The sequence below is a fragment of the Dasypus novemcinctus genome, chromosome 17, assembly GCF_030445035.2.
Source record: "Dasypus novemcinctus isolate mDasNov1 chromosome 17, mDasNov1.1.hap2, whole genome shotgun sequence".
NCBI lineage: Eukaryota > Metazoa > Chordata > Mammalia > Cingulata > Dasypodidae > Dasypus > Dasypus novemcinctus.
This window is the reverse complement of record NC_080689.1, coordinates 16,977,562-17,049,501: the sequence shown is the minus strand read 5'-3', so window position 1 is coordinate 17,049,501 and position 71,940 is coordinate 16,977,562. Positions and strand designations below refer to the sequence as shown.

General features: G+C 47.2%; 1 long non-coding RNA gene across 1 annotated transcript; it reads right to left on the bottom strand.

Moving 5' to 3' along the window:
* Positions 1-26,230: 26,230 nt before the first annotated feature.
* Positions 26,231-44,899, bottom strand: LOC101414019 (uncharacterized). The gene is made up of 4 exons (XR_187938.2): positions 32,673-44,899; positions 31,922-32,030; positions 27,982-28,115; positions 26,231-27,909 (listed from the first exon to the last, which is right to left on the bottom strand). It is a non-coding gene; the product is annotated as an uncharacterized lncRNA (long non-coding RNA).
* Between the last annotated feature and the right edge of the window lie 27,041 nt (positions 44,900-71,940).

Below are 71,940 nucleotides of genomic sequence, written 5' to 3'. Positions count from 1 at the left end.
CATCTCCTGGGAGTTCATTGTATTGGTCAGTCAAAGGGGTGCTGATGCAATGTAGTTATTTGATTTTATAAAGGGTATTTATTTGGGGTAGAAGCTAATAGTTATAAGGCCCTAAAGAGTCCAACTCAAGGTACTTCATTACCAAAACCCATTGCCACATTTTTTTTGTCTTTCTTTTTTAAAAAATTTTATTTATTCATTTTTTTAAAAATATTACCTTCAAAAAATATGAGGTCCCCATTCACCCCCACTTCCCCCACCCCACCACTCCCCCCACAGTAACACTCTCCCCCATCATCATGACACATCCATTGCATCTGGTGAGTACATCTCTGGGCATCGCTGCACCCCATGCATTGCCACATTTTGAAGCAAGATGGCAGTGATATCTGCAAGGGTTCAGCCTTCCTCTTCCCTCTTAAGGTTCCATGGGTCCAGCTTCTTCTGAGCTCAGGTATAGGGCTTGTCTCTCTTCCTGGGAATCATTTCTTTCTGGGCTCAGCTGTTCTGTTCTCTTCACAAGGTCAACTGTAAACTCTCAGGTGAATGGCCCATCTCTTTCTGGGGTCTCTGCTATGTCTATGGAGTGCTCTCTCTCTTTCTCATGTATCTGCTTCCATGTTCTCCTCTGTATCTACTTCTATGTCTTATTGAATGAGCGTCCATTTATATAGCCAACCAAGGGGGCAGAAACTCAATGCTGAGTCACACTCTAATGATGTGGTTGAATCAAAGCCCTAATCTTAACATAATTTAATCAGACTTCTCAAATGATGTAGTATATCATGCCCAGAGGAATAGACCAGATTATGAACAATCTATATCTCTTTTTGGAATTCATAAATAACATCAAACTGTCACACTCATCAAGGACCTTCATCGGAGTCCCTTGTTTCCAGTCTGCCCTACACAATTTGGACTTGGCATCCCCATGGCCATGTGAGACAATTTTATAAAGTCTCATAGTATTTACAGATATCTTGTCAGTTCTGTTTCCCTAGAGAACTCTGACTAATATAGTCTGGAAAACTTTTTATGTTCAAGGTTGGTGACTGAGTGCATACTAGAAACTTGGCCTGAAGACTTTTATTTTATTCAATTGCTGAGTGTGTGAGGCACTGAGCCATGTAATAGAGATACAAGAATGAAGAAAAACTATATTCTCTTGTTTCAGGAAGCTTCCTGTGGTCATAAGGAAGTTAACAAATGTCCAAGTAGCACAGCACGAGGGGATGTGTTCAGTTCTTTAAGCCCTAGCATATTTATTCATGAATATTATCAGAGCTTAGAGAAAGGAGAGAAAGTTTAAATGCTTTTAACTAGTTGGTGGGGGAAATGGTGCATGGAGAAATTACTGGGCATGTGGAGTTTGAGATGGGCACTGAAAAATGTGTAGAATTTCCAGTAGAAATATATTACATGTTTCAAAAATGGCCTGTGATCTGATTTGGCTTGGGGGTTGAGGGTTTTGAGAAGTAGGTTTAGAGAGATAGATTGGGACCACTTTATTTAAGCACTTCAATGTCAAGCTAACTTGGGAGTGGTGCAAAGTCTAAAATTCTTGTCATTAGACCATGTTGCCATCGCACATGTATAGGATAAAAACAGACTCCCACAGTATCATTTCACAAATAATAGCACAGGCTTAAGCACATGAAGGAGAACTCAACAAAGACGGAGGAAAAGGCCAGCAAAAAGCCACTGAGCACAAAGATCACAGCCATTCTGAGCATCAAGTAGGCAATCAATACTCAAAGACTTTCCCTGGAGAAGGCAGCTGTCTTTCTCAAAGAGAAAGCTGAAATATGCTGCTCAGGGCTTGTGCTAGCTTCCTTGCCATTGCCCTGAGTCTGAGATTTAGCATTTACATCCTCAATCTTAGGGTCATTGCTGTGTCTTTAGCAGTGTGGTAATAGTAAATAAAAATTCCTATAAATGCCTTAAGCAATTGGACAGTGGAATGGGAAAGTGTGGAGAAAGGTGATGTTTAAATACAATATAGAAAACTGACTTTTCTAAAGCATGCATTATGGATAAAAATAGCCTCCTGTTCCAGGTCGGATCCCAAATTGGTAGAGCTCTTCATATACCAGATTCAGAAAGCATTTGTCACCCAGTAGCCATGGCAACAGCCATTCCTCAATAAATGTAGAGATGTTTGTGGAATGGAGCTGGCAGTGGAGGTAGACTCGAAGGTCTCTGAATAAGAGATGGCCTTTCTCAACCTCCCCTGAGCTGAAGCATCATGTTTCTCTTACTTCCCAGACCTTCTAATTTTCTACAGACATTGGTTCTGGTTTTCTCTGAAGAAGCAGCTTCTAGAGGTGGTTAGTACCTTTCTGAAGGACTGGACAAGGCAATGAGTGGGTAGGGTAGGATGTCCCTGTGGCTGCAGTGATGGACGGCAGGCCAGACTGCTTGGGTGGGACTTGAGTACTTCTGGAGAAGGGAGTGGTTCAGAATCTAATTTGTGCTTTATTATTTTGATGTTCACATGTTTCTTTGTTAATGATCCTCTTAAAGTGTATGTTGTCACTTCATGTTGACAGTGTTAAATGCAGTGGATATGACTTTCTGATTTTGTTGCTTCTCATTATTTGTTGAGGGCAGGGAACCCACTTTCTAGTTCTTTACTTAATGCTAGAACCCTCCTCCAGTCTGTCAAGGTGTCATTTCTATCATGCAGTATTGTAGAATTCTCTTGGGGCTCAGAATACATACCCCGAAGCTTTATGTAGTCCCCATATATCAACTCCTGGCATCTCCAGTTCTGTCAATGGTTAAATTCAGGTTCTTCTGTGATGACAGTGGTAACTATGAATGCAACCACTCCAAATCATTGTGCATAAAAGTACTTAAGTGTATGAGTAATCAGGATTGACTGAAGGTACTTGGGATGGCAATGGTGATGAGGGCAAGTATGTGGGGATGAATAAAATCCAGAGTCTCCTGAGTACCTACTGCAGGTAGATGAGTGCCTGATTAAGGCAGACATTTGATCCTTGGAGGCAGAGGTCTAAAATCAGAATCAAATGAGTAGTCAGCATGAATTTCCTGAAGATAAAACGAGATCTTCACTACACAAAATTTGAAAATTGTTTAAGTTCCTCTAAAAGATCTCTTCATAAGCACATTGTTACAGATCCTGGCTATGATGGTTCCTGGGAGTCTTTCTTCCTTGGTATTTGCCTTCTTGCTCTCTTCCTTGCCTTTTGGAGAAGAGGATATATTTATTGAACACCTACATCTATGTGTCCCTCACAATGAATGCCACTTTGGGCTCAGCGGGCAGGGGAGCCTATTCGTTCATTCATTCATTCATTTGTTCATCCATCATTCATTCAGGTCCTTCTTGAGTGCTACTGTGTAACAGGCATTGTGCTGGGTGCTCCCCAGTCCTTGCCCTCATGGACCTCACATTCAGAAAAGAATGGGGAATTGTTGTATTATAATGATGGTGATGATGATGATGATGATGATCCCAATTATGGCAAGAGCACATGTGAGGCTGTCCAGTTTAGTGCATAAAACAACTCTGGTGTCAGTTCTCTTGAATTCAAACTCAAATCCACCATTTACAGGTTATGTGATATAGCCTTAGTTTTTTCACCTCTGAAATATAAATAACAGTATCTGTTCCATCAGACTGTTATGAGGATTAAATGAGATAATCCATATAAAGCATTTTATCCAGAGTGTCCAGAGTATGTGAAAGTTAAGTAAATGTAAGATCTAGATATCTATTTGTGAGGAAAGAGAATGCCCAGCTCTTGCCTTTTAAAAATGTGCAAGCAGACGAAAATTTCAGAATTTTCAGCATCTTTGTATCCACCCTTTTGTTTGGTCCTTAGAGCTCTGTGAAAGTAGGTGGGGACTGGCACCCACGTTTTACAGATGTGGAAATTGAGACTAAAAGAGCACTATCTAGTCAATGAAAAGGGCGGGCCAGGATGCAGCTCTCCTTTCGACTGGTTCTTTGTGCAAGGCCTTGCCACAGAGAGGCCAGCTGTGGTGTGCGCAGGGCCTCTGCATGCAGGCAGACCGGGCTTTCAAGCCAGCCTTACCACTGAGGGCCCTTGCACAAGCTGGGGAGAGCTGGGGGTCTCTAAAATTCCATTTTCTCAGTTGTTGAAAAGGGAAAATAATGTTTCATCCACTACTTTTTGAGACTTTTAAAAAGGAATTTAATCAAAGCTGGTTAAGGTGTGGGGAAGTGAGCACTTTATATGCTCTGCACACTTTCCAGTGGGGAAAACTTTAAATACAGAAAAGCTTTTACACAGGATCACTCATCACAATATTACTTAAATAATACAATTTGGAAACAAATGAAGTGCTCAGTAACAGGGAGACAGACAAATAATGTATGGTGGGTGCATCCACATCATGGAATAACATGAAGCCACTAAAAGTGAAGTCTACAAAGTTTATAACAAAAATTATGTTTACCATTAAGGCCAAGAAAGCATACTTTGTCTCCCTCTTTAAGATTGTGGTTCCATGTTCATTGAAATTACATATAGATTAGAGTCAAATTGTTCAACCGGCCTTGTTAGGAAAGACAGTCATGCTCCCAATTCAGGCCCATTTCCCCCAGAGCAACCATTTTCAACTGCTTTAGCTGACCGTTCTGATGATTTTTATATAGATCTAAATGATAAGATTTCATTGTCACTTCTGGAGTTTTTAAGCTCAGAGAAAGGATCCAGAAAGAGACTAGGTCCCCCAGCTTCCTTTTCCCAGTTTCCCTGCCAGTGATGCTGAGCATTTCCTGGCCGCCATGCCCCTTCATCAGGAGCGGTGGCAGTGCCCTCTGGGCCCTCTGTGATGGATGAACAAGAGATGAGCATGTCTCCCCTACCACCTGCAAAGTTGGAAGGAAAGTGGGAGAAATGTCTTTGCTTTAACACAGAGTGAAAAAAGAAAGCACGGGCATCAAGGTGGTTTCCAGTAGATCCACAGAGATAAAACATCAACTGCTCAGGAGCAGAGGAGGTTCAAGCAGTTAAGCACCTGCCTCCCACATGGGATCCCCTTGCTTGGTTCCCGGTGCCTTGTAAAGAAAAACAAACAAGCAAAACAAATGTGGCTCAGGGGTTGAGCCCTGGCTTCCCACAAACGAGGTGCTGGGTTCAATCTCTGGTCCCTGGTACTTAAAAAAAAAAAAAAAATTTCAACTGTTTGAAGAATTGGAGGTGATTTTTGGAAGAATGGGAGGTATTTTTTCCATATTTTCCAAAATTTCTAAAATGATCATTCCTTTCTCTTATTGTGGTTAAAACCTTTAGTTCTAGAAATCTGATAAAAATCCCATTTAAATCACATGGCTGTTGTGTGGACACATCCTCACAGAGTCTGTCCAGTACATGTTCTTTAGCACCCAGGAAATGGCAGTTTCACCTCCTCTACCGCCGTTGGCCCATCCCTGCAGCTTGTAGAGCAGATGGTGGGCCGGACGCCTGCAGTCGGACTCAGGGGGGGGGTCACCAGGGTGCTACTGAATGGCTGTTGGTATTTGATCCTTCAGCTGCATCTGTAAACCTGCCGAGGACTCAGTCCTCCAGTGCCTCAGCTGGGGAAAAGGAAATGGGTGCTGGGAGGAGAAGCATGTAGGCAGGTGAGGGGCTGAGGCTTGTTGGGACAGGGTTGGCCGAGAATAGGGTACCCGGAAAGGAGTAATATGATAATATGAAGGCCCCTTGGGCCCTAGAGAGGACAAAAGTCAGCCTAGTGTCTTGGATTGGACTTCCCCAGAAGCAAACCTTGAGGCAAGGATTCAAGGGCAAGTCCTTTACTTGGGAAGTGTGGGATACACTGGTAGGGGATTGAGGAAGTGGGAAGGGAAGGCAGAGGGCAGCCGATAAAGAGTGTCTTGAAGCAGCAATGGCTGGGGCAACTGAGTGTGGTCTTGCAGGGGAAATTCTGGGGAGCTGTGTAAACACATGCTCTGAGCTGTGCTATCCTAATCATGTGATTGTTGGAGTATTTATACGCGGACCTCTTCAGATGTGGGTCAGGGCTGCTCCTGGGCCAAGCTGATGTCCTAGAATTCTTGGCCTTTCCATGCACATGGGCAGAGCAGTTTCTGTGGCTTCCAAAAAATCCCCCAAGTGAACAGAGGCAGAACCTGGCAGCTGGGAATCGGGAGGGACCGCTGAACTGGTAAGGCGGGGGGTAGACACTGAGACACGTGGGTTCATGAGATCATTCACCAGCTAGGAGGACAGTAAACGTTCATTTTATCCTCTCTGCCGGGTGGCCATGTAGTTTATTATCCAAACAAGGACAGTTTTAAAAGTGAAAGGGGTGCTAGTAAAAGTTATGCTGGGACAAGAGGCATAAGCAGGGACTGTCCTGGGCAGGCAGGCCTGTAGCCACTCTGCCTCTCTGGATATGCTTCTAATCTGGGCCCAGGAAATGTACCACCTTTGCTTTTATGTTAATGAGTTTTACAATGGTTAAAATAACTAAGGAAAAAGATGGCCAGGGTGTGACCTGGTGTGGTTGAATATATAACAAAGACCATGGGAGATGTCAGGCAGTCATTCATTTACTCATTCATTTACTCATTCACTTATTAAGTAGAGTCGATTCCTACTAGTCACCGTAGTTGTGTGTTCTATAGTCACCACAAACACTGAATTAGGAATACCGAATCAATGCTCCCAGGGGAAATCCAGGGTCAGGTCGCTGCGAGCCTCTGGTCAAAACAATTTTGTTAATGGATCAGTATGTAAGCTTTTTTTATGCGTGTTTCTGTTTAAGGGCATCTTATTTAATATATCATATTGATTCATTAACACTGAGCTCATGGCCTCTAGCGCTGGAACTCATGCTTGAATGATGCTTCTTTAACATTTTCATTTTCTCTGTGAGGTACATCCCAGCCTTCTTGTGTTTAGGAACACTAGGTAGCACTTCAGTACTATGCTTGAGGTCATTTTAATCAGCAAAATCAACAACCAAAAGCACAAAAATGCGACAACTGTGGCACCAAAAATAGCCCTAAAAAGAGCTGAAAAAAAGAAGGCAGAGCCCCGCCTTGTTCAACCTCATCTGGGAGCGTCCCCATTGGGTGACTGAAATGTATTACTGCTCACTGGTCTATGAATGGCTGTGAAGGCGCTGCGAGTATTGGTGTTGGGGTTACAAGTAAATTTTAGTGAGTAGGGACATTTGGAAATACTATAATAACATGGGATTGGCTGTATCTACCCTGTCCGAAGCTATGTAACAAGTTTAGGGGCCACAGAGATGAATAGGACAGCATTCCTGCCCTCCACAGATGCATAGTCTAGCACAGGAAACAGATATATAATCAAATAAATTGCAACATATTGTGCAACATATTGTGCAATATGCCTACATGCTTCTCCTCCCAGCACCCATTTCCTTCTCCCCAGCAGAGCTACAATGAAACATTTCCCTAAAGTATATATGGAGCACAATGATAACACTGGAAGAGAGTATTGTCACTCTCTTGGGGTTTGAGGACCAGAGAAGTATTCCTAGAGAACAGTTTGTAGGATAAAAGTAATTCCTCCAAGAACAAGGAGGAGAAGGCTTTCTAGGCAGAGGGAAGGGCATGTATGTAGCCAAAGATGCACAGAAAGAATATTTGGTTGAGCACCTACTCTGTACCAACATTGTTCCAGAGGGTGGGGAATTATTGGTGAAAAAGATAGGCAAGACTTTTGTTTTCATGGAGACAGACAATAACCAGGTGAATAGATAAAAGACCAAATCATTATTGATCATGACAAGTGCAATGAAGGAAAAAACCAGAGGGATAAGTTGGCACCAATAGGGGAATTTATTTTAGGGTAGCTACAGCAGCTGGGTATCCCTGGGGAATCAAGATTAAATGCCACGTGATGGGGTATGGGGCTAGAAAAGAAGCAGTGTCTGCATTACAGAGAAGCTTGCCTGCCATTTTATGATGCTTTGGTTTTATCCTGAGAGCCAGGATAAGTAGGGCAATAAGCTGGTTAGCTTTATGTATTAGATCACATTGGTCATGGAGTGTGGGAAGCCAGATGGGAGAATGTTAGTGTAAAGGGCTGTTTCCACTCTTCAGGTCAGAGAAGGAGAGGAGTGTAGAGGTAGCCTCAGCAAGCCCTGGGGAAAGTGAGAGACAGGAAAGCACCCATGTTTCTGGCTTGGGAGACTGAGTGGATATTGGTGTCAGAGCTAAGTCAGGGATCTGAGCTGGGGTGTGTGTGGAGGGGTGGGGAATGGTGAGTTTAAAGTCAAACATGTTGAATTTGAAAGGTGTGGGGAGGTAGTTACAGATGACTTTAGAATTTGAGTTACTTGAATGGGATACATACATTGTGGAGTCATAAGCATTGAGGTAGGGTTAAAAATCATGGGAGTAGCTAGAGTTTTCTCTGAAGGGAGGATAGAATGAACAGAGGACAGGGCCAGAATCAGAGCAATGGAAAGAAAATAGAAACATGATGAGAAACAGTGACTGAGAAATCGTCCCTGCAGTTCTCCCATATTCTATGGAGATCCTTGGAGATCTCTGTCAGTGTAGTCTCCACAGAGGAACTCAAGGACACCAGCTGGAAACCCAGCTGCACTGGGAGGAGGAAACAGGAAGAAGAAAGTGGTGGAGGAAGTGGATGTGCTCAACTGATAGAGCATCCTTCTACCATATGGAGGGTCTGGGGTTTGATCCCCAGGGCCTCCTGACCCGTGTGGTGAGCTGGCCCACGCGCAGTGCTGCTGCACACAAGTGCCGAACCACGCAGGGGTGCTCCTGCGGAGGGGTGCCCCACACACAAGGAGTGCAACCTGCAAAGAGAGCTGCTGCATATGAAAAAAGCGCAACCCACCCAGGAGGGGTGCCACACACACACAGAGCTGACACAGCAAGATGATGCAACAAAAAAGAGACGCACTTTCCCAGTGCTGCTGAATAATGTAAGTGGATGCAGAAGAACACACACTGAATGGACACAGAGAGCAGACAAGGTGGGGAGGGGAGAGAGAGAAATAAATAAAATAAATCTTGAAAAAAAAATAAAAGAAATGGTGGAGTAGATGCTGGAAGTCTCCTTGCTACTGCAGGGCAATTCCTTCCAGGCCCTCTCAGCTGACAGAGCTAGGAAATGTTTGTGTTAATATGTTTATGAACACATGCCTACACATTCATCTGTATTTTTTTCTATCTCTATCCTTGTGTGTGTGTGTATAAAACCTTAGGTTGATACTAATACTTTCAATTTCAATCTAACACCACAGGGCTTTCCTCTTTTCCTTATTTTAACTCTGTTTTCCAACAGTGAGAAACCAGGTTCTCATTAGCCGCAGTATATCTACCTTTGCTCAATTCTAGTGTACCTTTACTTTCAGGCTAACCAAACTCTTGCAAGAAATAAATTTACTAAATAAAGAGTAAAATAAACATGTATAGTTCTTTTTGTCTTTAGCCTTATATAGTGAAGATATTGTTTTTCAAATTTCTTTAGGTTATTTTCTTCTCCACCCTTCAGTGTGGTTATATATTAACTTGTAATAGAGTTAGGTTCATTGCTAACTGGTTGTGTTCCATTTTGGGTTCTTTCTGCATTCCGATTGCTTTTATTCTTGTTTACTTTGGAGGGTATGTGGCACATCACTACAGTCCTAACAGAACTATACAAAAAGGGCATCGCAGAGAAGTGCCACTCCCCCCTCATCCCAACTACCAGATTCCCATCCCCCATAGGAATGGGGAAAGTCTTATACTTGTTTGTTTGCCAAGAAGCAGAATCCAAAAGAGATGAAGAATGAAAGCTGCAATTTTAAGAAAGGGTAAATGATGGAGGAAGACCCCTAAAAAAGAAGACAAAGCAAGGGCGCATGAGGATACATTTAAACCTTGGAAAGACCAAAAGTTATGGAATTTTATGCTTGATGCTTCTTCTTTTCTCTGTAAAGGAGGAGGAGAGATCATCTAAGGACAAAAAAAGTGGGGCGGGGGCACAGTTAACATAGAGGAGAGGCTGGGTGAGAGCAGCAAGGCAGAAAAGAGGCAGATTGCAGAGTCTCTTCAGGACTGGAATCTGATGAGGGGGTGGCAGAATGAGGCTGGTGAGGATGGCAAGGGTGCTGACAGAGCAGTGAGATTAGGGAGGAGGCAATTTGAGGATAATGTTGGGATAAAAAGGCAGTATGGTAGGAAAAGGTATGAGTCAGAGAGTGGGAAGTATAAACAGAGTAGTATTTTAATTTTAATTTCAGGAGCAAAGCAGTTCAGAATGATTGCAAAATTCATTCATTTGTTCCAGAAATATTAAGTGCATACTCTGTGTGAGGAATTGTGCCTAGTTTGGGATGTAACACTGTCTAATTGGCACTAATATTCTATACTATTTATGCAGTCTTGGTTATGGGCCTTGTATTACATCAACTCTTTAATCCCACAGCACCCAAAGATATAGACCCCATTTGGAGGCACAGAGAGATAATTTTACTTTCCCAAGGCCCCACAGCTAGCAAGCGGCAGATCCAGGATTCAAAGTCAGGCAGTCTGTGTGACACCAGAGTACACACTGAAACATGGCGTGGACTTGGTGCCTGAAGTGGGGTGAGAATGAGGAGTCAACAAACTGGGAGACCAAGGAATTATGAGAGTCAATGACATGGATGCAGAAATCACTCAGAGCAGGGGCAGGAATTGGGGTGAAGAGGAAGACTGTGAGTGGGGCACCAGGTAAGGCTGGCTGGGTCTCTCATGGTTCTTACTCTTGAGGATGAGCCAAGTCAATCCATAGCTGAAGGCCCAGCCTTTGGGCCTCCTGGGGCCAAAACTAGTCATTAAGCCTTGAAGTTCACAGTTCTCAGCCTTAGCCTTTGGGGCTCTTACTCCTGCTATCACTCTGACCTGGACCCACCCCCTACCTGCCTGCTTCAGCCCTCCTCCCACCCTGACCCCCATCCCTCTGTAGGGAAGGCCTTCTGATTCTAGGAGAATTTCATCAACTGGTGTATGACCACATGTGGCAATGCCACAGGGCCATTGTGAAAGGAACAATTCTCTTAAGTTGATCTAGTCTCAGACCCATTCACAGGACACATGTCCCCACCTGGTAGCCACCATTTGGGTCTTCTTCCTGTTCTGGAACTTTTTTGTGCCACCTAAGGGCCCATGGCACTCCCTGAAGCCTTCAAGAGTGTCTAGTGGGCAATTGTTTAGAGACACAGATCTAGAAAATAGTGTATGAGCCCACAGGTTGGAAACTCACTCCCCAGTTCTTCAGGGAATGCCAGGATGAGGCCCTGGGAAAGTTACCATTGATACCTTGGGTTTCCTCCTATTGGGGCTCTCACCCCTCCATGTCTGAGCCTTTCTGGACTCATTTGTACCCCAGTGCTTCAGACTGATGAGGCAGCACTTTCTGCACCTGCGGTAGCCTGCTGTCGAAAGCTGCTCTCCCAGGAAGCAGATTTGGCTCAATGGATAGTGCATCTGCCTACCACATGGGAGGTCCAAGGTTCAAACCCAGGGCCACCAGACCTGTGTGGTAAAGCTGGCCCATACTCAGTGCTGATGCGCTCAAGGAATACCATGCCTTACAGGGGTGTTCCCCACGTAGGGGAGCCCCATGGACAAGGAGTGTGCCCCGCAAGGAGAGCCGCCCCGCGTGACAAAAGTGCCGCCTGCCCAGGAGTGGGGCCACACACCACAGAGAGCTGATGCAGCAAGATGACACAACAAAAAGAAACACAGATTCCCGGTGCCGCTGACAAGAATACAAGCGGACACAGAAGAACACACAGTCAATGGGCACAGAGAGCAGACAACTGGAGAGGGGGGGAGGGTGGGAAGGGGAGAGAAATAAATAAAAAATAAATCTAAAAGGAAAAAACAACTTGCTCTCCCCTGTGTGTCTAAGTTTTCTCTGCCTGGGTGCTAGCTTTCCCTCACACGGTCAGCTTCAAGTTCCTTTCTCCAAGAAGTTTCTCCTGACCTGCGACAAGATCATAGGCGCCTACTGTGTGCTGCCCTGTTGTGGCCCTTCTCTATCCTTGTGCTCATCACACTCCATCGCGCTGGCTGGTCAGCCGTCTGTCCTCCCCACTAGGCCGAAAGCTCCATTAGGGCTTTCCCCGGAACAGCCCGCGGTATCTGCTGTGTGGTCGAGGCTCACACACTCTGGCTGGGAGAATGAAGGGATGATGTTTGAAGGTGTGTGGGTATATGGAAGGAGGAGTTAGGGCCTGGGTTTCTGGAATTCTGAGGGACAGGCAGAATTTTGCCTGCTTTCCCTTTTCTCCGCAGCTCGGGGAAAACAGCAGAACCAGCAATAAGTCGGGCCCCTGAGCTGCGCGGGTCCCCGAGCACAAAGCCGCCGGTGAGGCCCTGTACCAGCAGGGTCAGCTCCCTGGAGGACACCAGCGTCGCTGCAGCCTGCTCTTTCTTCCTGGCCCTCCAGGTGTGGCCCTCCCCAGCAGGAGTCCTGCGAGGCAAAGAGGCTCGGCTGGAGAGGTTTGGGCGCTTCGTGGAGCTCCCGCTGAGAATCCTGGGCTGGGGCCTCCACTCCCCTTTGCACAGTTTGTGTATCTTCCTGCTTCCTCCCAAACAACTCATCCCAGCTGCATCAGAAATGAAAGAACAATATAGCCACATATTTATAGTCTCTGTGAGTCATGGTGACTAATTTTTCCCATTTTGTAACCCCGAATAGTTTTCTCTTTAGGCTTGCAGTGAGGGGACGACATGAGCCAATCATTTAGAAGAAAATGCATATTTTTATTTAAAAAAAAATCCTTTTCTTAACATGGACAGAAAGTCTGCGAATATGAACATTCAACCAAACAATTACCAGATTTTTTCCTTTTAAAAGTGCCATTTGTATCTGTACCCAGCTCGGAAAAGTCACAGAGCTTTTTGGGCTGGATCTTTAGATGAGTAGGGCCTTTCCAGCATATTATTGTCTGTCCTCTTAGACCCAGGGAAGATTAAAAAATTTTAAAATACACACACACAAAACAACTCCAAGTGAAAGATATTGCTCTCATTTTTCCACTGTGTCTCTTGGCTAGAATTCCTTAGCAAAGAAATGGTCTTCCGGTGTTTTGGTTACATATCATTATATTCCATTTAGTAAACTGAACTTACAAAAAGAAGGCTACGCTGCCAGTTTCCGATGCCCCAGTGCCTCTGACTCGTTCCTATTTAATACTAATTGCTCCCTGTAAATTTGGCCTTTTGAATTTTGTTTTTCCCTGATCAGCATTCTTCACTTCTTCTACCAAAAGGCGCCATCACTCATGCAAATCTCAGATATTTTATTACATTGCCTCTGGGGAATTTATTTCTATGGTGTATTTCTAGACAATTCATTCAACTCCTTCAAAAGATAGCAATGGAGGGATGGGAAGGATGAGAGATGGGGAGAAGGATCTGGAGAGGAGATCTGGGTGGGGTGAGAGGAGAGAATCCCTGAGGGTATTGTTCAACCAGCAAACAAGATGTCCTGCATGCAACATTTCTCAACTGCCGAGAAATGCACTGATAGTTGGTACAGGAGCGAGTGTTTGGCTAGAGATGGCCCATGAGTAAGGAGGTGCTAGAAAGCTTATACTTAGAGGCGTGGCCAGCTAGGTGGTGGGGAAAGAGGGTGGCTGGGAGGAAGACTAGCTAGGGAGCTGGCTGACTTCTGAAGAAGGGCAAGATGGGTGCTGGGAAGCTCGTGTGTGCAAAGCTTGGGTCCTACCACGTTTCCCGTAATGATTCCGGCTAGGACCGGCTGCTCCTGCTCAACTCCCCTTGTACAGCGTGTTTGTGAAATCCTTCAGGTTGGCAATCCATAGCAATTCGAGGCATGCAATGTCATTTTGCCCTAGAGAGCCGAAACCTGCTATTTTGGGTTTGAGTCAGTTACTTGTTCCCAGCAGCAAACGACTTTTCACCTCTGGATCTTCAGCCAAAAGCATGTTTTGACCATGGAAGCAGGCAGGCTTTAGGGAGCCAGGTTTTCCTGTCTGCCAACTGGGATTTGCCAGTGCTGATTTTACACATTCCTATTATTTTTTAACGATTATTTTGTTTTAGTTATAAAATAGCAACTGCAGGGTCCTAAATTTACAGTGCATATGATTGGGAGCGCATGCTTTAATTTTCTTAGGGTCTTGATGTAAAAGCACTACTCCACAAATATTAACTGAGCACTTACTGTATGCAAAGCACCTTGCTGGGTACTATAAAGGGTATGAACAAAGTGCCCGACCCTTTCCTTAGGGCTTGAGACCAAAAAGGAGTGAGAAAGAGAGCACTAAGAAGTTCTGGACTCCACGGAACTAGATGCCCTCACCTACCTGCACCTGGTGCTACTTGCCCATAGTGAAGTCGGTCCCACCCAGCTCTCAAGCCCACCTTCCCCACTGCATTGCCCTCTGTGCTCCAACTCTCAGGTGCCTCTCTCTGTTCCCAGCAGATGATGTCCTCTCTCTGGCTACTGGTCATTCACACCTTTTGCTTCCTCTGCTGAAAATGCCGGCTCTCCTCTGATGTGTCACCTTACCCAGGAAGTCTTCCACAAAATCCCCTTGCAGTGCTCCTAGAATCCCCTGGGATTTCTGGTCACAACATACATCACTGCCCCGTTGCTCCTTTTGAATTGTTTAATGGTCTGCAGCTCCTGCAGGCTCCCTGAGGGCTGGGACCGTGCCTGCCTGGCATGTCCTGTATCACCAGTGCTGACCACCGCACCTGGCTCTCGTAGAAGAGGCCCTGTCAGAACATATAAGAGGAAGGAAGACTTGCCTTCTCCCCCCAAGGCAGATGGAAGGAGGCTCTGCAGCCCTGTAGCTCAGCTTCACTGCCTGTCCTGACTCTGGAGAAGCCTTGGCTTTTATGGACTACCAAGTCGTATTTCACATTTCATTCCTCCCTTCACACCCCGTGGCTTCAGGAGTCCCAGACACACCTTCCCAAAGTCTGGACAGGCCAGGGCTGGGGGATTCCACACGCCCCAGCCAGCCCTTGGCTCAAATGCCTAGTGACCGGCCCTCCACGAGATGTTCCATGACCCTTTAGACTTGTGGACTGGTCAAGGCCTGGCGAGGAAAAGCCTCTACCTGGGCCCCTGCTCTCCCAAAAGACAGGCAGGCCCCTCGCTACTGCTCAGCCAGCATCTCATTTGGGGCCTGCTGTCTTGGTTTTTTTTTCCCCCAACAAGTTGGCAATCACGATTTGGCTGGTAGGAAAGGGTGACCACAAGCCAGGAGATGCTGGCTCTGCTTGGTCCTCATTTCTCTGCCATAGTTTCCTGGAGACATCTCAGAATTAATATTCACACACACAGACTTACCAGTGCTTGTTATGATGCTGGTGATGAGGGCCTGGACAGCAGGGCTGGGTGACACCGGGGCAGGGGCTAAGAAGAGGGACATTTAGGAGCCAGTGTGTAGAGCCAAGCTGGAGAGCACCAAACACTCCCAGCTCAGAGGGGCCTGGAGGAGGGCCTGAGGGCAGAGTCACAGGTCCAGGCCTGGGAGTCAGGTGGGAAGGAGATCGGGGCAAAAGCAGGCTGGGAAGTGGTGAGCGGGGGCCTGGGCAGCTGCTGGAACTCTGAATGCGTGGTGAGCTGGCAGGGGTGTGGCCGCGGGTGGCTCCACGGGCTTCAGCCGCTCCGGGCAAGATGTGCCCCAGGAAGCTTAAAGCCTATTGAGTGGAACAGGGGCCAGAGCATAACTAGGTGCCAAGGCTGGAGAGGGTACAAGGGCATGCCATCTGGGTCCAGAGGAGCCTCAGTGGTGGAGTTCGATGACATTGAGCTGGGTGGGGGCAGCGGGGGGCATCTCAGTAGAGCTCAGTCTTGAGGTAAGGCTGCATTGCAGGGGCTAGGGAGGAGCAGGCAGGAACCAAGGCCTCTTAGCACCACTGTGTGCCAGATCCTGTGCTAAAATTGACCTCGACTTCAGCTGACACTAAAATAGATTTGCTTCTAGCACCTTCGAGTTCTCACCCTAACAGCAAAGAAGAAATGCACACTGTTATAGAGCTGAAGACACTGAGACTCAGAGAGATGGAGTCATTTGCCCAGAGGCGTGTGAGTTACAATTAGGAGAGTGCGGAGGGTGGGGAAGGCTGGGTGGGGCCACGGGGAGGAAGACCTTGAACGCCAAGGAAGGGTCTGCTCTTTGTCCTGCTTGGTACTTATTTTAGAGGCTTTGAGTTTTTATTTTTGGACACCCGATTCCACAGTCGGTCAAAAATGTTTCAGAGCCTGGGACCCCCTGGCCTGTGCTCAGGCTTGTCCAGGGCCTCTGCTCTGTGAAGGACTTTTCTTGCCCACTCAGCCAGTACAGGGTCATCTTAAGGAACTAGAGAACTAGGCCCACCAAGGCTTGGCCTTTGAGGCCCATTCCAGGCCTGGTGGGAGACAGAAAGATTCAGAGAAGATGGGACATGTGGCAGGTCAAATCCGGCTTATGCATGCTGCCCTGGGGCCCAGCCCCTCTATGCGGAGGAGGAGGAGGAGAGTTCGGGGAGTTAGGTGCTCGGAGGGAGCCCCTGCTTAACCCTGGGCTGGAGGAAGGGCAGAGCCACTCCTGTAAGGCCGGGGCTTGGGCATGGCAGGGACCTGCACCTCCTCTCCGAAGCCCAGGGGCTGGCGAGCCTGGGGACGTCCTCTTGGCCACCATGGTGTGGCATGTTCAGAGAGACCACTCTCTGCACCCCCCGACCCCCAAAGGTTTCCCGTGGCTTTCCCAGGGGGAGAGGGAGTGGGTCAAAAGACCCAGGCCTGCCAGGGGGCTTCAGCAGAAACCAGGGCACAGAACCGGGAGGGCGTGGCCGCGTGGAGCAGCCAGCGCCCCGGGCAAGAGGGTGGTTCCAGCTTGGAGGGGAGCCTGTCTGTGGCCCCAGGGGACGCACGCCTCTCAAAGGCAGATCATCCCTCTCCCTCGAATGCTGCAGATCCTGCATTAGCATCAACTCCAGGGAAGGAGGAAGAATGAACAGCCTGAATTTAATTGTGTTCAATACTGAAATGATTGAAAAAATACCTGGAATAATTGATTTTACCTGAAAGTAACTGGACTCATTTTTTTTTTCTGCACCGGCCAGAATGGGCACTTGAGATAGAAAAACAAAGAAAATTATATTTTTGCATCCCAGTGGTCTCTGACTGGGAAAATCCTACCCTTCGCATTTGCTTCTTGCTGACGTACCCCTCTCCCCCACTCCCGCATGCCATCCCATCCGCTTCAGCAAGCTGAACTGTTGCTCCTGTTTACGGAACTGCGAGCCTTGTAAGAAAATCAGGAATTTATAGCCTCAAAATAGTCGAGCTAAAAGGGGCCTTAGAGATCATTTTATCCAACCCCTTCCTTTTGCCAAGGAGGAAACTGGGGCTCAGGGAGGGACGTGGCTTGCCCTGAGTTCAAAGGCAACTGAGTAATCCATCTGCAAAAACATGGTTTGTGCGCTTTCCCGCCACCTGCCCCAGACCAGCTCCCCTCCCTCCTGGTCTCCCAGGTGTACAGAAGACTGCAGGTCCCTCCACAGCTGGCTGGACCCTTGTCCCTGAGCCATCTCTCATGAAGGCACGAGCCCGGGGCTCCAGCAGGAAGGCGGCTGCCCCGTCTCCCCGCCGCAATTTGTGATCCAGAGCAGATGGCCCCGAGGACAGGGAGACGGGAGCTGCCCACCATGTGGACTTACGGGTGACCCTCCTGCAAAGTGACCTCATGGCCTCGGAACAAAGCACTTCTCCAGCACACCATGGATCATGGCTTGTGGGGGATGACATGACACATGCCGGAGATTCTTTCCAAGCCACAATTGCTCCGGAGCCTGCAGCACGTCTCTGTCTGCGGGGGCCTGTGAGCTCCCACCAGGCTGGGCCGGTAGGCAGGCAAGCCTGAGACCTCACTGGGTCAGCAGCACTGGCTGCCAGGAGACCACCCCAAAAGTTGGGTACTCAGGGGGGCCAGCCGTGGGGCCTCCCTGCCCTAAATGTCAGTTCTAAATCAATGGACACTCTTAGAAGGATGGAGGCAGGGGTCCAGAGTGCTGACCACTGCCAGCCCTGGGCTACGAGCTTTGGCTCACCAGTTCATTCAACCCTCACGGCCAGTAGACAGGAATGATCTCCTTTTCACAGGTGAAAAAAAAGAAATTTAGGAAGGTTAAGCGACTCAGCCAAGGTCACACAGGTTTTGAGATAAGCATCGGGGATGAGAACCCAGATGTGCCTCACTCCTGAGGCACTGTGGCCCCTGCATGCTTTCAGCTTGGAGACATCCCTGAGCCGTACTTCAGGGCTGAAGACACAGGGGCCTCTCTGGGCCTCTCTCCTGGGGTCCTTTCCACAGAATCGGGGTGTGAAGGAGGAATTATGGATGGCCCGACTTCGCCCTTGCAGATCACAAACTAGGGGCCCCCTGCTTCACCTCCTGCTGGCCATAACCCCCAACCAGCCACTTCTCTCCCAAGGAGGCTGTTCTCAGGTGGAAATTGAAACTGGTTTTCCCCGTCACCCCCATTCCCTTAAAGATGTTTCCGGAGTAGCCCCGATGAAGCCTGGTCATCAGGAGCTGTACTCCATGTCATCAAATAAAACTGACAACACAGGTCATCTTACATAGGATTTAATGAAAAGCATGGTCATTATTGAGCCATATGGAAATGAGGCTTAAATGGAGGGACATTTCCCGAAAGGGACTGGAATTAGTATGACTTAAACAGCCAAAGCCAAAGATTTAGCTTCGCCCTCTCATTTGGTTGGTCTCTCATTCCCATAATCTGTGCCAGAGCTGAAAGTTCCTTGTCATGAATAGTTTTAGGCTCACTCACCCCTCTCCCTGCCCCCTACCCTCACACCTGCTGACGCCCATTCGTGCAAAGTGAGGGAGGTGAAGAAGGTCAACCACCACACCAGGGAGCCAAGAGTGCCTACAACTGCAAGCAGGAGAACTGCATCCATCATCCATGTGGGATCTAAGCCCCCTCTTGATGTAGAGGTGGAGTGGACATAACCATCCCAGGGTCCACAGGATAGAGGAATAGAGTACAGATTAGAGTGGACTTACTGGTATTCTACTATGGAACTATTGTGATTAGTAATGGAAGAAATTGTAGCATTGATGTGGAGAAAGTGGCCACGGTAGCTGCTGAGGGTAGGGTGAGGGAAGAAGAGATGTGATGTGGGGGCATTTTCAGGACTTGGAGTTGTCCTGGGTGGTACTGCAGGGACAGATGTTGGACACTTTATGTCCTGCCATGGCTCACTGGGTGGACTGGGGGAGAGTGTAAACTACAATGTAAACCACTTTCCATGTGGTGCAGCAGTGCTCCAAAAAGTATTCACCAAATGCAATGACTGTGCCATGATGATGAAAGAGGTTGTTGATGTGGGAGGAGTGGGGTGAGGGGAGTGGGGGATATGGAGACCTCATATTTTTTAATGTAACATTAAAAAAAATAATAATAAAGAAGGGAAGGAAAAAAAAGTCAGGTCGGTGCCTCTGCTGACCAAGAGCTGGGCCCTGACCACCCCCACCATGGCCCAGGGTCGAGGTTCCTGGTGCTTCCCCCTAAGTTTACCGAGGCTTCCAGTTTCTTCTCACCTCCCACCTGCTCCACTACACGCGCACACACACGTGTTCCTGAGCGGGCCCTCTGCCCCCAGGACCGCGGGGTGGCAAGCTCCCCTCCGCCCTCACCCCAGGTGCTCTGCTGCATCTTCTCGTGTTCCCACTGGGACCAGTGGGGCCCAGGAGCACCCAGAGCCTGGCTGGCTGCTCATGCCTGGCGGCCTGACTCAGAGCAGTGCGTGGCGCCCCCGCTACATCCTGTTGTGAAGGCTGCCGGGTCCCCTGTGTCAGAGGCTCCTGCTCTAATTCCCAGGCAGGCAGAGGAAGTCAGGCGAGGGAAACAGCCGCGGGGTTTAGGAAAGCTGGGCCTGGCCTTCTTCCTGCGTGACGGCGTTCCCCGGCCTCGGTCCGATCCTGGGGCCCGTGCGTGTGCCGGGGAGCCATTCTGGGCACTGCCGGAGATCAAAGGAAAGGTAATTCTGGCACCTGCTAATAATAGACCCTGCGCTTATTTTAATGCTGTTTTGCTCCAAGAGCAGATCTTGGAGTTTGCTCAAACTTCCTGTCAATCTCTCCACCCCCGCCTTCCTCTACCCCCATTCCCCAGTTTAGAGGCTTCAAAGGTGTTTTTTTTAACCTTTGAAAAAATCAGTTTTACTGATACATATTAATAAGGCATAAATCCATCTAAAGTGTACAATCAATTGTATTCAGTATTTTCAAAGGTTTTTGACTGTGGCCCATGCTCAGTTCACATTTGGACTCCAAACATACCCATAAGGGCACACACGAAAGCGAAAAGTACCAGGAAAACTTGCTTACCTTTACTACCCGCAGTGCACTTTATATTCTATTCTATTTTATATTTTCAGCTTCTGGTTATGACCCACCAAATGAATTTGCTGAGTAGTGCCCACAGATTGAAAACTATTCATCAATCTTCCCTTTTTCTTTTTCCTTCTTTTTAAGTGCTGTCACTAACCACGTAGTGTGATCTTGGGCAATTCATCTAAACTTCATAGAGGCATTGCTTTTATCATCTAGAAAAAGAGGGCTGGTCAATAATCACCTTGAACTTACATGGTTTTGTCTTTTTCTTCCTTTAAAAAGAATCACTGTTGGCTTTTCCTGGGACGGCCCAATTTGGGACTCCAAGTGTCAAATTCAAAGCAGAGCGGAGGCTCAGACCTTTGTTCTACTGACGTTTGACACTGTGGGAAAGAGAGGGCCTTTGGAGGAGGACAGATCAAACCCCAGCTCTGCCATGGGGTAGCTGGAGGACTTTAACCTCTTTGTGACTCAGTTTCCTCCTCTGTACAGGATGTAGGTACTATCTCACAGGGCTGTCATGGGGGTTAATTATGACAAGGTCAGTAAAAGCCTGGAAAGAATGTTCTGCATTGACTTAGTGCTCAAATATTTTTTCAACCTGTTGATATTTCTCACTTGTATAACTTCTTTGGTACAATAAGCTCTATATGTTTACAGAACACTATACACATTATTTCATTTGTATCTTCTTCAACTATATAACTTCTTCAAAACTATAACTTTTCACTCTTCCATTGTGTCATCCTAGCTGCTCAGATATCAAAGTTTTATAGTCCTTCCTTCCTCTTCCCTCCCTCCCCTCCCCTCCCCTCTGTTTCATTTCCTTCCCCCTTCTTCTTCCTCCTTTCCCCTCCTTCTCAGGTTTATGTAACTTATTTATGGAAAAATTGATCAACAGCATGTCATTTATCTAGAGTTTTACAGTTTGCATTCCCCTCACCACCCCATCCCCCGCCCCATCTCCTTGGTCCTCACAAGAACCCTGTGTTTTGGTAGAACAGGTATGGTACCCATTTTATAGATTAGAAAAATGAGGATAAAATGACTTGGTCAAGGTCATTTGACTACTAGAGCCCACAGGTTCACAATTTCCCATTCTAGAGCCAATGGTTTTCCCTTCAAATCTGTTTCTATAACTTGGTCTCGAGGAGAGCTCTTAACTTGGACAGAGGTGAGTGATGATGTTTAGAAAAGTAACCAAGTTTGCTGGTCAAGGAGATCACAGAGAATTTGACTTTGCACCCCAACTGTTAATTGTGTTTATGGAACTTTACCAAAAATTGCTTACAATAAGAGTAGAACAAGTTTGACTCATCCTGCCCTTTACTATAATTTTTAATCATTTTATTTGTTCATCTTCTATTTTCATCTCTTTTCCTTACTAAAATATCTAATTCATCTGGGCAAGGACCATGTTTTTTCTGTCATCCTAGTATCCCCAATACCTAACATAGTGTCTGGTACAATCAGTTCTTGGTACTCAGCAAATATTTGTTTAATAGATGAATAAATGAATAAACACACCACCTGTGGAGAGGTGGGCTGGAAATCTCTCTTTATGTGTCTTATTTAATATCTGTGTTCTTTGACCTGGATGATATTAATGCTATGTCTTATGAAGTGAATGGAAAAATCGAGTAATTTTGTGGGTAATTTAAACAGAATGGCCCACCCACTCTAACCTCAATTATCTGGTTATTTTAGATGGAAGAAGTTTAAAACCTGAAGTACTGGAATAATTGCCTAATTTCTTCATTTCACTTTATTCTTGCAGTGCTAGCTGCAGACAGATGTGGAAATGTTCCTTGATTAAGGATGTGAGACCTACAGCAGACACACAGCAAACGGGCATGCTCTGCGTGCACACACACACATGCACACAGGGCCTTGGAGGAGATCTAGAGATTCCATGGGCAACAGGAAAGGCATGTAGGAAGCTCCCTGTCCACCAGGCAAAACCCTGTGTGTCTGCCCTTCTACACCTTTCGATTTCTTCCCCCCAAGTGGGCACTGCTGGAGCCAAGGCAACTGTTCCTTAACCTTGGCAAAACCTGGGCGAGTTCTGAGCTGGATCCTCATGGGCAGAAAGAACTGGGCTGACAGACACGGTTCTGAAAGAGCTGCATTCTTCATTTCTGGATTTCAAAACAGAATAGAAAAAAATGCAAGTCTAAGCCAAGAAGTTTGGTTTTGTCATGTCAATAGTATTTAAAGATGTTATTTGGCTAGAGCTGGAAGTTCTACAAATGAAAAACAACTTGGCCCTCTCTCCTCTCACACTCCCTTTTGATTCTCAGCTCTATCCGTAACTCTCCCCTGAAGCTTCACATCCTGGTACAGTTTAAAGTTACCTTTTATTGGGAAAATGAAGCCTACTTTTGATGCCAACCTAACCCACAGCCTGTTTGTCCCCTCTGTCCTGCTTCTTTATAAGGAATTCAGGATATCTCTTCTCCACTTTTGCCTGAGAAGAATGGCATCGGGGGAGGGGGCTGGAGCAGAGTCGATTCGCCTTTTCTTAGGGGAGGAGAGATGGAGCCCAAAAAAGGAAGGGAAAGGAAGAAACAGACACAGGGCCTCTGCTCTGACTGGGTTTTGCTAACCCAAAGCCTACCCTCATCACACTCAGATTCTAGGAGCAGGCTTCTTTCATTCTGTTGGGAAATCGGCAGGATAGGAAACACTGGGGCATGGTTCCCCCAGCTTGATATAGGTCTTCTTCAGAAATGGTTGTTGGGTGAATGAATGAAAACAATGATTCAATGCAGCCATTCTCACAAGGCACCCTTCTTTGTCCTGGGTCTGGAGTGCGATGGGAAGAGGACCCTGTAAATCTTACTCCTCAACTCTCCTCGGTTTGCTCCAGGCATTGGCTGGCCTTCCAGGACCTTCCCAGGCTGAACCCAGGCTTCTTGCCCACTCCGTGGTTTTATCTGGGGTTTGGTAAAGCTAAGGCCCTTACATCCCTGCCTCTTGACTTGCCTTGAAGGAGATACACCCTCCTCTCTTCTTGTCACATTTTTCTTGGTCTGATTGTCTACTTGGTACTGTGATAACGCAGTGCTAGGAGAGACCGGAGCAGAGAGTGGTCCTGGGTCTTGGTCCTTCTCTCAAGCCTGAGGAAGGCCTGACAGCAGCAGCAAAGATGCACCAGTGTGGAGCTTGAGCCCATGGTTTTAAGCAAGGTATCAGCTTATTCTGATTTGAACCCAGGGAACAAAATGTATGTGTAAGCATGAGTGATGTGTATATATATGAGTGTGTGCATGTGATTGTTCATGTGTTCAGATGGGTGTGTGCATGTGTAGGAGGTGAGTTCTCAGGCTCAGGTACCTAGCAACACCAGATTGTACTTGGCCAGACCCTGAAGTTGAGAACATCCAATGCCTTCATTTTATAAACAGGGAAACAATTTCATTCACAGGAGTTGGCATATGGGAATCAGAAATGTGTGTGCAGACCCCTTGGCCACTCAAGATGAAGCACCCTTTCTCATCCTGTCCCCCTCTCCTCCACCCACAAGCCCCTTCCTCTACCATGTGGAGTTCTAGACCCTTCCTCTCCTCCTTTCCTCACGGCCTTTATTACAACAAAACAAACAAGCGGAAGGCCTCCTTGAGAGGAAAGGTCTTTTCATTGTCGGTAGTCGCCATCTGTCCTTCCCTCGGTGGCCCGGCTGGTCCCAGCAGGCTCCCTCGCACTCTGCTGAATGCCTTCTGCACCTTTTCTCATTTGGCCTGGCAACAACCCTGCGAGGATGGTATTATTATCCCCACTTTACAGATGAGAAAACCGAGGCTGAAAGAATTCAAATGACTTGTCCACAGCACTCAGCTGGGAGGTAGCAGCTATGGGGTAGAGCCTCCGTCTTCCTGACCCACATACATGCTGTGGCCCGGGAGGCTGGAGGCAACTCCAGAGTGAATCACAGCCTCCCGTGAGCCCCGGCTGCTCTGGGCCGCTGAGAGTGCTGTGGGGGACTGGACGCTGCTGGAAGGAAGCCTACATGACTCTTTCTGCATCTCTGCCCTCTTTCCACATTCCAGAAGCACTCAGCCCTGAGCCGCTAACCCCGGCAGGTGCTGGTGAAATGGTTCTGACGCCACAGGAGCCCTGGGAGGGACCAGTCCATGAATAGCTGCAGAATCCAGAGCCCTTCCCCTCCCCCTGGGAAGGGCTCCTCCTGCATCAGGACTACCGGCTCCCACAGGGCAGCTCACCCCAGCACCCCGGCAGCCAAGTGGCCCCAGAGCCCTGACTCCCAGCTGCCAGCACACACAGGCCTCACTGGGGAGCTAAGTCCTGGCACTTCCCAGGTCTGTGGGAGGCCAAGACTCCCTTCCAAACACTTCCCCTGCCTCTGCACCCAGGGCCAGTGTGTCCATTGTTCAGATTCCTGGACCCATGAAGGGGTGGGCAGCCAGGAGCAAGTCTTCCCAGTCCTGAGTTCCATGAGGAAGATGGTGCCTCTTCCATCAAATCCCAGGCCCTTGGGTACTTTGGGCCATTAAAAGTTTACAAGAACTCCCCCAAAACCTGGTGGCCTCTGACTCAACCACTCCTGGTATCTCTTGCAATAGAGGAATTGGCCTTCCATCCTAGGAAAAGACTGGGGCCAGCTCAAAACCTGGAGGCAAGGGCCTGGAGCTAGATGGAAATAGAACAAAGGAAAGTTAGCAGCCAATGAAGTAGGCCTGGGGAGCTGCCCCCTCAGGACCCTGTGTATGTGTGGGAGGAGGGGCAGATAACCTACACTTACAGGGAATCACTTTTTGTACAGGGCTTCTTTCTAAAAGCAGCGCATAATGAAAACTGGGGCATGGCCAAAATTGCTTGCTGACGAGGTAGGTACCATGCTGGAGACTTGACAAATGGTCTCTTCTTAAGTCCAACCAGGCAGTGTTTCCGTCAGGATGGCAACAGATGCTTGCATCTCTGGGTGGGCGTGAAATGAAGTGGTTGTCTCACATCTGAGGAGCACGCTGTGTGAAGAATGTGGAACTGTAAGCACAAGACTCATGCTCAGAACAGCAAGCCGTTCCCACATGTGGGGACCAGGGCTGACTCAGGCAGTCGCACAACTTCCAGCTCCGCGGCCTCTGCTCGTTCCGTGGAGTGGCAGCGACTGTGCCGCAAGCGGCACCCAAGCTAACCGTCAGAGGAGGGGCCTCCACGGTGCTGTGCTCAGCATTTCCGTGCTGGGGTGTGTCAGGTTGGGCAAAGCAACAGAGTCGGGGTGAGAGCCTGCCCCACCGGCTTGGCCATCTTTGATTTTCTTTTCAGAAAATTTCCATTTTAAAGCACTCCCCTTGGCTATCCCCTCTACTTCACATCTGGAGGAAGCCAGGTTGGGGCCACTTTCTGGAAAAAAACAACGAGGTTTCTCTAGCACAAGAATATTTTCAGACTCCTGTCCCCTCCCTGTGTTTGAGCTTGCCTGTCCGCTAGCGGTCCTTACCTGCAGAGCACCTTGCCAGGGCGCTTTCACACACAGCATCACTCTCCAGCTGGTGGCAGCTAGCCCAGCTTCCTGAGAACGATGGGAATTACCCACTTCTAGGCGGCCTGAGCAGTTGGGCAGCAGCAATCCCATCCCTATGCGCCTTCCCCCTCCTCTCCCCAGCTGCCTCTCACCCTGGCTGGAATGGCATCTGGACCTTTCCTCGGGACTCCCTAGGCAGACAACACCTCCAGGGCATCCAGTCCTGCCTTGTCCTGAAGATGAGGATCATCAGATTCTCCATCCCACCCTGGCTCACACTCTCACACACTCTTATCGGTCTATTGTTACACAGTAGAAAGTGGGCTAAATTTGGCTTGTGGCAAGGGTAAGAAGAAGAGAGACATCTCAAGAGTTTCTGTATTTTTTTTTAGATTTCTTATTTATTTCTCTCCCCTGCCCCCGCCCCTGCTGTTTCCTGTGTCCATTTGCTGTGTGTTGTTCTGTGTCCACTTCTATTCTTGTCAATGGCCTGGGAAGCTGTGTCTCTTTTTGTTGCATCATCCTGCTGTGTCAGCTCTCCATGTGTGCGGCGCCATTCTTGGGCAGGCTGAACTTTTTTTCATGCTGGGTAGCTCTCTTTGAGGGGTGCACTCCTTGCATGTGGGGCTCCCCTACGTGAGGGACACCCCTGCATGGCACGGCACTCCTTGAGCGCATCAGCATTGCGTGTGGGCCAGCTCATCACACGGGTCAGGAGGCCCTGGGTTTGAACCGTGGACCTCCCATGTGGTAGGCAGATGCTCTATCCATTGAGCCAAGTCCACTTCCCGAGAGTTTCTGTATTTTTAAGCATTTCCTGGTGAGGGTAGATGATTTGCTCAAGGGCACATGGCTGGTAAGTGGGAAGGGTGGTCCTGAAACCCAGTTCTGGCTGCTGTAGACTTAGAAGACCTGGTTTGGACTCCTCTGTGTTTGGGTTCCCCATCCTTGGGGAAGAAGCTCCACCCATCTGGGCTCAATGTCCCCAGCTATAAAATGAGGAGAATGAACTGGATCAGTGGTTCTCAACCTTGGGCCCCACCTTGTAATCCCCTGAGGAACTGTAACAACCAGATGCCTGGGCTCCAACCTTCTGTACAGATTCCATCAGTGCTGGGTAAGTCCTGAGTTTGCTGGGGGTGCTGGGAGCCCAAATGTGGGTGGACCAGAAGCTGGACTGCTCCACATGAGAGTGTGGAGCTTGCTTACCCTCACTTTACTTTTTCTTCTTAGATCTCGTTCCTCAGACTAAAAATTCTCCTGCCTGAGAGGGTTTTGGAGCCCAAACACTGTGGGCGCTCTTCTCTGCTCTCTCCCACACTTGATGACCTCAGGTAGACTGCTTAATTCCCTGGGTTCCTGTTGCCTAACCTATGAGATGAAGATGGTAACAGTGCTTGCCTCACTGGACTATTATTAGAATCAAGTGTGGCAGTAAGTGCAGACTACCGTGCCCAAGGCCCGGCCCTCGGTAGGTCCCACGTCTCTCCTGCAAGTGGTGCTCAGGGGAGGATTTCAATCCCCCCTGAGTCTATGCCGACTGGATTTGAAGGATCACTCTGAAAAGCCTTTGATGTCCAGATAAAGGTTAGTCAAGTAGAGGAACCACAGGCTGGTCCGGCGGCAGCAGTCAGGGGAGATAAACCCTTTCTGGTGCTCATTAGGGCATGGCCTACCTGACCCTATTCCCACTCACCAGAGTTCTCACCAAGATGCCCAGATGCAGAGCTGGCTTTGCAACGAGGAGGTGGGCTTTCCTTACCCAACCATTGGCAGATTGCAGGAATGGCTTCTTTGAGATCCAGACATACCCCTTGGCATCTGAGAGCCTCAGCAAATTGGAAAGCACCTACTCAGCCCCTGTCCACTTCTAGATGGTCCCGGAAAGTTCTCCAGATACCCCCACTGCCTGTTTTTCTCTCCTGACGATTTTTGTGGTCTGTGGTTGTGCTTTCCAAGGTTCAACCAGGGGCCGGCCTGGCCCCTTCCTCAGGCTCCATGCTACCATAGTCTCTGGGCCCAGTTCGGCCTGGCGTGGCTGCCTGGCCAGAAGGTCCCACCTAGAGGAGAGAGGGAACCATGAGCCCAGGATCCAGACATACTAGGGTCCCCCTCTTTGCTCTACCACTTACTAGCTTTGCAATCTTGGGGCTGTGGGTTTGCCTCTGGGATGGCAGGTAGAGTTGGAGGAGCTTGGATACCAGTTCATCTGTCCCTTTACCTTCTCTCTCTGGCTTGATCATGGAGAATGCTTGTTTCCTTGCAACTGGAAAAAAAAAAAAAAAAAGCTGAGGATGCAAATAGATGAGGATCAGAGTCAAATTTCTCAGTCTCCCAGCTCAGTACTTTGGAAAGTGCACAATACACAGAATCTGGAAGCTTGATACTGCCATCCTGGCATAACCATCCACTGATAGCCACCTTAGACAAATCGATAACCTCTTTGGACCTCGTTTACACAGCTGTGCTAAATGTAGTTAGTCTAAATTTGTCATTCCCAAAGTGAATTAATTATTTGGTACGCTAGTTTTGCAAGCTGCTCCTACAAAAAAAGAGTTTCAAAGGTGAAGTAAGTTTGAAAAACACTGCAAATTCTATTTCTAGTTAGAGCATTATAACATGTAAATCAGCTATTAAAGGCTCTAAGAAATCCAATAACAAAGAAGCCAGCCTGATGTGGCTTAACTCACTGTCTCCTGAATTTAATTTATTTGACGAAGAAATCTTTTTTTTTTTTTAACTTTTAATTCCTATTGACATCCTTTAGCACCTGTAATTGGAGTTTCTATCTAGACATGCTCTCTCAAATGTCTCAGACTTGAAGTTTCATAGAAAACAGCAGGGGATCTGGATAAATGCTGATTCTAATTCAGCAGGTGTGGCGTAGAGCCTAAGAGCAGGCCCTTTCAATAAGCTCCCAGGTGAGGCTGATGTTGCTGGTCCAGGGACCATACTTTAAGTTGCAAAGGGTGGATTCCTAAGTCTATGGAAGCAGAGTAGAAAGGATGGTTAAGGGATTTCAGAATCAGAGACCCGGGTTAGGTTCCTGGCACAGTAGTGTGATCTTAGGCACATCACATCATCTCTCTGGCTTTAGTGGTCTCATCTGGAAAATTTAGATATTAATAGTGCAGGCAGTCCAAAACTTAGTCCATGGCTAGAGAAACATCTCCACTAGTCATCATTGATTAATAACAGCCTACACCATTTTCCCCCAACCCACCCTAATTTTTGTTCATAAACCATACAATTTATCTAAAGTGTACAATCAGTGGCATTTGGTATAATCACAGCATTGTGCATTAATCATTTCAATCAATATTAGACATTTTCATTACTCAAAAAAAAAAAAAACACAACAAACTACTATCATACCCATATGTTAGCACTACTAATTACAAATCTTGTGATGTGCTTTTACCATTTCTATTCACTTCCAAACGTTTATAAATAACTTTTGACCAATTCTGCACAGATTAAACCTCAGCTTTCCATTCTCTAACTCCATTCTATTCTCTGGTGACTTATATTCTAGCTATCAACTCTGTGACTTGGAGCATTATATTAATATTTAGTTCATAATAGCTAAATCATACGATATTTGTCTTTCTATGCCTAACTTACTTCACTCAATATAATGTTCTCCAGGTTCATCCATGTTGTCATTTGCTTCATGACTTCATTTCTTCTTACAACTGACTAATGTTCCATCATGTGTATATACCACAGTTTGTTTATCCATTCATCAGTTGATGGACACCTGGGCTTTCCCCACCTTTTGGCAATTGTGAATAACACCACTATGAACATCGGTGTGCAGACGTCTGTACCTGCTCTCGGATCTTCTGGGTATACACTCAGTGGCTCTGGTCATTTCTGACCAAGCAACAGTGCTTGTAGCCCACTAATAATCAAACATCCCACTCTTATAGCAGCCAGGGGAAAAGGTTTCCTGGCCCTATCCAAATAGTTGATGGATAAGCAACAAAGCTGGCCTTATCCCATCACATTACCCAGGCATGGGCCCTGCAGCTATCTTAAAATTTGTGTATGTCACATGCAGCTACAGTGAGATGAGAGTAGGACTCTTATTTATTCACCTTTGTACTTCTCAATAAATGTTTATACAACTGAATTGTACTAAAACCTTAACAAAATTATACATGTTCTAAGGGGCAAAAAAATAAATTTCTTTGTGAACCAGCAAGGCCATCTCTGCATTCAATATGGTCCCTGCTTATAGGTAGACAATTGATTGGGACCACAGCCCCCTGGCTGCCCTAGATCATGCCTGTGGCAGTTTGAAGTTTTCGTAGACTACAGCCAACCCTGTGCTTAAAGCTAATCCATTCCTGTGCATATAAGTCTATTGTAGAAGGGACCTTTTGATTAGACTCAGTTAAGGAACCTTCCTTTTGATTAGGTCACTTCAGTAGGGCATGACCCAGAGTGGGTCTTAATCCTCTCACTAGAGTCCTTTATAAACAGAGGAATAAAAAGTCAGACACAGAAAGAAGGCCACAGAGACAGGGAGGAACCCAGAGGCTGAGGGAGATGGCCCTGGAAGCCAGAAGCTGAAAGCAGTGAAGCTGGGTGGAGAGGGTGGAGACCAGCCGACACTGCCATTGTGATCTGCCATGTACCTAATCACTCACAGCTGCAGCTTGGGGAAAAGGCGGTCCTGATGATGCCTTGATTTGGATACTTTCATGGCCTCAGAACTGTAAGCTTTTAGCCTAACAAATTCCCATTGTAAAAGCCAACCCATTTCTGGTATACTCCATTGGCAGCCTTTAGCAAATTAAAACTGCCTGATCTTGGAAGCTAAGGAAGGAATCAAGAAGGAGAACCACCATTCACTGATCTCCTCTAGGTGGTTGGCTCCTCGTATACATCTTCTCATGTAAGCTTCTCAGCAACGCTGTGTGATCAATCCTGGTATTCTTGTTTATTAAGCTCACAGGCTCAGAAAGGTTACCCAAAGACACTCAGTAAGTAGTAGAGCTGGGCTTAGATTCCAGGACGATCTGACTTTATTTTCACTGTAGGCTTTCTCTGTTTCCCAGACTACATGGGAGATGATGGCCTCCCACAGATTCCAAGTCTTAACTATTTTTGGAACACTGGAGAAAAGCTAATTCCTCTCTCAATTCAATCTCTGCCTTGAGTCAAATTCTACATTTGGACAGTTCAAATGTCTCCTCTTTGTGAAAACATGGCAGCTTCTGTTCCTACCATGTGGATGGGAGTAGGGGTGAATGAGAGAGGGTTAATCAGTATCTAGAAAATGATGGTAGGCAGAGCCCACTGCAGCTGCCAGTCTATGGAATATGCCTTTATTAGGGGCAGTAACCTGTCAGAATGATGCCTCGATGAGAATGAAAACCTCATCTTGATCAGATCTAGAAGCCTTGTTGGCCCCCCATGGACTCTGGCACAGCTCAGCCCAGCCAGCTACCCTGCCTGCAGCAGCCTTTGTCCTTGGAGGGACCCAGGGATGGAAACAAATTACAGCCTCATTCCTTACCTTTGGTTTGACCTAAGTCACCCTCCACCTGCATGTGTCACAGAGACTGGAGTGTGGTGATTTATGTTAGACTAACTACACAGCTGCAAATACCTGGTAGTTCTGGGCCCCTAGATCCCTGTCACACAATATCACATGCTTATTTCTCTGCCTCTCCATTTTGCTAGTGGTCAGAATAGCCTGTGGCATGGCACCCATGTGAGAGACCATTAATACCAAGACCTTCCTGAATCTTCATGGAAATGCAGGATAAAACAAGGTAAAGCACAAAGTGTTTGTTGACTATTCTTCTAGACTCCAGAAATTGATTTTGGAAAGCATCCCTGCCCTGCCCCCTCAACAAGTCATCAGAACTGACAGCTGCCAACATGGCAATTATCCTCCACACCATGCAAATGTGAGCATGCTTAATTAATAGCCTGGGATGCCCTGTCTGCTGCACACTCGGAGAGTTCAGCATCATTTTCTCGGTCGCTTCTGCTAGCTGATTTTTAATTATCTTTCAGGACTGTCACCTCTTGGAAAGCTAGAGAGGAAATACTCACCACAGCTGAGCTGGAGCCAGGCCTGTCGCAGAACAACGTCCACTTCAGAGTCCACTATGTTTATCTCTTGGCTGGAACACTAGCCTTCCAACGGCAGAGGAGTGCTTTGCTGTGAACCAACAAGAAGAGGGAGCTGGGAGCTTTTTTAGAACAGAGCTGACGTGAATTAGAATACCAATCTCTTTTTAAATTTTTAAAACTCTGAACCAGGCAAATGGTGCCTATTTAAAATCAATTCCTTTATGATTTTCTCCCTTTTTTAGTGTTAACTGAACAGTTACTCTGTGCCAGACATGGGGTTTTACATGGGTCCCCTCATTCACACCTCCCAGCAACTATGGGAGGCAGGTGCATTCACTACACCCATTTTATAGATGAGGGGACTGAGCTCAGAGAGGTTAAGCCCCTGTCCAAGGTCACACAGTGGTAAGGGGATAATAGTGGATTTGAGCCCAGGCAGTCTGACTCCAGAGCCAACCCTTGAGCCACAACCTCTTTCCCCTTCCTTGGAATAGGGCCCACAATCCCTTGGGCCCACAGGTATTGGACAGGTATTGGGGGAACAGCTCCAAATACCACGGACTTCTGGTTGAGAACTCTTGCCCACTCCATCCCATCAACCTCTGCTCACCTATTTCTAAGGAATGGAAGGACTGTGTAGGATAAAGGTGCCACAGTCTCCCTACTACACTGAGTGACCAGTGGCTCAACAGGCAGAGACACAGAGTGATGGCTAAGCCCCCGGGCTTACCTGTTCTTGTGTGTTCTCTAGCCAGCTCCAATGGACATTTCAGGAAGGAGATGGCTTCTTCTAGCTTCATGCAGAAGGGACAAGTCTGGGATAATGCAAGGAGGGAAGAGGCAAGAAACGGGGCAGGACACAGCAAGGCTTTCCATACAGAAGTTTGCCCTGCCTTTGGCTGCTTGTTCTGCTGCGCTGACCCTTGGGCCTGCAATCCTTCCCTTTTCCTTGTCTCAATTCTTTCTTCTCCAGTAGTTTTTAAGCCACAAAGCCAATAAGCCAGAATATTTCAGTAGCCCCAGACTTTTAAGACTTGTGGAGCAACAGGCTCAGGCAAAAGAAACTTTCAGCAAGTGGCCACTGTTTTACACAAAGGGTCCAGGAAAGCAGGGGAAGAGGGACCATCAGGGCCGGTCTCCTGGGGAGGCCAAACTGCTTGGGCCAGGCTGGGTGGATGGCAGCTCTGCCCGCCCCACTTGGAGTGGGGGAGGAGAGACACGTGTGTGCTGCCCCAGGGGTACTGATCCACCCCAGGGGCAGGGTCCTGCCCCTGAGAGTTCCTGTCCTGGAAAGCATCTGGGGCTGCTGGGTCCTGGTTTCTGGGTTTAAGGTTCTGTAGGGCTTTTCATTAGAACTCACACCTGTGCCAGGTTGTGGAAAGGAAATAGACTGAAACATCACCATACAGCAGAAAAGGAGGAGGGGCTAGGTGAGGGCGGGGAGAAGCGGGGGAGATGTGGCTGAGCTGTGCCTGAGATTTCCGGCAAGACCTTCTGTCAGCAGCCAGGTGGAGGGCAAGCGATGAGCAGTAGAGCTGGCCTGCCCTCCATAACACAAGAGTTGTCCATTGGGAAGGAGAAGTGGGCCAAAGGTGCCAAGCTCAGCCCACCGCGGCCACCTGGGTGTGTTCACGTTTCCGGCTCTTGCACCTTTGGAAACAGGTACTGTGTGTCACAGCTGAAAATCGATGCTTGTACCCAAAGACTGCAGTTAGAACTGTTTTGGAAAACCATGGTGCTTTTGGTTGTGGAAAGTTCTCTCTCTTCCCACTTCCCATTCCCAAATCAGGCCCAGCCTATACCTTAGAGGTAAATGAGAGAAGGCTGGACTAAAGCACGGGTAAATTGCTCCATAGAGTACAGTAACAGGAATTTATGGAGATTCTTGGAAGCTTAAGAGGAAAGAGGTATGGGGTGGCAATGTCTGAAAGAGGGGACAGGAGGAGAGAGGGAGGAGCTGGCTCTCTGTTGCAAACATGGCCGTGGGTGGAGCCATGAGGACTAAATGGCTGGCTGAAGAAAAAGTCCCTGAGATCTTCACTAAATGTGGCATAGGTGGGTTACACCCAAGGTCTTATGGTGGTGCTCTTTGGTGAGGAAACTGACAGGGCCCTGCCATGTATGGGGTGAAGCCACAGGGAGAGCAGACGGCAGCTGCAGGGAACAAATCCATGAGGTGACTGATCAAGAACTCACTGGAAACAAGATTGGGTAGAGATGTCAGTCTGGAGAATTCCCAGGTACCCAGCAGGGAGGATAATGGGGGACTGAACTGGTGCCTCCAAAGTGGGATGGGAGCGCTAGGCAGATGACCAGGACGCTAAAGGGAGAGGTGAGCTCAGCAGCTGGAGGACTTGGGAACAGCTCTCGGGCCGCATGCTTGATATCTCCACATTCCCCACGGTGCTAGCATGGTGTGTTATCTACAAGATTCCCCACAAGTCCCTAAGAAAATGTGTCTTGCAGGGCAGTTAGAGTTAAAATGCTATTAATATCTGCTATTATGCTTGAGGGGAATCCCAGGCTACAAAACAAACTCAAACTCTGTATAGGTAGCTTATAGGGACCTGCTGCAGGTAGAAATTAATTCTTTTTTTCTTCCCCAGACTCTTTTTCCTGAAAAAAAACTCTCCTCAGTGACTGATTGCAATTCGTAAACATTTTTTTTTCACACAGCTGCTCCTGAAAATCTATAATTCTCATCGCTTCAAGCAATCTTTTATTTCTCCTCTGTTCCTTTAGAGCAAATTCTATTACTTTTCACACCCTGGCCTTTGTTATCTCTCCATTTCTTTCTGTCATAACAGCTTTATTGAGGTATAATTCACACATCATAAAATTTACCCTTTTAAAGTGTACAATGCAGCGGGCTTTAGCATATTCACAGAGTTATGCAACCATCATCACTAATTCCAGAATATTTTCATCACCCCTGTTTTAGTCAGCCAAAGGGGTACTGATGCAAGTATCAGAAATCTGTTCCCTTTTATAAAGAGTAATTATTTGGGGTAAAAGCTTACAGTTACAAGGTCATAAAGAGTCCAACTCTAGGTACCACGAGAGGTATTTTCTCACGAAGTCTGTTGCCATGTGTTGAAGTAAGATGGTTGCCGATCTCTGCGGGGGTTCAGCCTTCCTCTTCCTCTTAAGGCTTCAAGGTTCCGGCTTTTTCCAATCTCAGCTGTAGGCCGGAGGGCTAGGGCTCTGGTCACGTCAGCTGCAGACTATCAGGCAAGTGGCTCAGCTCTGCCCGGGGCTTTAGCTGTTCGTGTCTTCTCCTTTCTGTCACATGGCAGGACCAAAATGACCAAGTTCTCTCCTCTTCTGTGTCCGTGGAGCTCCTTTCTTCCTCCTTCTTCTGTGTGTTCTTGAGTGAATGTCCGTTTATATAGCCCACCAAGGGGGCTGGGACTGAGTCACCACCTACTGATGTGGTAAAATCAAAGCCCTAACCTTGATTTAATCAAGTAAACGTAAAATCTTTTAATTTAATACAATCAAAGTGTATTGCACCTAGAGTAACAGACCAGTTTACAAACATAATCTATATCTCTTTTTGGAAGGCATAAATAATATCAAACTGCCTCAACCCCATTAGCAGTCTCTCTCCATTGCCGTCTCCTCACAGGCCCTGGCAACCAGTAATCTACTTTCTGTTTCTATGGATTTGCCTATTCTGGACATTTCATGTAAAGGAGATTATATAATTGGTGGTCTTTTGTGACTGGCTTCTTTCACTCAGCATGATGTGTTCGAGGTTCATCCCTGTTGTGGCACGTATCAAAACTTCATTCCTTTCTATTGCTGAACGGCATTCCATTGTGAGGATACACCATATTTACTTAGCCATTCGTCAGTTGACAGATATTTGAATTGTTTCCACTTTTTAGCTCTTAAGCATTGTGCTGCTATAAACATTCATGTGGATATTTTTGTTTGTACAAATATTTTCGGTTCTCTTGGGTATACAGCTATGTGTACGATTGCTGGGTCATATGATAACTCTATGCCTAACGTTTTTTTCAAAATTTTTTATTAGAGAAGTTGTGAGCTTACAAAATGATCATACATAATGTGCAAAATCACCCCTCCACCAATATATGCCTAATATTTTGAGGAACCGCCCAATCGTTTTCCAATTGACTGCAATATTTTATAATCCCACCAGCAGCGTGTGCAAAAGCTCCCACTGCTCTGTGTCCTTGCCAACATTAGTCACTGTCTGTCTTTATTCAGTTCTCAATCTCTTTTAAAACTTGCTTTTCTAGGGAAGCAGACTTGGCCCAGTAGATAGGGCGTCCGCCTACCACATGGGATGTCCGTGGTTCAAACCCCGGGCCCGTGTGGAGCTGGCCCATGCGCAGTGCTGATGCACACAAGGAGTGCCGTGCCACGCAGGGGTGTCCCCCACATAGGGAAGCCCCATGCACAGGGAGTGCGCCCCATAAGGAGAGCCGCCCAGCACGAAAGAAAGTGCAGCCTGCCCAGGAATGGTGCCGCACACACAGAGAGCTGACACAGCAAGATGACGCAACAAAAAGAAACACAGATTCCTGGTGTCACTGATAAGGATAGAAGTGGTCACAGAAGAACACACAGCGAATGGACACAGAGAGCAGACAACTGGGGGGAGGAGGGGGGGAAATAAAACAACAACAACAACAACAACAACAAAAAAAAAACCTTGCTTTTCCCTTTGTACTCCTTCTCTCTGGCCCTTTGATGAGAGAGTTGTACAAGCCCATAATGTCAACATGTCTAAATCCCACCTTTACATTCCAGTTATTCCTGCTGGCTCCAGTGGGGACTTATTCAGACCCAGTTCAGAAAGAAGTTTCCCCAACCCTGCAAGAAAAGAGAATACGGAAAATGCTTCTTCTCTTCGTTCCTAGAGAAGCCACAAGCCTTGGTTGTATGTGTTCCTTGTTCGTCTGTGAAAAAGGAGCTTTAAGAAAGACAGGCACAGTTCACACAGTGCTAACCAAGTCCCCGGGAGCTCCGGCAGGGAATTGCCAGTATTTGTCAGCACAATACCAGTCACGTAACAGCTGATGTTCCTGGTTTCTCACAGAAACCCAGGGGTAGCTCTGATGAGTCTCTCCATTTTCTCCATGAGGCTATGGAGACTCTGAGAGGCTAAGTGACTTGCCCAAGGTCACCCAGCTAATAACCAGGGGAGCTGGACCCCGCAGCCAGGTGGTTCTTCCCGCAGTCTGCAGGCTCTTCCAAAGGGGCAAGAGGCAGAGTCCCAGGACCTTTGAATCTTGTCACTGACTTGTGGGGGTGCTTCCTTTTCCTGCGCCCATCTCAGGTTGAACCTGTTGGTCCCCGGACAACCAGGGCAGCCTCGTCCCTTCCTCACCTCCCGGATCCTATTGGCTTGGACCTGCCCAGGCCACATGGGGCAGCGCTGGCAACAACTGGGCTTGCGATTTTGCTTTAGCTGGTTTCCTTTCCACGTCATTATTTCCATAGGATGTCTGCCGTCCCAGAATAGCTCTGGGGCATTCCAGGTGAGCGCAACATCCGACGAAAATCCCCGGGCAGCACCAAGGCCTAGCGACTCCCTCCTGCCCTTGTTTGCCTCCTTTCCCCCGATCCCTCGGGCTGGGGCAGGCAGGGAGCCTGGAGCCGGCTTGCAGCTCACGCGCTGCCTGGACAAACAGGAAAGCAGGAGGAGGCCAGGAAGGGCTGAACCGACTCGATGGCCGCCCCCAGATGGTTTCCCCGCCCTCTGCCCCCCGCCCTCTGCCCCAGCCTGCCCCATGGCTGGAGGGCAACCAGACCCCCGGCCTTCTCACAACCTTGGGGAGTGTTAGGTGGTGGCTGGAGGAAAGAATTAGGCAGGGTCTTGGGGACCTATTATATTCTTAGAAAAAGAAACAACATGGGCCCAAATCCTTCTCCCACTTCTGGAAGCACGGTGCAATGGAGAAGCACAGTTTTTGAAAAAGGACAGAACTGGAGCTGAGTTCAGGTTCTGGTGCTCACCAGCTGTAAAGTACCACTCTGAGCCTCCATTTCCTTATCAGGAGAATGGGGATAGCAGTGTCCACGATGAGCAATGAAGAGTGATGTGTGCAAAGCTTCTGCTGGGGCGGGGCCCAGAGGAGGTGCTGGGATCGTATAATTACATTCCTACCTGCTTTCCAGGGTTCAGAAAAAGTTGCCAGTTACTTCACTGATTTTTACGTCATTATCACCTATGTATTGAGCATTGCGGCCAGCAGGGAGAAGTGGAAAGAACATAGAATTTTGTCAGACAGGCAGTGGCAGTGGTCTTTTAACCTTGTTTAATATGAATCCCTAGAATAATTTCCAAAAATGATCCATCTGTCCCCCTCCCACATCTTTTTAAAGTGAAGTTGAAAATTTGTTTATCTAACTTTAAAAAGCTGCATAGAATGTGAGTTCTGGCATATAGTAAATACTGACATTTAAAACTGTTATATCACAGCTTTAAATATATCCAGTGATGCACGTGCACCATCTATAATTTGCTACTCGATATAATCCTTTTTTTTTTGAGATCTTTAATCTATCATGGCCTGTCAATAACTATTGGATCATACTTGTATTTCCCAAGTATTAACATTAATTATCAGAAGCAACTGAGTCTAAGCCAACCCATAAGGATGTCCAGAAATATCCCTAAATACCCCATAATTAGCAAATGTATCTTCCTCGACAATGGAATTAGTACTTTGAAATATTATGGTTAGTTTATTTGGTTCATTAGCCCTCTCAATTGGGTTCCCTTGGGCAAATAATCTTTCTTCCCCATAGCTGCCTGGGCTGGGAGGGGGCGTGGCTAAAAGTTTGAAGGTTTAGCTCTTGCAGCTCTACCAAAATATAAATGAGGTTGTCTGAGCTTTATTTATTTTTTCAACTAGAGAAGTTGTGGATTTATAGAGCAATCTTGCATAAAGTACAATGTTCCCATATACCACCTATGATTAATCCCTTGCATTGGTGTGGTATATTAGTTACATTTGATGAAAGTACACATTTATAATTGTACAATTAACTATAGCCCATGGTTTAACGTAGGCTTCCGTGTTACTAAAATCCGTTTAAAAATGCATGAGGGGAAGCGGATTTGGCTCAACTGATAGAGCATCCGCCTACCACATAGGAGGTCTGCGGTTCAAACCCAGGGCCTCCTGACCTGTGTGGTGAGCTGGCCCACACACAGTGCTGATACACACAAGGAGTGCCGTGCCACACAGGGGTGTCCCCCATGTAGGGGAATCCCACGCACAAAGAGTGCACCCTGCAAGGAGAGCTGCCCTGCCTGAAAAAAGTGCAGCCTGCCCAGGAGTAGTGCCACACACATGGAGAGCTGATGCAGCAAGATGATGCAATAAAAAGAGACACAGATTCCTGGTACTGCTGACAAAGAATGCAAGCGGACACAGAAGAACACACAGTGAAAGGACACAGAGAGCAGATACCCGGGGAGGGGGCGGGGAGAGAAATAAATAAAAGATAAATCTTGGGGGAAGAAAAGGGATGAGGGGAGCATATGTAGCTCAGTGGTTGAGCACATGCTTCCCATGTAGAGGTACTGGGTTCAATCCCCAGTACCTTCAAAAAAAAAAAAGGGATGAAAATGTTCGTTTAACATTGAGAAAGGTTACAACTCTCATTTTATCTCCTCAAACTTGTATTATTATTCCTACTTCCTCCATAGATTTTTCCCCAATTATTTTTCATACCTGAAAATATTTTATTGATCATATTTCAATGGGAGGAAAAAAAGCTATTTTTTGCTTTTGATGGTTTTTCTCTTTGCTCTGCTCTCATCAGACTCTTCCAGAAGAGCTTGTGTGCTTTAGTGATGGTGGGAGAGGGAAGAAAAAAGTCAGAAAATGAAAATGGTTATCACGGCCACCCTGGATGCAGGAGCCCTATGGGCCATGGACTCATCAAAGGAGGTGTAATTCTGTTTTGAGAAAGAGGGCCTTTGGAAGCAGAGAGCTGGAAACTGGTTCCCGATTATGCCCTGAAACATCCTGTGTGTCCCACGTAGAGGACAGCCAAGCTCGAATTTGAAACCCAGCTCTACCACTAGGGTGAGCAACCTTAGGTCAGCTGCTGAACCTGTGGTTTTCCACAGAGGATTGGTATGAGAGTGAAATCGGGTTGCCAGATACTCTGCTACAAAGTAGGTTCTCAATAAACATCACGGATTCTCAGGGACCCTTTAAAGAGACTTGAATCACTGGACTGACCATGGGCAGCTGGGCCCTGAGTCTCAGCAGAGTTGCAACTCCTGCTCTCTAGTTCGTTGGACTTGCCCAAGTCAGCTAACAGAGAGGTGAAAATGGTCAACCACCACATCAGGGAACCGAGAGTGCCTACAACTGCAAGTAGGAGAATCGCATCCATCATCCATGTGGAATTTAAGCCCCTCTTGATATAGAGGTGGAGTGGACATCACCATCCCAGGGCCCACAGAATGGAGGAATAAAATATGGATTAGAGTGGACTTACTGATATTCTACTATGGAACGATTGTGACAAGTATTGGAAGAAATTGTAGCAATGATATGGAGAAGTAGTCACGGTAGTTGCAGAGGGTAGGGAGAGGGAAGAAGATATGTGATTACGGGAACATTTTCTGGACTTGGAGTTGTCCTAAATGATATTGCAGGGACAGATGCTGGACATTATATATCCTGCCATAACCCACTGAATGGACCAAGGGTGGTATAAACTACAATGTAAACAATTATCCATGCCGTGCAGCAGTGCTCCAAAATGTATTCACCAAATTCAGTGAATGTGCCTCAGTGATGAAAGAGGTTGATGTGGGAGGGGTGGGGATAGGAGGGTGGAGTATATGGGAACCTCTTATATTTTTAATGTAACATTTTTTGTGATCTAGGTATCTTAAAAGAAATACAATTTTAAAAATGATGGAGGTTGGGGGCGGGGGGTTGGGTATATGGGAACCTCTTATGTTTTTTAATGTAATGTTTTGTGTGATCTATGAACTTTAAAAAAAGATAATTAAAAAATTAAATTCAATTAAAAAAAGAGAGATCCTAACTCAGATCCCAGTGAGAATGGATTCTAAGTTATCTTCAAAGAAGCCGTTGTCCTTGCCTTGTTCCTCGGCTTTAAGGAGAAACCTGTGTATCATGAAACTTCCTTTCTGATCACATATTAGGGACTCAGCAAAAGTGGTCAAATGAATGAATCAAATTAATGAATTACATGAAAATTCATTTTTAAAAAGTTTTATTATGGAAGATTTCAAACATACAGAAGTAACATATAATATAAATCCTAAAATTTATATATATATACATGTTACTAGAATAAAATTTTAAAAACATGACTGTATAATGCAAATATTACAAACTAATGTAAGCTATAGTTAACAGCACAATTATAAAAATGTGCTTTCATCAGTTGTAACAAATGTACCACAAATTAATGCAAGGTGTTAATAAAAGTTTGGTATATGGGAAATGTATTTTATGCATGCTTTTTCTGTGAATATGACTTCACTAATAAAATTAATGAACAGGAAAAAACACATACAGAGGTAAATAAAATAGTAAAATGAGTCTGTAGGTACACACTGTCCAGTTTCAACAGTGGTCAGTTCACGACCAATCTTGTTTCATTCAGACCTCCTAACATTTCCCTTCCCCTGCCCAGATAATTTTGAAGCAACTCCATACATCATTCCATTTTAGCCACAAACATCTCAATATGCATCTCTAAAACAAGACTCTTTTTACAAACCTTACACACCCCAAGCCTTATGACACCTTACAACTTAATAATTCCTTAGTATAAATCAGTATAGATATTTAGTGTTCATATTTCTCTATTCTCTCATAATTATTTTAGGGCTTGGGAATTCATTGAGAATATTGTTTTCAGTAGGCAAACTTGTCGAAGACTTTTTGAATATTTTTACCAGCATTTCTTAAATGTTAATGTGCATATGATTCACCTGGGACCTTGTGAAAATGAAGATTCCCAGGCTCACCCAGCACTAATAAGAGCCTACTTTTGAGAAATATCACCAACGAATTTGACATACTCAGTGGAACCACATTTTGCAATAAGCTGATCTAAATACATTAAAATCCCTGTCCTTCGATACTCTTTTCATAGTTTGTAACAAATGTTTCACAACAATGCAGGGTATTGGTGGTGGGGAGATGTATGGGAGCCTTGCAAGATGATATGTGTTTGTTTTGTAAGTTCACAAATGTTCCTATATGTATTGTTTATGTATGAGTGATACACTTCAATAAAATTTTGTTTAAAAAAATCCCCATCTTTCCCTTGTCTCTTGTTTAGCTCTGTCCTCATCTCTTGCCATGTCCCAACTTGCACCACTGATCCAGTTACACTGAGATTATTTTGGTTCTTTGAATGTGCCATGCTTTCTTCAACTGGCTTTTGCATGGGCTGTGTAGGCTCCTTATACCCCGTCAACTCCCTTCACTTAATGAACTCCTAAACATCTTTTTGATCCTAGCTTAGCACCACTTCCCTGACCTTCAATTCCAAGTCCATGTGCCCCTGTTTGCAGTCACAGACAGCAACAATCAAGCTCCTGTGTCATTGCATCAATGAATGGTCTTTCTCTCCTTAGAGTGTTAGCTCCCTGAGGGGGGAGACCTCATCCCTCTCGTCTACTCCAATAGAAGCAGCAGCTGGCATGATGCCTGGCACATGACAAGGATTCAGCAAATAATCACTGAAAGTGAAATTGAACTAAATTGAAAATTTATTTCAACCGCACGAATTAGTGGCAATTTTGCTAGCAGAAAATATCCAAATTTTATCTGTGCACAGCATAAAAATCTCAAGTATAAGCATGTGCAGCAGTTTGATATAGTTATGAATTCCAAAAATAGATATTGGATTATGTTTGTAATCTGATCTGTACCTGGGCATGATAAAAGGCATGGGAAAGAACAGAATTGAGGGTTTTTGATGTTGGAGTTTTGCTGTTGGAGTTTGATGCTGAAGCCTTAAGCTGGAGCCCTGAGAAGTAAGCTCGCAGAGGAAACAGAAGCCAGCCCCAGGAAGAAGCAAGCCCTGGAAAGAAAGGAACCTTGAACCTAGAGAGAAGCAGGAACCCTGGAAGGATGGAACACAGGAAACCTGAACCCTCGCAGATGTCAGCAGCCATCTTGCTCCAACACATGGAAATGGACTTTGGTGAGGGAAGCAACTTATGCTTTATGGTCTGGTATCTGTAAGCTCCTACCCCAAATAAATACCCTTTATAAAAACCAATCCATTTCTGGTATTTTGCCTCAGTATCCCTTTGGCTGACTAATACAGTGTGTGTGATGGTTAAGTTCCTGTGTCAACTTGGCTAGGTGATGGTATCCAGTTGTTTGGTCAAGCAAGCATGGGCCTGATTATTACTGTGAGAGTATTTCATAGATGGATTTAAATCACGAGTTAATAGATTGCATCTATGGCTGGTTCAGTGTACAATCAACAAGGGAGATTGCCTTCAGCAATGAAAGGAGCCTCCTCATCTAAACAGTGGGAGACCTCACAGGGAGAACCAAGGATTTCAGCAGTCAGAAAAAAAGAATTTCTATCTCTACTACAGCCAGCAGGCCTTAGCTGGGAAATTCATCATTACCTCCCTTTGAGTTCCCAATTTGTTGCTTACTGTATGGAATTTGGACTTGCCAATCCCCATGGGCAAGTGAGTCAAATCCTATAATAAATCTTAGTATTTACACACACATATAAAATGTAATATGTGGGGAGCAGATGTGACTCAAGCAGTTGGACGCCTGCCTACCACATAGGAGGTCCCAGGTTCGATTCTGGTGCCTCCTAAAGAAGACAAGCAAGACAGCGAGCTGATGCAACAAGATGATGCAATGAAAAGATACAGAGAGGAAGCAAAATGAGAGACACAATAAGAAGGGAACAGAGGTGGCTCAAGTGATTGGGTGCTTCCCCCTATATGGTTGATCCCAGCTTTGGTTCCCGGTGCCTCCTAAAAAGAAGACAAACAGAGAGCAGAGAGCAAGTGCAAAACAATGAGATAGGTCGGGGAGGAGAAATAAATAAATCTTTTTTTTTAAGAAGGGAAAAAATGTAATACGTAATATATAAAATACCTTGTCAATTCTGGAGAACTCTAATATAGCATGTAATACAAAATAGAGTTAAACTAGTTACAAGCAGCTATTGCCAAAATGTTTTCTGTAATATCTGTTTGTTGCTTGTTCACTATTTTTTCTGTCAGCATTTGCTAATAAGCAGTTGTAATTTTCATAGAATTAAAAAGAATGAAGAACTTTCTATTCACTTACTAAGTTCTTTCCTCTTCTTGAGAAGAGGTTGTCTTTATTCATATTTATATCCTGCTCAGCGAATGCCAGTCAAGATTTGAGGGCACTCTTTTCTCCTTTCTCTGTTCTCACTCACTCCCAAGACTACCTACCATGCATGTCTGCACATGTCCAGAAGGGGCGCCACTAGCCACAGTGGCTACTGAGCACTTGCAATGTGACAAGTGCAAGCCAGTTTGTGCTGTAAGACTAAACCACACGTCAGATTCAGGGACTTCGTATGAACACAAGAATGTACACTATTGCATTGAAAATTTTTATATTGATACTATGTTGCAATAATATTTTGGATATATTACGGTAAGTAAAATATATTATTAAAATTAAGCTCACCTGTTCTTACTTTTTTAATGTGGTTACGAGAAAATTTAGAATTACATATGTGGCTTGCATCCTATTTCTATTTCTTAATGGCTATATAGCAGATCTCTATGGCTACTTAATCTCTCTTGTGCTGCAGTTTCCTCATCTGTAAAATGGAGATACCAACGCTTTCCTTGAAGGCTGGTTGAGGATAAAATGATTTAGGCCCTTGGAAAATATCTGACATATAATAAGTGCTATTTAAATGTTAATGAAATAAACGGTGCTCACCATATTTAGCATCTAAGCTCCTTGTGTTAGCCCAGGTCTTCAATAAAACAGAGTCTGAGCCAAAGCCCAGGGGCTGGTGTTTCCTTGGAGGGCCTAATCCCAGGGAAGCAAGACTGTGGGGAGAAGGGCAGGGAAGCTACCCTGCCAGGTAGCACACTGCAGAGCTGGCCCCGGCTCCCTGAGAAGCTCCCCAGCTGGTTACGTCAGGTGAGCCACCCGTAGGGATTGTATGGAGCTCCTGCTTCTGGAAGAGGTGCTGGAGGGAGGATGGTGATCTATTTATCTGCCAGTTCCCTCCATGTCCTGTTTCACATTGGTTAACGTTGTCCCTTGTGCTGTTAATTCTTTGCACTTTTGGGTTATGCTACCAGGGCCATCAGAGTGGCTGTAGAAGATGATAGATACTCCAGGGGTCCTAAGGGGCTGGGCCTCGGCTCTGGAGCCACCGAGGCTCCTGCTGCAGCAGTTGGGGGTGGAGGACTTGAATCCCAACCTTTACCCCTGCAAGAGGCCAACACAGCCAGCAGCGTTCAGAGACCAGGCAGAAAGCTGGTACCATGGCTGGGGCCTGTCCAGCTGGGAATCAGGGCACAGGGCTGAGGACTGGGGGCAGGTGGGGCCACATGGAGTCGGGGAGGGAAGTGCGTCCACCAGGTCGTCACACCCCCTCCTCTGAGATGTGGGTTTCCCTGTGCCTACTTCCCTTAGATGTCCCACAAGCATCGTGAGTTAGGCTTGGCTAAGACTTAACTCTTGACTTAACTCTTGATTTCCACTCCAGATCTCTCCCCTGACCCTGGACCATCCATGCCCTGCCTTCTACATCTCAGCACATTTATCTACTTGCCCACACCAGAAATTGGGACATTATTTCTTGATGTCTCCCTCTTTCTCACACCCATGGGCATCCATCAGCCAGGCTGTCAATTCTTCCTCCAAACTGTGTCTCAAAGTCTGCTTCTGTCCATCTCAAAAGTTAGCCAGGGGGAAGCAGATTTGGCTCAATGGATAGAGCATCCACCTATCACATGGGAGGTCCAGGGTTCAAACCCAGGGCCTCCTGACCTGTGTGGTAAGCTGGCCCATGTGCAGTGCTGATGCGCACAAGGAGTGCCGTGCCATGCAGGGGTGTCCCCCACATAGGAAAGCCCCACGTGCAAGGAGTGCACCCCATAAGGAGAACTGCCCAGCGTGAATATAGTGCAGGCTGCCTGCACACACGGAGAACTGACACAGCAAGGTGATGCAACAAAAAGAGACACAGATTCTCAGTGCCACTGACAAGAATTCAAGTGGACACAGAAGAACACACAGCGAATGGACACAGGGAGCAGACAATGGGGGGGGGGGGGGGGGAAATAGAAATAAATAAAATAAAAACTAAATCTTTTAAAAAGTTTTAAAAAAAGAGTTGACCAGGTCCCCGGCAGCTGTCCCTCAACTACTGCAGTAGATTCTAAATAGGTGTTCCTTCTTCCTCTCTTTCCTATCTCTAATTCTTTCTCCAGCCAGGTAATCTTTTAAAAGTGTAAATCAAAACACACCCCTTCGCTGCTTGAATACTTTGCTGTGGCTTTCCAGTGCACTTGGAATAAGAACCAAAGTCTGCTGCGGCTTGCTCTGTCGGTGGCGGTGGGGTCTGGCTGCGGACGAGGGGTTGGTCCAGCTTGGGACGAGGGGTCGTTCCGGCTTGGGACGAGGGATCGGTCTCACAGGGGTTGCACGGTTCGGCTGAAGGGGTCGCCCGGCGAAGCCGGCGACAAAGGGGTCACCCGGAGAAGCAGGCGACGAACTGGGGACAAGGGAGGCCAGGCCCTTGTCAGGGGCTCTCAGGACTGGAGGGCGCACAGCAGAAGAACTACTGCGGAGACGAGGTAAACACGCAGGTCCAACTTTATTGAGGAAGTGGCTACAGTTTTATAGGGGCTGGGGAAGGCTGATTGGTCGAAGTTATGCCGTGTTCTGATTGGCTGCCGCAAGCAGTTACTGGGGACAAAGGTTGGTGGGAGGTACTGGAAGGGGGAGGGGTGGTTAGGGATTGGCTGTTGCTGTTGCTGGGCGAAGTGGCAGGGTTTAGGGATTGGTGGCTGCTGTTGCTGGGGTGGAGGGCAGACTTGAGTTTCCCGCCTTGTGCCTGGCTGTTGCTGCTGTGGGGGGGGGGGGGGGAGGCAGACTGGAATTTTCCGCCCTGCACCTGCGCAGGGAGAAAGAAGAAGAAGGGTGCCGCCCCACAAGGCATCGTGTGGCGCCATCTGGGAGGAGGGGCGGCCGCGGAAGCATGGCTGCCGAGAAGGGGAGACCCGAGGGCACTCTGCGCCCTTGCCGAGCTCCCTTCAGGGGTGGCGGTGAGTCCGACCAGCCACCCTATTATGGGGGCAGCGGGTTGGAATTAGGCCTACCGCGGCCGCTCCCCTGCCAGGCCAGCAAACCACACTTCAGCCCGAGGGGTGACCGCAAAAGTCCTTCCCCTGACCTGCGGGGCCCTCCATCACCTTCATCTAGTCCGTCTTCTCCACCTCACCTTGAGACACTCTCCTCCTCCCTCGCTGTCCTCCAGCCTCCTTCTCCTCAAAGTTACACCAAGTACTTTATTACTTTAGGGCAAGAATTGGCAGACTACTGCCTGCATCTATTTTGCAAGTAAAAATTTTATTGAAAGACAGCCAACACAGAGATCAAATGGGCCATAAAGTCTAAAATGTTTAATATATGGTCCTTTACAGAAAAAGTTTGTCTTTGACCTTCCCTTGGCTCTCTCTCCAGCTTGTAGCCCAGGTGGTTCCTTGTCTGTCAACTCTCGGTTGACATATTACCTCCTCAAAGAACTTTCTGGACAACGTTGCTTACATAGACGTCCCGATGCACCCCCTTTTATTCTCCACTCTGCGTCTTACTTTTCTACCTAGTGCATTCTCCATTTAAAATTCCATATATATATATATATATATATATATATTTTTAACTTTATAAGCTCATTTTCAGCTTCCTTCTCATATAACTCTAAGCTCTGTGAGAACAATGACCAACTGTGGCAGTTTAGTTTAGCATGGTAACCCTAGCACCTCCCATTGCCTCCTTTTGTTAATAAATGACGGGAATTTCTACAACCCTGTGAGATTTGACCCTTTTGCAGGAGTTGCCACCCTCCTGATCCACTGCCTTGTCTATGCACTCAGTCCAGCGACTCTGCTTCTGCTGAAAAGTTTGGGAGCAGATGATGCTTCCAGAGAACAGTTGGGTCTTGAGTCTGAGGGGTGGTGGTGGATTTTCTAAGAATTCTCATCAGTCATTTAGCGAGTGGTAACACCGTCTCATTGTGTGTTTGTTGTTTTAACAACTCAACCACTTCCGCACTATTCCTTACATACCAGAAAATAAAAATGAAAAGAGTGCAGGGCAGGGTGCACTTATATTTTCATTAACAAGGCCTGAGAAGAGCTTGGAGGAGCACGCAAAGGCCCACACCCGGGGCTGCTGGGAGGAAGTCCCTCAGCTCTGAGAGTTGTGGTTTCCTCCTCCACCACCAGCAGGGGGCTGTGCCACCTTCCAGGGTTTTGATTTCTTCCCAGCTTCTGTGAGCATAGTTGGGGCAGGCTCTATTTGTGAGAAACCAGGTGAACTGCAACAGCTGAGGAGGGCTAGAGGAAGCAGGCCTGTGGCCCTCCTTGGGGGACAGCTGAGCACAGGCAGGAATAACCCACTGGCCTGTAAACACCTCAGCCTGAGGCACAGAAACAAGCGCAAGTGCCTTCAGATATACGCCGACAGTCACTGGGTGGAGAAGGCAGAGCAGGAAGTGGCTTAGAGAGCCACTCCCTCTACTTTACAGATAGAAAACTCAGATCTAGAGTTGGGACCTAGCTGATTGAAATGAGAACCAACCAGAAGTCAGGTCTCCCCATTCTCCTCAGCAGGTCAGCTAGACTGAAGACAGGGCAGTGTGAGGAATACTGGAGATAGGTAGGATTTCTTTGGAAAGTTTTCATCGAGAAGGCTTGAAAGGGCACTAGATTTGACCTCAGATATAACTGAGCTCGAATTCTGGGTACCTAATAGCTGCACAACCACAGCCAAAGCCTGAAACCAGTTTGAGCCTCACTTTCACATTCGTTTTTTTTTTTTAGATTTATTTTTTTTTATTTCTCTCCCCTCCCCGTTGTCTCCTCTCTCTGTTCTTCTGCATCCACTTGCACTATCAGGCGGCACTGGGAAACTGCGTCTCTTTTTTGTTGCATCATCTCATCGTGTCAGCTCTCTGTGTGTGTGGCACCATTCCTGGGTGCGCTGCGCATTTTTTACGCAGGGCAGCTCTCCTTGCGGGGTGCATTTCTTGCACGCGGGGCACCCCATGTGGGGGTGCCCCTGCATGGCATGGCACCTCTTGCGCACAGCATGACTGCACGTGGGCCAGCTCACCACACGGGCCAGGAGGCCCTGGGTATTGAACCCTGGACCTCCTATATGGTAGGCAGACACTCTATCAGTTGAGCCATATCCACTTCCCTCACATTCTTATATTGGGATGAGTTCCTGCATTGCTGGAGAGCCGTAGGGATTCAATGAGGTAATATCTGGAGGTGCTTAGCATGTACCAGGCACAGTAGACCTGTAGGCATACAGTCAAAATTAGTTGAATCTTTTTTCTCATTAAACTTTGGTTTAATAGGTCTCAAAATTCTGTGACAGATTTTTGGTCAAGTTGTTTCCATTTAAAAAGCACTGCTTTCAAAAACTATTAACTTAGAACTGCCACACAAAAGAAACACGTAGTCCACCAAACATTCCTTCCCTTCAGAAGGTTTTCCAATGCCTTCTTATCATTGACCTGTCTTTTACCATTAAATTTAAATGGCCAATTGAGACAAATAATTCTACCACTGATTAAGGCTGGGGTGGCAGGTGTTATGGGTAATTTCCACTTAGCCTTCAGAGCTTTCTTGGCAGACTTGGAGACTTGGCCAACTCCAGCTGCTTTCTTGTCCACTGCCTTGATGATACCACAGCAACTGTCTCACATCACAATAGCAAAACGACCCAGAGGAGGTCAGAGAAGCTCTCAGCACACACGAACTTGCCAGGAACCATTTCAATGATGGCAGCATCACTAGATTTCAGGAATTTGGGACCATCTTCCAGCTTCTTACCAACACGGCAATCAATCTCCGTCAGCTCAGCAGACTTGCAAGCAATGTGAGCCGGGTGACAATCCAGCACAGGTGCCTCAGCAGCACTGATTTGGCCTGGCTGGTTCAACAAAACCACTTGAGCAGTGAAGCTAGATGCTTCCATTGTTGGGCCGTTTTTGCTGCCACCAGTCACGCTGCCACCATGAACATCTTTTACAGACACGTCCTTGGCACTGAAGCCCACACTGTCCCCAGGAAGAGCCTCACTCAAACTTCATGGTGCATTAGCAGACTACTTCAGTTGTCTGTTGGAGAACACCTGTCTCCACTTGGCCCGCAGGGTGCATCAGTTAGATAAGTAGGTGGCAGGGTGGGACCCAGAGCTTCAACTGGCATGGTTCTACTGGAGTTGCCAGCCTTACAGGTGAGTTTCCATCCCTTGAATGCAGGCATGTTAACACTTGGCTCCAGCAGGCTGTCACCTTTCCAACCAGAAATTGGCACAAATGTTCTTGTTTTGGGGTTGCAGCCAATTTTCTTAATGTAGGTGCTGACTTCCTTAATGACTTCTTCATACCTCTCCTGCTGTAGGGTGGCTCAGTGGAATCCACTTTGTTAACACCAACAATTAGTTATTTCACACCCAGTGCATAAGCAAAGGGCAGGCTCACAGCTCTGCCCATTCTTGGAGGCAATAGCTTCATATTCCCCAGCAACCGCGATGAGGACAGCACGTTGAGCCTGAGATGTGCCTGGAAGCATGCTTTTGATAAAGTTTCTGTGTCCTGGGGCATCAGTGATGGTCAAATAATACCGGTTTCAAGTTTCCCCAGGGAAATGTCAATGGTGATATCAAGCTCACATTCAGTGTTCAGTTTATCCAACACCTGGGCATACTTAACGGAGCCCTTTCCCATTTCATCAGCTCTAAGGAATCCTGGGCATCTAGCAGAGCCTCTGCTGTAGTAAGGGGGCGAGACTGAGTGGGTGCCAAGCACCCCCTCCTCCTTGAACAGAGAAGTTCCACCTCTATCTAAAGGCTTACACTTGAACTAAAATGCTGCAGTTAAAAACCAGTTTGAAAAGCGATGCTTCAGAGACTTAAAGTCATGGCCACCAGACTGTGTTCTAGTGATGGACACATGTCATTTTGCTTCACTCTAACCATCTGGTAGGTATTATTAGCTCCATTTTGTGGACGAGGATGCCAAAACTTGGAGAAAGGAAGGGATTGGCCCCGAGGTTCAGAGCTAGGCAAGGAAGGAGCCCAGGACGAGATGGCAGCATGATGCAAACAACACGGGATTTGGAGCTGGTGATCTGGGTTCAAGTCAGGCTTCTGCTCCTTTCTGCTTGACTAGACACTTGATGTTTTCCAAGCCTCATTTTCTTCACCCATAAAGTGGGCATGATAATAATACCAGGCCAACATTTCCCTTGTGGAGGATAATGGGAGAGTGCACACACCGTATCACACCCTAGCAGTGCCAGTGGCGGGGAGTGTTGGGCATGAGAGCAGACCGTCTCCCTCAGGAGCCCCCCACCCCACAGGCACTGGCGAGGCAGCTCCAGCCAGCCAGAAGACCCTCCCATCCCAAAGACCCCTGCCTGGGGTGGCTGAACTGCCAGGGTGCATCCCTACAAGGGCCAGAAGCCCTTATCCCCATCAGGATGGAAGGTGTGCGCTCTCAGCCCTCTTTAATTAGCTCTGATCCTTCGAGCAATACCTTTTTTGGGTTCTTGTCAGTGCTTCCTGGTAAAGTAATTAATGGGTTTCTCTTCTCCACTGATGAGCATCCTCCTGCCCCGAGAGAGCTGTGCTCGGAAGGAAGGCGCTAATTAGTTCCTGTGTGATTATCTGGTTAAAGCAGCTCCACCCAGTCCCCCGCAAATCTGTGAGCGGCCCTCATGCTCCCCTGTGTGAGACTTCAGCTCGCTGACTGTTTATAAGCTTCACTTGGTGCTACCTCTGCCCACAAAGTTCAGCCCCTTCCACACGCAGCTTGTGCCCGCTTCCCGCCGGCCTCTGCAGGCGGTTCCCTGGTTCCCTGCCTCGAGTGCCTGAGCCAATCTCAAGAGCCCTGGACACAACTGAGGCAGGTTCCTGGAATCACAAGACTGCAAAGCAAGTCCAGCTTGGCTAGGCTGCCACAGTGAAGTGTGTTGTGGAAAGAGCCCCAGCTGGGGCCAGAATACTGGTTGGAGCCTGAGTTCTGCCACCACCTGAGTGGTGTGACCTTGGGTAAACTACAGTTTCTCTCCGAATCTCAGGCCTTAGCTCTAAAAGAGAGAGCTGGTCTACCATCAGGGCTGGCAAAGGTGTGGTTTTGCCACCGTGGATCGAGTAGCCCCGATTCTGCTCTATGTTGAGGATAATGAAGCCTCATCTAACCTCAGTGCAAAGACTGAGGAAGTCCCTCAGTGTGTCTGCCGGGGTGGGTGGATGGGCACTGGTGGCATTTGGTAGGGCAATTCTTATTGTTTAACGGAGCTATGCCCTTCAGGGGGTTAGTATCCTTTGTCAACATTCCCTAAATGTTAGACATTGGGACAACCAAAAACACCCCACACATTTCAGCATCCACTGGGGGGCTATACCACCCCTGCTTGAGCACCACGGCTAGGGGAATAGTAGCACAAGGCAGGATTCTTTTGGCTGCAAGTGACAAAGCTTAGACTCAACAAGGCTAAAAAGGAAATGAATTGGTTTAGCTAATAGGGACACTATGGGCAAGACTTAGGTTGCCTTTCTCCATCCAACAAAGATGGGAGGTCTTGCCTTCAGGGGAGTCTGCAATGCGGCGGGTTCTCCCATACACTCCACCGCCCCAAACCCTTTTTATTTGGGGAGAAATAACAAAATAGATGAGCAGCAAGGCTGTTGCCAGCATGGAAGGCAAAGTGGGGGCTCAACAACCACTTTCCTCATCCCTGACAGCCGGTGAGGGGACTCAGAGCAGCCAACGCAGGCTCTGCCTGAGAATCTAGGGGGGCTTGGGTGTCAGCTGGGGATGGTTGGCGGCAGTGAGGTTGAAGTCGAGCCTTGGGGATGGGGGTGTCATTGTCCAGGGTGATGGCGATGGGCAGCGGCAGGTCCAATGGCCGCAGCACTAGAGTGGTATCCCAGGCCGACGGATCCCGTGAGAGGAACCGGGCTGAGACTTTGCCACCCTTGTTGATTCCGTCAGTGGCCCAGGCCCTTCCCAAGAGACATTCTTTTCCCCATAAAGAGAGCCAGAGCAGACTTGCAGCAACAACCCTGAACGACAGCAGTGGGAGTGGACTGTCTGAACAGGATGGAAACTAGGAAAGCCAGTGGATGCTCGGAAGGCTGAGGGCACTTGGGAGAGGCAGAGTTTGGAATCAAAGGCCAACAGGACCCAAAGGCCACCAAGGCAATTATCTTTGCTGGTGAGCATTCCAGTGATCTTGCTAAAGACTGGAAATTCCTTCCCACAAAGAGGCAGTCTCACTTGTATTTTTTTTAGATGACAACAGTTCTCAAACAGAGTGTTTTGAAAATTTGTGGGGCCATTTGGTTGCTGGTGGGAACCAGCGATGCTAGGTGAACTACAATGCGTGGGGAAATCCTGGGCCATGAGGAACTGATCCCTATTCCACCTATCTTTTCAGTGTGTCTCTGGACATCCAGGTATTGAAAACCCTGGCTGGAGTTTTCTAAGTCTGGAACCTCTAACTCCATATCACATTTAAACACCATGTATTTTTATATGGTATTAATATATATTGAATGTTCTAGAAATATAACTACCGTGAACATCAAGGGGGAAATTGTACTTTATTTCAAACAGTACTTTAAAACTTGTCACTGCTTTGGAAAAATCACATTACTGATGACAACCCCACTCCTGGTATTAGAGGCACAGGACAATAACATTTTGATACCAGTCTGCATTTGCAGCTGTTGCTTTCACAGTGATTCTACATAGAGATCTGAATATCCCTCATTATGTCTTCTAGTGCAGTGGTGACTGGGCATTTACCTATTAAGTATATAATTGAATGTGTGTGTATGTATATTTGTGCATACATGTGTATATATATGCTATAAATTGCTTTCCTTTTATTTCTCCTTTTGTGTTATAAGGCATTAAATTGGTTTTTGAAATTATATGTTTAGGTAGTTTATTTTTATGAATCTCATTTCACAATAGAGGGTATCACAAAATATTTGTTACACAAGGAAAACATGAGGGCTGATGAGGTTGAGAACCCAGAGTCAGTCTGTCCCTCTCTCATCAGTTTTGCTCTCAGCTGACTGTGACTGAAGCAAACCTACATACACTTTAAAGCTTTCAAGATTAGGAGTTTTTACCACCCCCCACAGTAATGCATTTCTTAAAGTATTAATGTTGGCGAGTGCTCGTGGCATGAATGAATCATCTCTTCCATCTCCAGCAGGAATGTAGTGTGCTAGGGACCATGTTTAATCTGAGTCCCTTCTAACCTATTTTACTTACCTTAGGGGGAGTGGGGGTGGTGGTGGTGGTAGGAATCTAGCTACAGTCAGCCAGAACTGAGAAGAAAGGGCAGACTTGAAAGATAGGGGCCTGGAACCCAGGCCCCGTGTGGCCACTGATTTCGTGCTTAGCTCTGGGCCTCGTGCCCAAAATGAGGTGTCTGGGCTGGGTCATTGAGCACTGCAATTCAGTGATTGGTCCTTGGGTTCTGCAGTGTGGCTCATGAAAGGCACAGCAGTTAAAGAGCAAGTGCCTAGAAGGCAGAGAGCCTGGACTCCAAAGCCTGGACTCCTCTCTTTAATAGCCAGGTAACCTTGGCAAGTTACTTAACTCCTCTAAGGCTCGGTGTCCTCACCTGTGCTGTGAGGATAGTCAGAGCAACTGCCCCGTCGCTGACTGTGTGCACTGGATGAGGCAATGGAGCAGTGCTCCTGGCATCTAAGAAAGGTGCACTATCACCGTGGCAATGCCTGCTCCAGGGTCTCCCTGCTTCTTGGCCCAGGTGCTTCTGGTTTGAAGTCTGCTATGTTGGGGCAAGCGAGGTGTCCACAGGTGGCTCAACCTAAACCCACACTAAGCGGCCTCATCTGCTCCAATTAGCCAGCTCTGAATCAGAGCTAGAACCTTCTTCCACTCCAGGCCACAGAAGCCGACCTATACCCATCAGCTTTAGAACGAAGGCACCTGGCTATTGGAAGGCCAGGTCGGTCTGAGCTCATTGCTCATGCATTTAACAAATCATGTTCTAAGGCTACTGTGCACTTCAAACTGTGCTAACGCTGGGGATTAAGTGCTGAGGACAATAGACATCTACTGTATGCGAAGTAAAGAAGTTGCTACCCGAGTCTGCTTGGCTAGCAGGAGAGTGCAGCTTATGCATGATGCATAGGAGTTTTCAAGTAACTTTCACAACAAACCTATGCAGTGACCTGGCCTTATCACCCCCATTATCAAAATAAGAAAACTGTGGCTCCAAGAGGTTGCATATGCGGCCGGATTAAACCTTGTATGTGGGAAGCAGGTGCTCAGCCACTGAGCTACATCTGCTCCCCAATGAGAGTTGTTGTTTTCTTTCATTTGTTTGTTTTTGTTCATTTTTTAGGAGGTTCTGGAGATCAAACCTGGGACCTCATACATGGAAAACAAGCGCTCAGCCACTTGAGCTATGTCTGCTCCTACCATCCAACTTTTAGGAGGCAGAGCTGAACTGAGACAAGGTCAGCCTGGTACTGTTCCCACTAAACCACAACGCTTGTCCACACCAAACTGGCATGGGCATGGGGGTGGGATGGAACCTAATCTCCTGACTCTGTCAAGGAATGAAACATATTATTCCTTTTAAAAATCGAGAGTGGCTTTCTCTGAGGTCCTTTTTTTTTTTTATTAGTAAGATTATTTTATTTTATTTTTAAAGAAGCTTTATTTTTTATTATATTTTTTTAAAGATACATAGATCACACAAAATATTACATTAAAAAATATAAGAGGGGAGGAGAAATAAATCTTTAAATATATATATATATATGAGGTTCCCATATACCCCCACTCCCCACCCCCACCCCCTCTCCTCCCACATCAACAACCTCTTTCATAAGTGTGGCACATTCATTGCATTTGATGAATACATTTTGGAGCACTGCTACACAGCACAGATTATAGTTTACATTGTAGTTTACACTCTGTCCCAGTCCATTCGTGGGTTATGGCAGGATATATAATGTCCTGCATCTGTCCCTGCAATATCATTCAGGACAACTCCAAGTCCCCAAAATGCCTCCCTATCATACCTCTTCTTTCCTCTCCCTTCCCTCAGCAACTCCTGTGGCCACTGTCTCCACATCAAGGATATAGTTTGTCTGAGGCCTTTGACCAAGCTAAATGTTGCCGGGCTGGTGGGGCTGGGAGCTGTGCCTCTATTGCTCATACCAGTTTGGCTCAGATGGCATCAGGAGGTGACTGGGTGTTGGACAGAAATCAGAGAGTTTCCAAAGAGCCAGGACAAATTCCAAAGCTGTGATGCTTCCAGGAACCAAATGGAACCAGTGTTAGTACAGACCTAGTTTGGCTTGCTCCAGGAAGAGGCTTTCCGGTCTCAGTGGTCTCTTCTATGCTGTGGCCATGGCACCACCTCTGCCTGAAGGTGGGGAGCTGGAGTCGGCCCGTGTGGTCCCATTTCACCCCTGAACCTCAATTAGGAGTCTGTGACTCAGAGCTTCTGCATGGCTGAGAGGTGCTAATTGGTCCACATACTGTTTTCCAAGATGTGAGCTGAGAAGGTCTGCCTCTTCTGGTACAGATCAATCTGAATATTCCCTAAGGTTCTCCATGATTCTGGGGCAGGACATGGTGGTAGTGGGTGGTGTGGGTAGGGGGAGGGTGAAGAGGAGAGAAGTGGTGGGAAATGAGAGTAAAGAATGGAAATTATAAATCTGTCAACTCCCAAAATTACTTAAGCTGTTGGCAGCAGGCAATTTGGGGAGAAAAAACTCTTAGGGATTTTTTTCACCAATCTGTGAGCAGGTGTATGTATTCATCCCTGGTAGGATTATTGTACAAGTCCTGGTAGTTCCCAAGGCCATATGCACAACTACAAAGACATAGTTGCCCCAGACCAAGTGAGGTGACCAAGTCCTCAGGAGTCTCCAACCGTTGTATTCAGTACCATTTGGGCCTCATAGGACCATTTGCTCTTAGGCTTTCTTCTTACCTTCCTGGACCAACAAGGGGTTAAATGTAAGATAGCCTGGAAGACTTGACTGATAAAAATGCTGAGTGTGTGTATGTGTGTGTGCAGGGACTTGGAGAGGGAATAAGGTCATGGGCACATTTTATCTAGCAAGTTGGGACCTTCCCAAGAATAAACATGCCTGGATGTGAGCTGGCCAGGCCTGCATGCTGGGAGAAGAGGGCCGGCATAAACGTCTTTATTAATAGCCCAAGTATCTCAGGACCCTTTTTCGCTAAGCCATTTCCATTTGTGGTTCCAGTGGGGTTTTGGTTTTTGGTTCTCATGAGTTATTTTCTGCCCTCTGCCCTTTTGTGATGGGTCAGCTGGGGGAGCTGAGCAAGGGGCCTGACAGAGGGCAGGCGTAGTCCTTCAGTCAGAGAGAAGGGCCAAGGGAGTGGGGGGGGCCTCCCACAGGGAGCTCCCCAATGTGCTTCGTGGGGAGTCCAGGGTTATTGCCACAGAGAACAGGGGCTCATTGGAGCAAGCCAGGGTCTTAAAGAAACCTAAGAGGAGATAGGTGAGGTGGGTTAAGGACTGCTGAGGCCTGAGGCTCACCCCTAAGGGAAGGGATAAATGTATCCCTCTGTGCAAATTGATGGAACTCTCAGAAGGTTGCAACCAACAGTTTCCAGAATCGGCTTTGGGAGGTGGTGAGTGCAGGCTCAGCTCTGCCCAGTTTCTATCATCCTTCTCCCCAGGAGTCAAATTTTCCAATATTGATAAGGGATTCAATTGCACTGGTTTGTTCATAGCATCAAAACCAAATCTTTATCAATTTTAGGCCAGTGTTGTTAAGAAAGAGAAAGCAGGGAGTGGATGGGGCTCAAGCGACTAAGTGTCTGCTTCCCCCATGGGAGGTCCTGGGCTTGGTTTAGTTTGGTTCCCAATGCCTCATAAAAAAACAAAACCAAACAACAAGCTAAATGAATGAAAGAACCAACTTATTGAACAAGTGTGGCTTAGTGGTTGAGCACCATCTTCCCACATACAAAGTCTGGGTTCAATCCTGTGCCCCAGTAAGAAAAAGAGAAAAAGAGGGAGGGAAGGAGGGGGGGGAGAGAGAGAGAGAGAAAAAGAGAGAGAGAGAAAGGAAGAGAAAGGAAGGGAGGGAGGGAGGATAGAAGGAAGAAAGGAAGGAAGGATGGATGTGGGGCTTAATAACTGGTGTTATCTGAGGAGGGTGGTGATATCATGCCTCAAGGATATTGGACAGATAAATATGTTTATCAAGGGTTTTCCTGATTTGGAGAAAAGGAGATTGCAGCTGGCTGCTGGGCCTCCAGGGAGAGATGTCTCCAGAGAAAAGAGGCCTGGAATTTAGGAGAAAGGTCAACATTAGATTTGTAAAATTAAGAGTGTTTGATTCATTACGATTGATGAAGCTGATGTTGGAAGAAAAAGGAAGGAAGGGAGAGAGGGAGGAAAGAAGAAGGAAGATGGAGGAATAAAGGAAGGAAAGATGCAAAGGAGAGAAAAAATGCCATCGGAAGAGCAAGTGAACTAATATTTAGTAAGTGTCTTGTCTGTGCCAGGCAGCACATCCGTAAACAAGCACAAACCGTGCCAAATGCCACCAGAGTCCTCTACAGGTGATGTGGGCATACAAAGGAGTGTGCAGGCTGGACGGGAGGGACTTAGGGAACTCAGCAGAGATTCAACATGAAGAAAGCGAGAGGTGGTTGACAGAACAAGCAGGGAATGGCACTTCAGGCTAGGGGAGGTGAAGACCTGGAGGCCTGAAATGCATGAGCTCTGTAGCCGGGGAGCAGTAGGAAAGCCTACCCTAGGGGCTTATGCAAGTGAGGGGCTCATCTTCCCCATAGAACCGGAAGTCCGGATCGGGAGGTAGAGAGTCCAGGCCTGCTGTGGGAGTTTAAACAGGCCATTGGTGACCCAACTCCCTCTACCCCCTGCTCTGAAATCCTTAGCTCACAGGCGATTGCTGCATCTCCGAATGGTATCAGGGTGCCAGGCAGGAAGGAGGAGTAAACAGTAGACAAATCTTTGCCCATTGATTTTGGTGAGAAGCCCTCCTCTAGGACTCTGCCTACTTTGACCAGCCAGAATTGCATCACCTAATACCTTACCTGCCAGGGAGGTGAGAACTGGAGAATTTCTGTTTCCACTCTCTGTCATAGTGCAAGGCAAGGCAGAAGGGGTTTGGAATGGGTGTCCATCAGGCCAAACTATGGAATCTGCCGCAGGTGCTTAGGGAACAGGGAGTGGTCCCGGGAGTCAGAAGGTGTCTTTAGGAGAAGTTGCTGGACAGGGCTGGGAGATGGGAACTGAATTGTGAAGGCCCTTCCATCTGGATGGGCTTAAGCTGCGCCTCAGTGGCCAGGCCCTGGTGGCTTCAGGAAGGCTGTCAGTCCTCTAACTGTGACCCGGTGTCTGGTCCTTGGCAAGCAGGGTGAGTGTATCTCTCCAGAGGATCTCTTCCTCTTTCTCTGGGGAATCTCATGGATAAACACATTCTGTTGCTTTCCCACCATATCCCTTCTCTCTCCCATCACTCCATCCATCCATCCATCCATCCAGCCATCCATTCATCCATTCATCTATCCGTCCATCCACACAGTATCAAGTAAGCACCTGTTATGTATCGGATGCTGTGCTAAGCGTGTCCTCTCCATCTCTGTCTCTCTGGAAGCTCCCCAGGCTGGCCCAAGATGTTTTTCAAACGTGGGAGCCTAAGGATGAAGATTTATCTAAGGCAGTTGCTATTTCAGTCCAGAACTTGAAGCTAAAAATGTTCGAATGGAAAAAAAAAAGTTTAAAAATATAAATGTGTATTTTTCTAAAACCCCATTAAGCTGTCAAGGGCCCTCACTGTGTGTTTCCTTTCCCATAGTTGCTAATCAGCAAGGTATGTGTGTGCCCTAAACAGAGGAGCAGCCAGCCTCCCCCTTCTCCGCTCCCCCGCCTCCTCCCCCTCCTCCTCCTTCCCCATCTTCCCCTCCTCCTCCTCCTCCCCCTTCTCCTCTTCCTCCCCCTTCTCTTCCTCCCCTTCTCCTCCTCCTCCTCTTCTCCGTCTCCTTCCCTTCTCCCCTCCTTCCCCTTCCCCTCCTTCCCCTTCCCCTCCTCCCCCTCCCCCTTCTCCCCCCCCCATCTCAGGAACTCCTTGTACAACCACTTAATTTTAAGATGAAGATGATGATGGTAGCACAACATTGTAAATGTAGAGAGCACTGAATTGTATTCTTGAAAGTGGCTAAAATTGGAAATTTTATGTTGCATATATGATCTCAATGAAAATTTTTTTAATGAACATAAAAATTTTAAAAGAGGAAAGCATTATACATAATGAGTACATTTGGATTTTCAGTATTGAGTATAGCGAGAAGTCAAATAAGGAATCAAAATGAAACTAGTTAACTCATCATTTTCAATAAATATAATTTATATTTCATTTATTTAAGTAAGGTAACTAGGTTTTCATGGCATTCCTGTAAGGAGAAAAGTATAGAAAGGAAATTCAAAGAAGTAACAAATCAATTGAACCTGTAATTCTGGTGGAGGCCAATATATATCCTTGCCGTGTACTGATTGTTCAACTATCTCTTATTTCTGCACTGGATTATATGAAAGTTTCTAGAAGCTGAGACTCTTATAACTACATGTTTTGTACCAGACGTACTTGTAAAAGGAGTGGTTGCTTGGACCAAAGTCATTCAAAAGAAGAAAACAGAGCAAAGGGTAAGGAAAGTTTCCTCAGCAGATCCCCAGAGCTGATTGCCCCTTGGGAACCTTTCCCCGCTGTAGGCTTCAGCCCTGCCCCGGAAGCAGTTACTGAGAACAGGTAACTGGAAAAGTGAGTCAAGGGCTTCCCTCCATCTAGCTCAGAGCAGATGTCTTCTAGCTGCTGGGCTAGAGGCTGGGAGTCTCGGACCCCTGGCCGAGCTGTCGGAGCCCAAAGCCTGGAGACAGAACCTGTGTCCCTGAGAGCCGCCGGCGGGAGACTTCCAGGGCAGGAGTCCCACCCAGCCTATAAATAAGAGGAACCTCTGGGCAGATTCTTAACAGCCATGTGTTGGTGTCCATGGTAACATATGCATCTAAATGTTTATTTCTCTATACCTTGCCTTTTAGTGTTATTGCGGTCAGCTGTATTAATAAAGAACTCACTTAAAATTTCTTTTAAGGATAACAAAGTGAAAAATAATGCCTTGCTATATTCAGCCTTTAGAAGGCCCTGCCTGGGAGGGGGTGGGAGGGGTGGTAGCTCAGCTGGTTGAGCACCTGCTTCCCATGTACGAGGTCCCAGTTTCAATCCCCAGTACTCCTGACCCCCAAAAAAGGCCCTATCTGGGCCAATATTAATATATTATATGCCAAGTAGCTCTCCTGCACGTGTAGTGAAATCCCAAAGATAACTATACGGTGACCTAATTCCATCTCCTTAATAACAGCCTCCCTCACATCTGTGTGAGGTGGCAAACACCTTTGCTGTCACAGATCTTGGATATGTAGTTATTATCTATATTTTTCTCCCTTATAATTATTCCCAAATATTTGCCCAAGAATGCTCTGTCTTAACTAGAACATAAGTCCCACCTGCGAAGGAGCCATGCTATTGATGTTTTCCACCAGGACATCCCTAATAATGCTGTATTGTACGCTATTGGTGCCTAATGAGTGCACAGTAGCCAGCCAGTTTGCTCACAGCACCGAACCTCCCAAAGACTGGAGTTCAGATCACAGTCAGAGCCAGCAAAGACCTTTAGAGAGCACCTGGGGTTCTCTCTGGCCCAATGACCTCATTTTACTGAGCCCCAGAGAGGTCAAGTGACCTGCTAGGAATAGCACGTAAGCAGGAGCAATCCAAATAAATGTGTCCCCAGACCATGGCCAGCCTGCTCCACCTGCCCCTGGAGGGCCAGCATCCTGGCAGCGAAGCTAATAAGGTTGGGATTATTAAGCCCCACGTCAATGGAAGAAAGATGTGCCTGTACATTAGCTAAGGCAGGGTAGATTGATTCCTCTGTAACAATTATAACAGGATTATAAAAGAGCAAAGCGCCATCATTTACTTTTTTAAAAATTGGACTAACTAGCTTAGCTTTTAGGATAACATCCTCCATGGAAGGCCCCTTTTGTGGGGAAAAAATGGAGGCGTCACTACTTGCTGCCAGTGCTCCAAGAGCACTGCCAGCATCTGGCTGATCCCCAGGCACCCAGCGTGACTGCATGGGAGAAGGCCGTGCAGGGGGGCCACGCCTGGCCCTCTTCTTTGGGGGAAAATCATGCTTCTGGCTCAGCCCCTTGACCTTGTCCACAGGAACCTTGGTCTTCTCCTTTAGAGGAAACCGGGGCAGCATTAGGGATCCAGCCTCCCCAAAGCGAAGCTGCTTCCTCCATCTGTGGGCGTCCCATGAAGTCGAGTCACCTCTGTGGAGCATCTGGATCATTCCGAGCCAAGCACCCTGCTGGCAGGAGGACTCAAGTCCCCATCCACCTGCCACCACCTTGCTTCCACAGCTCACTGCGTCACTCACTCTCTGGGTTCACTGGGCGGCAGTGACCCTCCCACTGCCCTCGGCCCCGCCTGCCCCCTTCCCTGCAGCCCACCCGCTGCTCAGCAGCTCTTACTGTTACTCTCCAGCTGGTTTCTGTTTGTTTTGTTTGTTTGTTTGAAATCAAATTTGTTTGTCTTTTTTTTTTAAGATACATAGATCATACAAAATGTTACACTAAAAAATACAAGAGGTGCCTATATACCCCACTCCCCACCCCCCACTCCTCCCACATTAACAACCTCTTTCATCATCTGGCACATTCACTACATTTGGTGAAGACATTTTGGAGCACTGCTGCACCACATGGATTATAGTTTACATGGATTATAGTTTACATTGTGATTTATACTCTCCCCCAGCTGGTTTCTGATTCTGCTCCCCTCAGCTGATTTCACTTTTCCCTGAGGTCCTTGCTCTAGGGCCCACCCATCTTTCCCCTTACTGCCAGCAGCCCACCAAAGTTGATGCCTACAGGCCTCTGCACCCCCACCGGCCCCTCTCCAAAGCCCACCCAGCCCCGGAGCAGCAGAAACAGCACCGGGTGGGAGTACAGGCCCAGCCGGTCCACTCGGTAGCTGAGTGACTCCAAGCAAGTCCCTTGTCTTTGACTTTTTAAATCCGCTTTACTGTGTTAGAACGTAGGTACAAAAGCACCCATGCTGGGCATTCAGGTCAATAACTTTTGACAAATGTGTACACCCAGGCAAAACATCACCCCATCAAGGTTCAGAACATTTCTACCAGTCCCAAAAGTTCCCTTCCTCATGGCCCCAGGAAACTACTGATCTGTTTCCTCTGCTATCCTTCACTTGCCTGTTCTAGAGTCTCATATAAACGGAATCTCACGGCCTGCACCCGCTCTGTCTGGCTTCTTTAAGCATGCTATTGAGATTCATCCGCGTTGTCGCATGTGTCTGTAGCGTGTCCCTTTTTATTGCTAAGTAGTATTCCATGTATGGATAGGCCTCCAGATCTTGATCTGTTCACCTGTTGATGGGCATTTGTGCTTTCTTTTCCAATTTGGGATTTATTGCAGATAAAGCTGTGATGAGCATAACTGCATGTCTTTGCATGGACATTATTAATGTCTCTAGGATAAATACCTAGAAGTCTTTAGTCAAATGGCAAGAGTAGGTTTAACTTTATTAAAAAACAAAAAAAACCTGCCAAACTTTCCCAAAGTAGTTGTACTTTTTCACACTCCCATCACCCATATATGAGAGTTCCAGTGACTCCACATCCTTGTCCACACTTGGTATTGTCAGTCTTTTTAATTTTAGTGGGATGTAGTGGTATCTCATTGCACTTACAATTTGCATTCCAAATAAGTAATTAGGAGGTAAGCATCTTTTCATGTTCATATTTGGTCATTCACATATCAAGGAAGTTATTTTTAACTTCTTCAAAGCTCAGCTTCCTTGCCTACAATGGAGAGTAGCCTTCCTAACCATCCTCATCAGGGTGATAACAGCAGGTATGGAAATGTTTTCTAAACCCTAATAAGTCACACAGGGCAGGAACATTCCATTTCTCCAAAGTGAGGAACTCTTCCCAGTAGGCCCTGGGAGTGCCCACAAGCTTGATTTTTCTTAGACATCACTTGGCCACCCTCTCCAGTTCAAGAAAAGTCACCGATTCGCTCTCATCCGCATTATGAAATCCAGGGCCCTCATGCCATGTGTGAAACCCTCTAGCAGCACCCTTCCCAACCCCACTTTGACCAGATCTCATCCATCACAGTTTGTCCTCATCTGCTTGGTGAGTTCGTTCTCCCCAGCAGCTGAGGGTCTGTTCTCTCTGTCCCTTTTGATATGACTCTCCAGGGCATTTTCCAACCCGTCCCTTCTAGAAAGTTCTCTCATGTGCCTCCATTCAGTGCACTCCGTGTAACCCTTTAGCATCTAAATAGATGGGCAGAGGGTCTTTCTCCTGAGCATCCCTAAGATCTAGGAACTCTGTGTGTACTGGATGTGTCTGTCTGAATGCCCCCAGGCACCTCATAAGCAACATGTGCCCTCAAAGCGCATCACTTCATTGTTCCCCACAATTCCCTTTTGTTCTTTGACTTCCACTTTTCTGTTCATACAGGACCCTCTCTAGTCACCCAGACTTGGAACCCAGGGTGACCTATGACCCCTACCTTTTCATAATCCCTTATATCTCTTTAGTCACCAAATCCTGCCAAGAACACCACAGCATCTCTTGAATCCCTTCCTCTTTTTCCTCCCCACCACCATGGCCCCGGTCCCTGTCCTTATCTCCCAAGGACTACTGCTTGGCCTGTTTGTGACCAGACGCTGCTGGCTGCCTACCCCACAGCCGTTCCCAGACCCTCCCTCTCTTCTTGGCATGAAAGAAGTGGAAGATCCTGGTGCTTACTCTCCCAGCCTCCTTTGCAGCCAGGGATAGCCATGTGACCTGGCTCAGGCCAATAAGATATCAAGGGGAGTCTTTTGGGGCTTCCAAGAAATGTTTTCCTCTCTCCTCTCCTAACTTGCCCCTGTGCCCTGTGGTTTTTCTTGCTGTTCTTAATCCCCACCCCACCCCACCCCTCCATGCCAATCCCATCCTGAACAAATCTGCCTATTCATCTTTCTAATATAGAGTTTTGAGCTCCTCCATCAGATGTTGGGAAACATTTGCAAACCTATAGGCCTGGCAGTTAAGGCCCTCCACGACTTAGCTATTATGCATCATTCTCATTTTCTGCCTGGTGATTTGCTTTTATAACCCTATGCCTGACCAAAGAGTGTTCTATGATTTCCCTGGATTTATCTCATTGTGTCCTTTTTGCTTTCACTTAAGTTATTCCCACATCAGGAATGCATGCTATATGTAAGTTCAAACTGCACTGAAGAGCCCCAAATTCTCTCTACCTGCTGTGCTCTCTCTTCCGATTTTCTCATATGGATCTTACATTTGGTAATGTATCAGAATTAGTATCAACTTAAGTTCCCCGCATATAAGATTTTTGAGGGCAATGCCTGTGTCTTATTCATCTTTGTGGCCCCTGTAGAGCCTAGCCCAGTGCTTTGATCATGGGCACCCTCTAATTGTCTGCTGGGTGGACAAAGAATTGAAATACCTCTGTGTCTCTGTTTCTTTGACAACCTTGAGTCATTTCCGTGAGAGTGTGTATTGCCTCTCCCTTTAAATATAGGATCTCCATAAAACTCTGTTTCGTGTCCACACTGACTTACTCAGCCCTTCATTTCCTCAGCTTCCCATGACCATCTCTAGGTTTCTGTAGTCAGTAATCACAAAAAGCATTTTCAGAATGTTGGTGGTGATTCTGGTCCCCCTGGGAAATATAACAGAAAGCAGAGCTCGGCGTGGGGATGTGAGCTGACATGGGAGGTGGGGACAAAAGCTGGACTCACAGCCAGGAGACTCTAGTGCCAAGGTGGAGCCTGGGCTGGGGATCTTCAGCTAGTGAGACCCAGCATTGTAGTGTTTTCCTGCTGGGACCAAGAAGCCTGAGGGTACAGGTTCAAGGTGGAGTCCACGGACAGACACAGGGTTCTAGGATCCAGAACCAGGATAACGTGGAAAACCAGGCTGTGGAAGAACAGGAGAGGAGGCAGGCATCTGCCCAGGGCCAGGGAGGGAGGGGTGCTCTCTATACGGTGAGAGCTCCAGGAGGTCATAGAGGTGGTCCTGTCCAAGCTCCTTCTGTTACAGATGAGACAAGAGGCTCTGCGAGGCACCATGTCTCCAGTGCTGCTGCTAACTCGGAACAACAATGGGGCTCCTGCAAGATGGTCTGTCCTACAGGACTTAAGGCTGGATAAGCAGATCAAACGATGGGGCAAGGAAGATCTCAAAGAAGTGTCACAAACATCCAACCACTCCCCAGCCTCCATTGGTGCAAAGTGCCCAGCACTGTCCTTGTCAAATGGCAGGTGTTATTCAACATGAATTCTGCCCCACTCTGAGCTGACCTTGCTTGGGAGGGCTGGCACTGTGCCTTGGGCACACACCGTGAGCTGAGTGGTCCTTGCCCACGTGCCCTCGTATGATCTTCTCTTGCCTTTTCCTGCTATGCAGGAGAGGTGATCAGAAGCAGGCAACTGACTTCTACTGGACCGTGGTGTTACCCACTAAGACGGCCCTTAGGAGCAGGTGCATAGGGTAACTGCCCACATTGAGTGTGAGTGGACTCAAGAAGGCCACAGCCGCAAGTGGCCTGCCCTCCCTGGTGCCACAGAGTCTGAAGTGCCACCATTTACAGAATCACAAAAGCAGAGGTGCTTGTCACCTATGTTGTCCTTCCAAGCAAGGATTTATATGACAGCATAGACTAGAGATGGACAAAAGTCGCCCCGGTCCTCAAATAAAGATCAGGTGGCTTCCAGAAATAATAGTGGTCAGGGAAGAGGAAAAGCAGGCACCAGGGAAGCCAAGACAGACTTGCTTGGGCTAACAGGCTGCCTAAGCCTAATCTCACTGCCGTGCCTGCCATTCCCCAGGTGCACCGAATTTAACTTCCCCTTTGGTTCTGCTTCCTAAAATAGTCATGGTAAAAATAGCTCCTATTTATTGAGCACGTCAGTGGCCTGAGCTGTTGAAGCCTCCCACAGCCCTATCAGGCGAGGACTGTCATTACCCCCACTTTCAAGCTCCTTGCCCTAGATGTGTAACTGGTAATTGGCAGAGCCAAGGACAGAAGGCCAGCCCTGCCACCATGCTTTCCCTCACACATTGGCTTCTTTGCCAGCCATTTCCTGAGCCAGGTGTGCCCCAGAGCTCAGGATAAATAATACAGAGATCCCATCCTCAAGGAGCTCACACACTAGTGGGAGCAACTGTTGCATCTGCAGATATTCATGCTCTGCTGTGGTGAATGCTGCAGTAGAGGGCTGAGCAAGTTAGTCATGTTGCCCTTGACGTATAAAGAACTCTTTAGAGGTTTCCTTTCTTGTCCAGTCCCAGTCTCATTCCATCTTTATCTTCCTTGAGGATGCTGGCTTTTGTGTTTGTGACTTCACCTGATACTCTGGCATGTTTTTCCTGACAGGTTCTTCTAGACCTGGCTGCCCCCCGGCTCCATTCAGCATTGCCACACGAATTCCTGTCGGGTCTGAGTGGGGGCAGAAGCGGCCTGACCGCCAATCTGGGGGGTCCATTTCTCCTCACAGCCCTGCCTCTGACCGGCAATGAGTCCCTGGGGAAGTAACTGAATTTTAGGGCATTTCATTTTCTTTTTTTTTTTAAAGTTAGGGTGAGATTAAATGTTCCTTGAGGTCCCTTTAAACTCCAGGCACGTTATGAGCCCACTGGGCCCAGATTTCTGACATGGCGCTGGGGCAGTAGGAAAGGAATGGGTGGCAGCATTGCCCTGGTCTTGCCAAGCAGGCCTGAGCTCTTTCCTCCCCTCTCCAGATCTCATTCCTGGTGAGCTTATGGTGCTCCACTCGCAATGTCACGCCTCTGTCGGGTTCACCCCTTACTAGTGTGTTGAAGCCACTCGTTTCCCCCTGGTTCCGGCACCTCCTGACCCTGAATGGTTTCCGAGGTCTCCTTCATTGAGCTGTGGTCCAAACCACAGGTCAGCCATGTGGTGGGAACAGAGGCACCTCTAGGCTTCCTAGTACCCGATCCCTAGCACAAGGTCAAGGCTGCCTTCCCTGCCAGCAGGTGGTCCCAGGCAGGAGGAGGCCTGCCGGCTGCCACCACATCCACACTCAGGGAGGATGTGAGAGGCCTCTGGCTCCTCCCTGTGATGTGGGGAGTGGGGGCCCAGAATGGCATGTCCCAAAGTGTTAATGGGATCATTTCTTGATAAATATTCTTTAAAGTCCAAAAGAAGTGACTGAGATCCTCTCTCTTGCACAATCTCACGGATTCCTTGTGACAACCAACAGCTCTGCGAGTCACCCAAAGAAGCTTGAAGATGGAAGAGTTTGCCTCTGAAGCTTCAAGGGTCAGTTACAAAATACCCTAGAGCTAGGAGGCCTTGGGAGCTACGGGCAGCACTTCCTTCTGGAGTGAAACAGGAAGCAGACATGATCTCCCTTTAGCCAAGGTTGAGGAAGGATGGATGGTTAAAAACCACCTAATCAAGTTAGGTAGCACCCAAACCCTTACCCCCAACTCGTGTGTGTGTGGGGGGGCGGTGCTCAGGCCTGTTCTGGAAACCAGCTGGTGCTCAGCCGCCACCCCCTGACCTGCTCCCAGCAGAGTAGGCCTGTACTGGAGCTCATGAGGTTACTCATGGTTCAAGAGCTGTCTCCAACCTGGAGCTGGCATTTCTACTCTGGGCCTGCTTGCCCCATGGTAGTTACCTAATGAGCTATCAACAAGGGGTGATGCAGTCATGACACAGGAGGCTGGCTCTTCATCCTCCCCACCCAAAGAAGCCCACCCAAGAGAGGCCAGGCAGCATCAGCCTTTCCTCAGGTCCAACACTGGTCACCCAGTGGGATTTAAGACCTTAGCCTCACCCCCTTCATTGGTCCCACAAGCCAGGGTGGGGCTGGGTCAGCTCTGAAGATGTTTAGGAGGGTGAGCCTCAAGAAACTGACTTTGTTTCCAGCCACCTCTGAAGGTCCCCAGCACGCTGCCCAGGCTAATTACTTGGGCACCCTGAGCTTCTGTCTCTTCCATAAACAGATATCACAAAAGCTGTTATGATATTAGTGAATGTGAAAGTGCTTTGTAAAGCACTGTGAAATCCCCTCCTTGTACAGATGTGGAAACTGAGGCTCAGGGAATGAAGTGGACTTGGCTGGGAACCACCAGTGGGCAAGCAGAGCTTGGTCAGAGTGACCCCAGACCAGCCCTGCTCACCCCATTTCTCCAAGGAGGGAGGCCTCTGGCTTGTGCTCTCCCAAAAACAAACCCACCCAAGAGGCAGCAAGCCCCTACTCCCTCTGCTCCAGTCAACCAAGCCCTGGAGGGCCAGGAGCTCCAGAGGACCATGAGCTGGAGACATCTGATCTGCCTCCAGCAGGAGGCTTAGAAACTTGAGCAGGCAACTGGGGAAAGGTTCAGCCCAAAGACCATGGTTCCAAGCCCATCCCATGGCCCCAGGAGCCTAAGGGCATTCAACCTGAGCTGAGCTGGATGTGAGCCTAAACAAGTACCTCCTGATGTCCTCAGTGCCTCTTGGTGCCTGCGAGGATTGTTCTTTAAAAGCCTTCCCATATCAGACTCCTAATACTCTAATTTGGAACCTGGATGGGTAATGAATCTGGAATCAGCCCTCAGACAGAATTTCCCTTACAGCCTTATGTTTGGGGGTATGTCCCAACTCTGTTGTTGGGTCCTCCTGGGCAAGCGTCAAGCTATTCATCTCTGAGTCTCCCAGAGCACTTAACACAGTACCTCAACTGAGCAGCTGCTCAATTATATTCATATTATTAATCACAGACAGCATTACTACTCATTTCTTTCCAAATCTTGACAATGCAATTTATAAATATTTTAACCTCAACTGAAATGGGTATGCATTGTACTATTTGATTTTCAAAGTTATTTATTTGACATTTTGTCTGTTACACACTAGAATGCATACTCCACATACTTGCCATTTTTAATAGCTACACTGGATTCCAGGGTCTCAATGTACCAGGCTTTCTTTAAGCATTCCCTGATTGTTGGTATTTGGGTTGCCTCCAATGTTCGAACACTATAAATAGTGCTGCGGGGGCCACCTGGCTTTTCTCTCCTTCGCCTGGGTGTGAGGTGGTGGGGTGGAGTTAGGGGCAGTAACCTCCTCTCTCTTGCATTCCTGGAAAGGCCTATTTTTCAAGCTATTACCCTGGGCTGAGGGTAACAGAGGCTCATGTCAGCTACTCCTATAGCAGATAGGCCAATATCTCAGTCTGTCATTGGGAGACTTCTTATCTGGCCTACAGTGCCCCAGAATGAGAGAAACACTTAGTTGGCTGAAACCACTGGACTTTCTTGTTCAGCAGGGCCCCAAATTAAACTCTTTGCTTTGGAGGTGGCCTTTGGTGTGGTAGCTCTGTTGGTCCATCCCGACAGACAGGCGCCTTTAAGGTGAGACCACATGACATCATTTATATTCCAGGCAAGTCAGTTCAAGGTTATACTGAGCATCACAGATCATCTGAGCTGAAAGGAAGACTTTTGGTTTACCTATTCCAACATCTCCATTTTACAGTTGAGGAAATTGAGGGCCAGAGAGGGGGAGTGACTTTCTTAAGGTCACACCACTGTTATTGGAAGAACTGGGCCAAAGACCAGGAGGATCTCCTAAGACCAGGCTGGGTTTTAGCATCCTCCAGCCCTCCCCATTTGAGCATGTTTATGGATTGAAATATTTACTACACTTAAGATGTCAATTCTCCATAAATTGATCTACAGATTTTACACAATCCCAGTCAAAATCAAGCAGGAATCTTTGTCATTAGAGACAAGCAGATTCCACAATTTATATGGGAAAGTAAGGTCAAAACAATTTTGAAAAAGAACATAGTTGGAGGCTCACACTACCCAACGTTAAGATATTCTATAAAACTACTACAGTAATCATGACAGTATGATAATGATGAAAGGCTGGACAGAATAAATAGTCCAAAAAAATAGACCCACACAAATATGGTCAATTTATTTTTGAGAAAATGCAAAGGGCAATTCAATTGAGAAAGGATAGTCTTTCAATATATAGTGTTGGAACAACTGGCCATCCTGTGCAGAGATGATGAACATAACCAATATGTCAACCTCATACCAAAATTATCTACGCTGGAATCATAGACTTAATGTAAAAAATATAAGTATAAAATTATTAGAAAAAAGCATAGGAGAAAATCTTTGTGGTCTTGGGTTAGGCAAAAATTTCTGAGGCCAACAAAAGCATGATTCATGAAATTTAAAAAATCAGCTAATTGGACTTCCTCAAATTAAACATTTATGGCTTCCTATTGAACAAGATGGTGGCAAAACATGCTCAAGTGTGCCATTCCCCAAAGAATGTTTGAACAATGAACAAACACTGGCCAAGCCATCTTCCTCGAAACTCCAGAGAACATTTAAAGGGCTGTAGAGACCTGGCAAGTGTGGAAGCAAGAAAGCACAGCTTAAAAAATGAGAGGAGAAGCTCTTGGAACATTTTCTGTATATCTTCCATCCCCTCCCCAGTGCAGTGAGAAGCCAGTTTGTGCTTCCATTGTGGGCCCCTGGCCTATTCCGGATGGAGCAGAGTACCTCTATATTCATACAGGAGT